The sequence below is a fragment of the Meles meles genome, chromosome 16 (genome assembly GCF_922984935.1).
Source record: "Meles meles chromosome 16, mMelMel3.1 paternal haplotype, whole genome shotgun sequence".
In the NCBI taxonomy this organism is placed as follows: Eukaryota; Metazoa; Chordata; class Mammalia; order Carnivora; family Mustelidae; genus Meles; species Meles meles.
The window spans coordinates 13,122,278-13,194,366 of NC_060081.1; the positions used below are offsets into that span (position 1 = coordinate 13,122,278).

Below are 72,089 nucleotides of genomic sequence, written 5' to 3' on the forward strand. Positions count from 1 at the left end.
CTCAAACCCATCCTGTGGTTATTTTCCTAAACTCTGGACCATAGGCATAATGTACAATTGGCATAATCAGCAGCTGGCAGAATTCATCCTCATGTTCATTCCCTGATCTGTGGAGTGAGGGCTAGTGTGGTAGGAAAGGCTAAGTGGAAGCCACTAGAACTGCCTCCACTTATGAAAATAGTAAACCTAAAGCATTATCACATTGTTGGAGACATTGCAGAAATTAATGCTATCATTAAGGAATAGAAGGATGCAGGGGTAGAGATTCCCACCACATCACCACTGCTGAGCTTGGAGCGTGCCAGTGGATTTCTATAAGTTCAACCAGGTATTAATTTCAATTGCAGCTGCAGTACCAGGTGTGGTCTCCTCGCTTGAGCAAATTAACACATTGCCTGGTACCTAATATATGGCTATTGACCATGCAAATGCTTTTATCTCCATCCTTTAACTTCATAAAAACCTCCAGAACATTTGCTTTCAGCTGGGAAGGCTGTCAATACACCTGCACTGTCCTATTCTGGGGTATAACAGTTCTCTAGCTCTACATCGTAATTTAGTCCTTAGGGACCTTGATCATCTTTCTCTTCCACAAGATATCACATCTATCAATTACACTGATGATATTATGCTGATGGGAACTATTGAGCAAAAATAGCAACCCCTCTAGACCTACTGGTAAAACATTTGCATGTCAGATGGTAGGAAATAAACCAATGAAAATTCAGTGGCTTTTTACAGCCGTGAAATTTCTAAGGGCCCAGTGGTGCAAGGCATGTTGAGAATTCCTTCTAAGGTGAAGAATAAGTTGTTGCCTTTAGCTCTTTCCTCAAGCAAAAAAGAAAATTTTCAGCTTTCTCTCAGAATTTAAGTATTTAAGAGGTATTTAATATATCCAGAAAAAAAAGTAGCATTTTGTCCCTTTAGTTTAAGTGGTGTTCATCTCCTTGGGAATTTTGCCTTCATCGTACTTTAAGGTTCTGGTATTTTCCCCCCAAATCCTTCCTGATGCTCTCTTTTCCCACCCCTCCTGTCCCCTTTCCCTGTCTCTGTGCTCCATCAGCTTTGTGTCTCAGTAGTGACACACACTGGGGCTCTCTCCAGGTCATCTTCTCTGGACATCTTGTCCCAGTCCCTCATTTCAGACTTAACTCTTGACCTTGTTCTCTTGATCACAGTAGAACTTGTATAGTAGGCCATGTTTTCCAGGGACCCCCACTGGGTGGGACCCCTTACCCTCTGCACCATGGAAGGAGATTAGAGTGTGTGTCTCAGGTTCCAGGTGGTTTCCACCTGAGTGGCCACACACCTGGTGTTAAGGAGCAGGGTGTGGTGGGAAAGAATGGGGACTTGCACCTGCAGCTGAAACCCTTCCAGCTTGGGGGGCAAAGGCCAAGGCGGAGCTCATGATGCTGAACTGGCAGACCAATCCCTGTGTGCCTCTACTGCCATTCCTCACACTGAACGCCCCTCCTGGACTGTGTTCACCTGACTACCCAGTTCTCAGCTTCAGAATGAAGCATTCCAGTGATGTAGAGCTCAAGGTTCTTGGTGATACCTTGTGGCGTGCTTTTCATATGGGACTCAGAGGTAGGTTCCTCCTCACTAAAGTTCTCTGGAAATGGAGCAGTGATTCTGGTGCTGTGCCCAGATGCCTTTGGATTGGCCCACTAGCCTCTGCCTCATGTTACAGCTGTATGCTTCCTTCCTACAGGCCTGGGCCTGCTTCCTTCACAGAAGGAAGTCTGCCCTTGGGCACTGGGGCAGCTTTGCCCAGAGGCTCTGGGAGCACAGGAGTCTGGGAGTTGACATATCCCCAGGATGGGATGAGGGCAGGAAGTGAAAGCCCAACTCTCTGCCCTGCCTCTAGGAGGGACTCTCCCAGGAGCCCCTGAGATTGAGGCTGAGGCTGGGACTGTGCAGAATACCTCTCCACCTTCCTTCTTCACTCTCTAATTATTTTCTTCTGGAAACACTTTTGAAATGTTGCTTGCACAGGAATCCTCATCCAGGGCCTGCTTCTGGAAACCAACCATAAATAGAGGGTGCCATGGGATTCTGGAGAGCCCTGAGAATGTCCTGCTTTGCAAGGCAGGCGGTGGTCAATTTCAGCAGGAAATTGCAGCTTCTTACTTCTTCTGGAAGCAGGGTGGTAACCTGACATTCCACCAAATCCCATCTCCTTGGAACCGGAGGGGGCAGGGCGGGGACATGCTTTGTGCCAGCATCCTCGGCTCAGAGCATGGGGTGCTGGGGAGGACACTTGAACTTCTATTTGGGTGTCACAGCCAATCCTGTGCACAGAGCTTCATGTGGGAAGCTTGCCCAGCCCACCTTTCTGCACACCCCCTCTCTTCCTTGCTCCACATTGCTGATCTTGGTGATGGTCAGGGAGGGGCCAGTGACCTTCCGGTTGAGGCCATGATGGACTGTGAAGTTTTAAGCACAGTGTGGACCAAGCCCTAGCCAGTCAGTCCAGCTTTTCCTACCAAACTTTGGACCCGAGCCTGACCCCAACAATGACTGCTCCTGGGGGATGGGTTGCCCATAAGACCCTGGCAATTCAGGGGTTCACTGGGGTGACCTAATACATGGAGAGCTATCCATTAGCACCTTGCAGCCCTTCCTGGTCCTTGACTTCTTGTGGTTAGGGACCCTGGTTCCCCTACTGCCTGAAATCTGTTCCCTGTACTTGCTTTAGAATCCCTCCTAGCCTGGTCCTGGCTATGCCCACTGGCTTACTCCTAGAATCTGCAACACGTGTACTGCTTCTTGGAGGTACATTCAGATGAGGTTGGCAGAACAGACCCCACCTCAGGACCTGGACATCCCTGCTGACCTGGGCCCTCTCTGGGCCTATATGGATGGAAGTGCTGTCTTCACAAGTCTCAAGTGGAGGTAGCTTCCACGCCAAATGCACACACACTTACTGATGGAGGGGCCACTCACTGATCTTTGGGCAGCAAAGGCAGAAGCTCTGGCAATATCTAGATTTCTGGGGCTTCAGTGTGATCCCACTCAGGACCTCTGCTCTCAGGTTCCAAATGTGGAAGCCTGAGTCTTCCCAAATATGGATCTTCAGGATGTCTCCAGACTCATTCACACAGTCCTGGCCCAGCTAAAGAAGGCCCAGAAACTCAGCTTAGAGACTGGATAGTAGATGATATTTCAGGCTGTGTGGGCCTCTTCTTCTTTGTTGATGTTTTTACAATCCTTTTAAAATAGGAAAACCCTCTTAGCTCCTGGGCATACCAAATGAATATCAATTTGGCTCAGGGACTATAGTTTTCCAACCCCTCCATGACCCTATACTGACAACCCAGAAGGAAGAGAGAAGGGGAAGGCACTGATGGGTGCTTGTCCACTTAAGAGTAAACCTCTCATAAGAAAGCTGGTCATTAGATTTTACTAGTTTCAACTTGAATTCCTCCTAGCCAAAGGAAAAAAAAAAAGGGTAGGTACCTAGAAAGATTTGAGTTTTTATTCCTATGATTTGACTTCCTTTCTCCATCATTTGTCATTAACATTTCACATATTTGAATTCAGAATATTCCAGCTTAGACAGACTAAATTTGCCACAGATGTTTTGAAGTTCCATTACCAGCAAATCCCACACTTGTTTATTATGAATGAGATGGGAAAGGACAGAAGATACATAGATGCAGAGTAGGGAATGAAGTCCTCTCTCCTGAGGGCAGGCAATGGGCTTGTGCGCATCGGGTTAGGGAACCTGTAGAATATCTAGGAACAAAAGAAGGGCTCAGGAGCCCAGGACAACAGGTGGCTCTGAAGGGCGGATGGGCCTGGCAAGCTACACTCAAATTTGGAAAGGGTCAGTTTCTGCCCAGGGCTACCTCCTGCTCACAGACTTTTCCATGACAACGACACTCTAATCCAGGGCTCTCCCAGGGAAGAACTGCCTTTCTAAAGCATACTTCCACCAAGGCTTGTTATTTTTCTTTTTCTAAACATGCCAATTAGGAAGATTTTGAGATTTGTTAAAAAATCTGATGGGATTCCTTGAATCCCAGGTTGTGATGACACCAATATGAGTGTCCAGAGGAACAGCATAAGGGCCCAGTGGAGCCCAGGAGGAGTGTGGGCCATGGGCAGGGTTCCATGAGGGGGCTTCCTGGGGTGGGGACCCAAGTCCTCAGCTCTGCTGGTGCTGGCCTGTGGATTCTTAGTCTCATCCCAAGTGAGGTCACTGGATGGTGTGACCTGAATTCTCCAATTTCTCATTCTGAAGTTTCAGGATTCCAAGGTCAGTGCCATTTCCCATTTGTCTCCTTCTGAAAGCTTGGCTTCAAATTCCCTTAACCTTGGACATTTACAATGTGATCCTGGATGCCTGTAGTATATAGAGGTGTGTGTGTGTGTGTGTGTGTGTGTGTGTATGTGTGTGTAAATGTGTAACATGTGATTAGAATAAAAGTTATTTAAAATGTACCCATGGGTTTCACTTCATCACGTCCTTCCTCAGAGCAGCTCAGCAGTCTGCAGAAATCCTGTACGGGATTATTTGTCACTGAGGTTAATGATTTTCATTCTATCATGAACATGATAGAATGCAAACAGGGCTTTTGTTCCTGGGTGGGGTTGTTATTTTCCTATATCTTAAGATTTAGTGGCATAGGAAAGCACCACTCCCATAGGCTGCACCTTCCTGGCATTCTTTTAAAATAACACACTGATCTTCGCACTACTTGTGTAAATAATGCTGCCACTTTCTTGAGACAGGTTTTATTGAAAAAAAAAAAAAAAGCAGAACATGATTACATGTGTAGTTGAATAATTTGGCAATCCTGATAATTTTGCTAAGAGCCTCTTTTTTTTCTTAAAGATTGTTTTATTTATTTATTTGACAGACAGAGATCATAAGTACGCAGAGAGGCAGGCAGAGAGAGAGGAAGGGAAGCGGGCTCCCTGCTGAGCAGACAGCCCAATGCCGGGCTCAATGCGGGGCTCAATGTGGGGCTCGATTCCAGGACCCTGGGATCATGACCTGAGCCGAAGACAGAGCTTTAACCCACCAAGTCACCCAGGTGCCCCCTAAGAGCTTCTTTTTAAGAAGCATGAAATGTGATCTTCATAGTCAAGATTTTCTTGAAGTGAATGTGGTGCTGGTATTTTATTTTATGTGGGGGAGGGAAGACTAATTTAAGGATCTTTTCCCCCTTTCTAGCCCATCTGAAATATAAATATTTTTTGCCTTTCAGCTTTGTGTTGGCCTCAGAAGTGAACTGTTTCTTGTTTATCCTGTGCTGCTCATCCGTCATTCCCATTCTGGCCCTTCTCTTTGGTCTTGAGACCATGTCCGGCTTGAGCCCGCCTGAATCCGGCACAGCTCACTAGCACTATCTGTGTCTCGTAACCTAATACCTCTGAGAGCTGGACCACCTTCTGTGTTTCACTCTTATTGGTTAAGGATAAACCCTGGCTCCCCTTATGCATCCTCCATAGCATTCGCTTCTCCTCTCCTTCTCATTCACTTTCTCTTGTGTTGAAGTTCTAATCTCGCTTATTTCTCTGCTTTAATGAATTCTGCGTCTGGGCAGCCAGGCCATTGTGAGCTAGTGATGAGGTTATGTCATGTGTCTTTTGCATCCCACCATCCCTGCACATGGTCCTACGAAGAGCCCCACAGCACTGGAGGGAAAAAGAGAGAAGGGGGGGGCATCAATATCTACTTGAAACTTACAAAATGAGCATGGATATCTCAAATAAAAGGGACAAAGACAGAAAACAAAGACCCTGGCAAGAATTCTTATTTGCAGAAGACAGGACTTTTTAATATTTAGGGAGAGAATAAAAAGTATTCTGAATTCCTTGGTTTATATTTCTGCTCTTGAATTTACTGCCCATGAAATATTGTGTAGCAGCCAGGAATCATAATCTTTCTTTCCCCTGCATCACTGCATGGTGCCTAGATTAGTGTTATGCAAGAGATAATTGTCTATGTGAATGATCATGTTATTTAATTTTAAACTTCTACTCAAGACTTTATTTCATCAAACTTCTACCCAGGATTTGATTATATTGGGATGAAGTATATCATAGTGGCATAGAATCTATGGGTAGTGCAGGAAAGGTCAGGATTAGAGGATGTGTGTGTGGTAGTTTTAAGTATCCGTGATTATGAGACTTAAATGTCTAAAATATAGGAAGGAGATCCTAACTGACAGATTACCCTGTTGCCCTCAGATCTCTGTGCGGAAGGTCAGGGTGCTCCCTGCCATTTTCTTCTGGTAGTCCTTGTCAAATTCTTCATTCTGGGCCACAGTGAAATAGTTCTTCCAATCCCCAGGCATCCCTGAAATAAGGCAAAATCTCAGAGGTTGCCACAGGAGTACAGGGAGGAGGGAGCATGCATCCTTGGAACCAGCACAAGAATGGGGGAAAAAAGGAAGTTTGCTCTGAAAAATTATGCAGTAGTTCATTGACAGGAATGAATAATGGGGCATGAAACACTACTGGGAAACCTAAGCAGATCATGGATATCACAGTGTCCAATCTGGCATTTGAGAATATAAATCTTACATACCTTTCCTCATAAAAGGGGAGATAGATTGGTCCATGAGGATGGTGGGCAAAGTGGTGTAGTTGGCCATTGGGTTTTGCTTCATTACATCGAAGGAAGTGTGATAGAGGATTTTATTCAGGACTTCATCTGGTATTTCTTTCTCTAGGAACTTCAATATCTTCTGAATTTCCCTCTTTGGGTCCTATATGTAAAGCAGTTATACAAAGCAAATAAATTTGGGTTTTCTATTACGGATGACCTTCTGTTTGGACAAACAATATTTGGGAGGAATAAGTTAAGGGATCAGTTCAAATATATTCAACAACTACCCCTTAGGTGATAACTCCGTGCAAGGCACTGTACCCTCTCAGGTGCTGCCATGACACAAAGATGAGAGCTGTTCCTGCCCTCAGAAGTTCACCCTACAATAGGGGGAGAAATGAAGACATAACTAACTGCAAAACCTCACCCAGAAAACATGCTGCTCGCACACAGAAAGTGTCATGAGATTTGTTGAAGGGAGTAATTGTGTGTCCTGGCAGAGATCAGGAAAGATTGTATAAAGGAGGGAAAATGTTGCAGGTGAAGCACGTATGATATACTCTTGTATTTGAGCTATAAAAGATGGCAAAAAATCTTTGAGTTTAACAGAAGCTCAGTAAGGGGATGGATACAAGAGATCTCAAGTTGACCCAGAAATGCAAATCCTTGTGCCCTGGTTCTTTCTGATCAAAGAGTTGCAGAAAAGGAGCTATACCACTCTTTTTTTAAAAAAAAAAAGAGATTTATTTATTCACTTGATAGAGAGAGGGCAGGGGGAAGGGCAAAGGGGGTGAGTCCTCAAGCAGATGACCCACTGAGCATGGAGTTGGACACAGGGATCATTCCCATGACCCATGAGATCACATCCTGAGCTGAAACCAAGAGTCAGACACTCAACCGACTGAGCCACTTAGATGCCCCAGGGAGCTATAGTCTTTAATTGTATTTCTCAGCACTGGCATGATAAGTAGTTTGTAATTCTAGGATACTAGCTCTCAGAGCAATGAGAGTGAATTTGTCATGCTTCTCATACACAGTGACTTGAAAAGTGGAAATCTGTCCTCTGCCACAATATGTGGGACCAATCTGCCAATGTTTATATGGATTAAACTTCATTTGTGATGTGGGTCTGGTGTGTGGAACAGGGAGAAGAAAACTCTCCCTGAGCATTCACTGAACACAACTAGGCACTTTACAAATGTAATCTCATAAATCCTTATAATAATTTCATGAGATCAAAAACGAGATGATATCCATTTGTAGCTGAAGACGCATGATTCATGAGTGTCAGGATTAATTCAACTATAAAGGCATGTGATATTTCCTGAGGGGGAAGGATCTGCTGGAAACTGTGAACTGAAGCAAAGAAAATTGAAAAGAGCAGAAAAGTAGCTAGAGCTTTTGAGGATAAAACTGAGTTGGGAAGAGTGTCATGGAGAGAAAGGACTTGCACTGAAGGCTCTTCTACGGCAAGCCCACATGCCAGGGTCCCAAATGTGGTTTGCTGCACTGGAGAACATGGTGGGTCTGATGGAGACTGCACTGCCCCTCACCTCCTTCATGTCTTCATAGAAGAGGTAGAGAATACGATGCTTGTCTTTCACATCCCACCATCCCTTCACATGGTCATACCAGGAGCCCCACAGCACTTGAGGGAAAAAGAGAGAAGGAGGGGCATCAATATTTACTTGAAACTTACAAAATGAGCATGGATATCTCAGATAAAAGGGACAAAGACAGAAGACAAAGACCCTGGCCAGAATTCTTATTTGCAGGGGCTTTTTAATATTTAGGGAGGTAAGGACAAGTATTCTGAATTCCTTGGTTTATATTTTGGCTCTTGAATTTACTGCCACGTGAGATACTGTGTAGTGGCTAGAGATCATAATCTTTCTTTCCCCTGCATCATCACTGCATGGTGCCTAGATTAGTGTACACAGTAAATACTGTCTCCTAGTGGGCTGATTTTCATTCTGAAAAATCTATACTTACTAGATATTTGGGCACATTTACTCTCTGTAATGGTGACTTGGAGGAAGATAAGTGCACTGGGTGTCTTTTGTTGGCCCTGCCAAATCCATTCTGCACCCTCCTCCACCCTGCAAGGTTGACCTCTAAGGACTGTGTCAGTGGGCTCATTTGTGCTCAGGCTTCCACCTGGGATTTGCCAACAAATGGCATTGAAAGGCTTTTGGAGGCAGGAGGAGAGTGAGAAGAATGTGTTTATTTCCCTGATGCCCTTCCTTTTGGCTCACTGTGGTGGACTCTTTCCCCTACTGAAGGCCTCAGCTCCTATTAAGGGGCCTTGTCTTCTCTCCAGGGGGCAATGACTCCCTGCTAGTATTCAACCCAAAACCTGTTGGTTTCTTTAAACTCTACCTGTAGCTTTCTAAATAGTCTCTTAGCTAAATTCTCTCCAAATGATCCAGTTTGAATATGTCATTGACATCCTCCCATGACCTTGATGACCATAATCATTCAGTGAAAACCCTTCCTTTCTGATGTCAGTAGTGAACAAGGAAATGTGAAAAATGAATGAGCAAACATGAGGCCATAATTTCCTTTAACTCACCTTTTCCATTTTTGAATGCCTCAATATACTCCTCCCATGTACCAGGGTCAGGCACCATTTTAGTCATTCTTGAGAAATGGTAGTAGGACACCAGACAGTCCTTTGGATTTCTAGCCACATAGATAATCTGAAATCAAGCAGCAAGGTGATTGAGACAGACAGCAAACAAAATAGAGAAAATTATTGCTTAATGCAGAGGACCATGACATTAGAAGAATCTTAGATTATCCTATTTGAGTAACTGAACTTGCATGCATTTTCTGTGATCAGGATGACTACATCTTCCAGTTTGCATAGACAGTGTTCTAATGTGTATCTGTTGTCTTAGATAACGATTAGGAGCATGCTCCCTCCTCTCAAAAGTATCCTGATTTGAAGGATATATACTACAGTTGCCCTAATTATGACATTTCTGAAGGCTAACTAGGCCGCTGTTGTATTTTCCAGTATGTGAAAAGTAGGTCTTCCTTGGCTTGTACTAAGCAAGGACTCTAATTTGGTTATTGCACAGGGGTTAGCTAAAGCAGTAAGCCATCTAGTCTAGTCTCCCCTATACACAATGAACTTCAGCCTTATAGATGAATGATCATTCATACTTTTCATTTGTGATAATATTGTAGGATCTTTGAAGGCAGTGCTAAGTCTGCTTTTGGAACTCCTTGTGATGATTCTCCTCATTGGAAAAGCAGTGTTGTGGTATGGCTGGGGAGAGCTGACCTCTTGGCTTCTTGTCCTGCTGTTCCCTGCCCACCTGTGTTGCTATGTGCAGAGCTGGGATGGAGGTGCACATTAATGGTTTCTCAAGCATTTCCACGTGTCTCACTTACTGAGCAGAATTTCCGTGTCCAACAGAACCACTCACCCACCGACATTTCCCTCTTAGGCAATTGTCCCAAGCTCTTGCTTTCCCTACTGCTTTTCCATAGACTGCTGCCGTATAGGAACATGGACCAGGTCTGTTTCTCTGCCTCTTTTCCTCCTGCTCAATTTTTCTCTGATATTTATGAGGGCATGTAGGGAACCCAAAAGTGTGACACAGCTGTATCATCTTGCCGTAATATAAATGTCTTTCTCTCTCTCTCTTTCTTTTTCTTTTCTTCTTTTATTTATTTGAGAGAGAGAGAGCAGAAGCAGGGGGAGGAAGAGGCAGAGGGAGAAACAGACTCCCTGCTGAGCAGGGAGCTGGATGTGGAGCTTGGTCCCAGGACTCTGAGATCATGACCTGACCTGAAGGCCGACGCTTAACAAACTGAGCCACCCAGGTGCCCCTGTAAATGTATTTCTTAATGCTTGTGTCGGTTATTGCCTTTTTGTAAGCTTGAGTAATTGCAAAGGGGCAGTCTGGGCTAGACAGGGAACATATTCATTGTGCTTGTGGTAGGAGTCGGATGACCGGGTGTGACATAATGTCCAATACACTTTTTGCTGATCCATCTGTGTGAGTCCCCTCTGGCTGCAGTAACAAATTCCCAAAGATATAGTGGCTTAAAACAATAAGAAATTTATTTTCTTATGGTTCTGGAGGCTCAGGTCAAGCTGTTGGCAGGGCTGGTCCCTTTGGTGATGTTAGGCGAGAATCCCTTCCCTTGCTGTTGCTAGCATCTGGAGGCAACCTACATTCCTTGGCTCTTGACCCAATCCCTGGCTTCACTTGTCACATCTCCAACTTCTTCCTCTGATCTTCTTGCCTCCCTCTTATAAGGATCCTTGTGAGGATATTTAGGTTCACCTAGATAACCCAGGATATAACCTTCCTTCTTGAGATCCCAAACTTAAATCACATCTGCAAGCCCATTTTATCATATAAGGTCACATTAAGTTTCTGGTGATTAGGATATGGGTATCTTTAGGGGATGGATATTTAGCTTACTACTGTATCATGAAATGAAAATCTTGGGCTAAGCTCTCTAAGGTAACTTCCTACTCAAATAATTCACAACTCTGAGAAGATAAAGGGAGGTGGTGTCATTGAGATTTTTACATTTTTAGAAGGCCTAATTTTACAAAAAGAAGGTGCTAGTATGATGACTAACAAGATGTTATTGTGTCTTCTGACATTGAGTCTACACTATCATTTGGAAACAATATTGCTTCTTGGTCAGCAACAGTCACATATGACTGAAATTATCCATCTATGGGTATAATGCAGGAAGTTTTCACAGGTCCAGGTGACCTGGGTGTAATCCCAAGGAAGCAGATCAGGAATGGGATAACACTTTGATATATGAAATCCTATTCAATTGTATTGTACCTTCTTTGGAGATGGGCAAGATGAAGAGCTGGTGACGCAGAGAATCCCAGAAAAAAGAGAGTAAAAAACAATCACTTGCACTGTGTATCGTAACACTGTATGGAGGAGAGAGTGTTTCGGCTCACAGACTTGACCCTTATGGTTTCCTTGGAAGGTTTCAGTCTGGGTTTCTAAAGTAGCTTTTTCACAAGGAGAAGACATGCTGGTCTAGTTGATATAAGCATTTGATTCTGCTGGATGGCTACACTTTTCATGGCAAATTTATAAGTCAATATTTGGCTTATATTCCATGTATCATTGACTTTAAGAGTCCCTGATGAAGTAGATTAAAAAGAAACACTAGGGGGCGCCTGGGTGGCTCAGTGGGTTAAAGCCTCCGCCTTCGGCTCAGGTCATGATCCCAGAGTCCTGGGATCGAGTCCCTCGTCAGGCTCTCTGCTCAGCAGGAGGCCTGCTTCCTCCTCTCTCTCTGCCTGCCTCTCTGCCTGCTTGTGATCTCTGTCTGTCAAATAAATAAATAAATCTTAAAAAATAAAATAAAATAAAAAAAAAGAAACACTAGTATATTTGATGTACATTGCCCATCAAACCTGAATTTGAAAGTGTCAGAATAAATGAAAAATTTTGAAAATGGAGGACACAGTGGTCTAACAGTTCCGGAGAGCTTGTTCCATGAGATTTGCTCTAAGGGTGGCCAGAGTGGTACCATCTTCCTTTGTCTTGCTCTACCTTTCTCTCCACAGGTTTTCCCTAAATAAATCCCTTTTATGTCTTCCTTGGCCTTGACTTCTGCTTCATAGATGATTTGAACTAAGATAATATCCTTCTTCAGGAAATATGTGTTTTGTTTCATCTCTTGCTCTAACCAGAATGATTTTGTCTGAAAACTTCCTGGTATGTACCCAGAAATAATATTTTGAAGGAAAGCTGGATCCAACATGGAGTATGTGGGAATGTGGGAGTAATCCCACCATCTGCACTATACCTCCACAGGTTATTATCTTTCAATGACTTTGATTGTTTCTACTTAGATGGAGATATTCTCTGTCCTTACTGACTCAAACTGGATTTAAAAAGTTGGCTTTTCCTACCTTTGAATTTTCTTTCCAGAAGGAAGGTGGCAGCAACTGAGCAGGCAGGTGAGTCTTCAAAATTCTAGGAGAAGGCATTTTGTTGGCCAGATCCAGACCTGGGAAAGAAGGCCACACCATTTAGCTGAACACTTTTTTTTTTTTTCCATTTTATTTTTTTTTTCAGCGTAACAGTATTCATTCTTTTTGCACAACACCCAGTGCTCCATGCAAAACGTGCCCTCCCCATTACCCACCACCTGTTCCCCCAACCTCCCACCCCTGACCCTTCAAAACCCTCAGGTTGTTTTTCAGAGTCCATAGTCTCTTATGGTTCGCCTCCCCTCCCCAATGTCCATAGCCCGCTCCCCCTCTTATCAGCTCCACAAATTCAATATTATTGTTTTGTCAAATATCTGAAATGGGGTTTACAAAATAGCTGGCTCTACCTAAAATTATGGTTTTACATGTCTAAATGCTTACCTCCTAATGACAACGTTACCATCCACAGGTAGAGGAGAGCACTAATGAGATACTGGAAACCGTTGAGGCAACAGTACTCTCCTTATTTGCTGGGTATTGGTTATACTTGTGTGGGAAGATGAAGATGTTTTGAGAGGTATGAGGTTGGTGCAGCTATGATCCCAACAAGCACTTGGATATTTTGTCCTTTGGGGTTTTCTATTACTACAATGGGAAGTAGATTAAGGCAGCTGGATAAGAGCTGGCTTCATTAAGAGAGGTGGGTTATTGGTCAGCTCTACAAGGCCAGCAGTTCCATGTAAGTAGCTTCAGGCTTTCTTTTAGCCTTTACTTTCCAGGCCAAGAACTGCAACAGCTGCCAAACACCAGCACTGTGTTCTGTGCTGGGATGTATTTTCAGATGAAAAATTGAGCCTTACGGTGGTCAAGTAATTTCTCCAAGTTAGTAAATGTGACAGCCAGGACTGGAAATCCATTCATCCGTGGGTGTGGAAAGCCATAGAGGGGGAGGCCTAAGAAACTTTGTGGAAAGCAGCAGAGAGTCAAGAAACAACTAGGTAAATCACAGATAAAATCCCTCTTGGAAGCAGAATGTCCAATGCTGAGTGTTAAAATACCAAATACAGGCACAATGGGTGGCTCAGACAGTTAAATGTCTGCCTTTGGCTCAGCTCATGATCCCAGGGTCCTGGAATCAAGCCCCAAGTCGAGCTCCCTGCTCAGTGGGGTGTCTGCTTCTCCCTCTCCCTCTGCCCTTCTGCCTTCCCTGCTTGTGTGTGCTCTCTCTCTCTCTCTCAAATAAATAAAATTTATTTTATACAAATAATAAATACAGACTGGGATTTGGCTACACGCAGCACCAAACTCAGGGGAAGTGGCTTGCAAGTGAGGCAGACTGGCAGCCTTGGTTGGAGAAGCACAGCTTCTGATGGAGGATCAGATATACAGAGAAGGGGAGACACCCCCTAGAGACCCAGAGGCGATAAGAAAGAAGAAAGTAAGAGGAAAAAAATTAAAAATCCTGCAGAAAGAGAAGACATAGCCACTAATTCCCCACCCCTCCCTGCAACCATCAATAAATAAAATGGCACAGCAAAGGACAGATTGGACAGAAAAAGATGCTTTCAAACTAGGAACTATGGCAATGAAATGAATACAAACAGAAAAAGGCAGGTCTCATGAATACAAAACTGCTATAAAAACCAGAAAAGGGAAACCAAGGCCTTAACCTGATAAAAATTCTACCCCAAACTCAACTGTAAACCTAAACAAAATTGTAACATGACACTCCAAACTTAATTAAACATCCAAAACAAATATGAACAAGTAACTCAGAAAAATTAGGAACCAAAACAGAACCACCCCCCCTCAAAAGAGGAAAGGTGACAAATGAAAAAAGACTTGATGGAACTCAGGAGAGAAATAGAAGAAGACACAATAACATAAGAAGTGAAGATTAAATCACAAGGTTGACAATGAAGGATAGGTTTGAAAGAAAATTTTTATTTTTATTTTTGTTTTTAAGTTTTTTTATTATTTTTTTTTAATTCTCAGCGTAACAGTAGTCATTGTTTTTGCACCACACACAGTGCTCCATGCAGTATGTGCCCTCCCTATTACCCACCACCTGATTCCCCAACCTCCCACCCTCCGCCCCTTCAAAACCCTCTGGTTGTTTTTCAGAGTCTCTCATGGTTCATCTCCCCCTCCAATTTCCCTCGACTCCCTTCTCCTCTCCATCTCCCCATGTCCTCGATGTTCTTTGTTATGCTCCACAAATAAGTGAAACCATATGATACTTGACCGTCTCTGCTTGACTTATTTCGCTCAGCATAATCTCTTCCAGTCTAATCCATGTTGCTACAAAAGTTGGGTATTCATCCTTTCTGATGGAGGAATAATACTCCATTGTGTATATGTACCACATCTTCCTTATCCATTCATCCGTTGAAGGGCATCTTGGTTCTTTCCACAGTTTGGCGACCATGGCCATTGCTGCAATAAACATTGGGGTACAGATGGTTCTTCTTTTCACTACCTCTGTATCTTTGGGATAAATACCCAGCAGTGCAATTGCAAGGTCATAGGGAAGCTCTATTTTTAATTTCTTGAGGAATCTCCACACTGTTCTCCAAAATGGCTGCACCAACTTGCATTCCCACCAACAGTGGAAGAAGGTTCCCCTTTCTCCACATCCTCTCCAACACACGTTGTTTCCTGTCTTGCTAATTTTGGCCATTCTAACTGGTGTCAGGTGGTATCTCAATGTGCCTTTAATTTGAATCTCCCTGATGGCTAGTGATGATGAACATTTTTTCATGTGTCTGATAGCCATTTGTATGTCTTCATTGGAGAAGTGTCTGTTCATATCTTCTGCCCATTTTTTGACATGATTATCTGTTTTGTGTGTGTTGAGTTTGAGGAGTTCTTTATAGATCCTGGATATCAACCTTTTGTCTGTACTGTCATTTGCAAATATCTTCTCCCATTCCGTGGGTTGCCTTTTTGTTTTGTTGACTGTCTCCTTTGCTGTGCAGAAGCTTTTGATCTTGATGAAGTCCCAAAAGTTCATTTTTGCTTTTGTTTCCTTGGCCTTTGGAGACATATCTTGAAAGAAGTTGCTGTGGCTGATATCGAAGAGGTAACTGCCTATGTTCTCCTCTAGGATTCTGATGGATTCCTGTCTCAAGTTGAGGTCTTTTATCCATTATGAGTTTATCTTTGTGTACGTTGTAAGAGAATAGTTGAGTTTCCTTCTTCTACATATAGCTGTCCAGTTTTCCCACACCATTTATTGAAGAGACTGTCTTTTTTCCATTGTATATTTTTTCCTGTTTTGTCGAAGATTATTTGACCATAGAGTTGAGGGCCCATATCTGGCCTCTCCACTCTGTTCCACTGGTCTTTATGTCTGTTTTTATGCCAGTACCATGCTGTCTTGGTGATCGCAGCTTTGTAGTAAAGCTTGAAATCAGGTAACGTGATGCTGCCAGTTTTGTTTTTCAACATTTCCTTAGCAATTCGGGGTCTCTTCTGATTCCATACAAATTGTAGGATTATTTGCTCCAGCTCTTTGAAAAATACCGGTGAAATTTTGATCTGAATGGCGTTAAAATATAGATTGCTCTAGGCAGTATAGACATTTTAACAATGTTTATTCTTCCAATCCAAGAGCATGGAACAGTCTTCCATCTTTTTGTGTCTTCTTCAATTTCTTTCATGAGTGTTCTGTAGTTCCTCGAGTACAGGTCCTTTACCTCTTTGGTTAGGTTTATTTCCAGGTGTCTTATGGTTCTTGGTGCTATAGTAAATGGAATCGATTCTCTAATTTCCCTTTCTGTATTTTCATTGTTAGTGTATAAGAAAGCCACTGATTTCTGTACATTGACTTTGTATCCTGCCACGTTACTGAATTGCTGTATGAGTTCTAGTAGTTTGGGGGTGGAGTCTTTGGGGTTTTCCATATAAAGAATCATGTCATCTGCGAAGAAAGAGAGTTTGACTTCTTCCTTGCCAGTCTGATTGCCGTTGCTAGGACTTCTAATACTATGTTGAACAAGAGTGGTGAGAGTGGGCATCCTTGTCGTGTTCCTGATCTCAACAGGAAGGCTGCAAGCTTTTTCCCACTGAAGATGATATTTGCTGTGGGTCTTTCATAGATAGATTTTATGAAGTTCAGGAATGTTCCCTCTATCCCTATACTTTGAAGCGTTTTAATCAGGAATGGATGCTGGATTTTGTCAAATGCTTTTTCTGCATCAATTGAGAGGATGATGTGGTTCTTCTCTCTTCTCTTTATTGATTTGTTCTATCACATTGATTGATTTGCGAAAGTTGAACCAACCTTGTAACCCAGGGATGAATCCCACCTGGTCATGGTGGATAATCTTTTTAATGTGCTGCTGGATCCTGTTTGCTAGGATCTTGTTGAGAATCTTTGCATCCATATTCATCAGTGATATTGGTCTGAAATTCTCCTTTTTGGTAGGGTCTTTGCCTGGTTTGGGGATCAGGATAATGCTGGCTTCATAAAAAGAGTCTGGAAGTTTTCCTTCTGCTTCAGTTTTTTGGAACAGCTTCAGGAGAATTGGTGTTATTTCTTCTTTGAAAGTTTGGTAGAATTCCCCAGGGAATCCGTCAGGTCCTGGGCTCTTGTTTTTTGGGAGGTTTTTGATCACTGCCTCAATCTCGTTACTAGATATCGGTCTATTCAGGTTGTCAATTTCTTCCTGGTTCAATTTTGGGAGTTTGTAGTTTTCCAGGAATGCATCCATTTCATCTAGGTTGCTTAGCTTATTGGCATATAACTGTTGGTAATAATTTCTGATGATTGTTTCTATTTCCTTGGTGTTCGTTGTGATCTCTCCCTTTTCATTCATAATTTTATTAATTTGGGCTTTCTCTCCTTTCTTTTGGATTAGTGTGGCCAGTGGTTTATCAATCTTATTGATTCTTTCAAAAACCAGCTTCTAGTTTCATTGATACGTTCTACTGTATCTCTGGTTTCTACCTCACTGATCTCTGCTCTAATCTTGATTATTTCCCTTCTTGCATGTGGAGTTGGTTTGATTTGTTGTTCATTCTCCAGTTCTTTAAGGTGTAGAGACAGCTGGTGTATTCTGGATTTTTCAGTGTTTTTGAGGGAGGCTTGGATGGCTATGTATTTCCCCCATAGAACCGCCTTTGCTGTATCCCATAGGTTTTGGACCGAAGTGTCTTCATTCTCATTGGTTTCCATGAATTGTTTAAGTTCATCTTTGATCTCCTGGTTGATCCAAGCATTCTTAAGCAAGGTGGTATTTAGCTTCCAGGTGTTTGAGTTCCTTCCGAACTTTTCCTTGTGATTGAGCTCCAGTTTCAAAGCATTGTGATCTGAGAATATGCAGGGAATAATGTCAGTCTTTTGGTATCGGTTGAGTCCTGCTTTGTGACCCAGTATGTGGTCTATTCTGGAGAAGGTTCCATGTGCACTTGAGAAGAATGAGTATTCTGTTGTTTTAGGGTGGAATGTTCTGTATATATCTATGAGGTCCATCTGGTCCAATGTTTCATTCAATGCTCTTAGTTCTTTATTAATTTTCTGCTTCAATGGTCTGTCTATTACTGAGAGAGGTGTATTAAGATCTCCTACTATTAATGTCTTCATATCAATATGACTCTTTATCTTGATTAATAGTTTTCTTATGTAATTGGTTGCTCCCATATTGGGGCATAGATATTTACAATTGTTAGATCATCTTGGTGGATAGTCCCTTTAAGAATTATGTAGTGTCCTTCTGTATCTCTGACTACAGTCTTTAGTTTAAAATCTAATTTATCTGATATGAGAATCGCTACCTCGGGCTTCTTTTGAGGCCCATTGGCATGAAAGATTCTTCTCCATCCCTTCGCTTTCAGTCTGAGTGTATCCTTAGGTTCAAAGTGGGTCTCTTGTAGACAACATATGGATGGGTCCTGTCGTTTTATCCAATCTGCAACCCTGTGTCATTTTATGGGTACATTTAGGCCATTCACATTGAGAGTGATTATTGATAGATACGTTTTTATTGACGTCGTGTTACCTTTGAAGTCTTTCTTTCTGTGGATTGACTCTATATTTCTGTTCAATGCTATTCTTAGGATTTTTTCTCTTTTATAGGACCCCCCTTAATATTTCCTGCAATGTCGGCTTAGTGGTTGCATAGTCTTTTAAGCCTTGCCAGTCTTGGAAACTCTTATCTCTCCATCCATTTTGAATGTCAGTCTTGCTGGATAGAGTATTCTTGGCTGCATGTTCTTCTCATTTAGTACTCTGAATATATTTTGCCAGCCCTTCCTGGCTTGCCAGGTCTCTGCGGACAGGTCTGACATTATTCTAATTGGCTTTCCTCTGTATGTAAGGAGCTTCTTTGTCCTAGCTGCTTTTAAGAGGGTCTGTCTAGAATCATACTTCCTCATTTTAACTATAAGGTGTCCTGAGGACTTTCGAGAATCTAAAATCTTGAGGGGAAACCTCTCTGCCTCTAGTACATGAACGTTGTTTCCATTCGTGAGATTGGGAAAATTTTCATAGACAACTTCTTCCACTATATCTTCTGGACTTCTTTCTTCTCCCCTTCAGGGATTCCGATAATTCTGATGTTGGAACGTTTCATGGCATCATTTATTTCCCTGATTCTGTTTTTGTGGCTTCTGAGCTTTTTTTCCAGTCTTCCTCCTGATCCTTTCTCTCTATCTGTTTGTCCTCCAGATCACTAATTCTATCTTTTGCCTCAGTTACCCTAGCTTTTAGAGAATTTAGATTAGTTTGGAATTCATTGAGAGCATTTTGAACATCATCCCTGGTGGCTTTCAGTTCTGCCCTAACATTGTGAACATCATTCCTGGTGGCTTTCAGTTCTTCCCTAATCAATTCCGTTTGGTCATCCATGGCTTTCTCCAACCTAGCTATTGCCTGGATAATTGTTAGCCTGAATTCCTTTTCCAACATATTGTCTATGTCAATAGCCATTAGCTCTGTTGCAGAAGGTCCATCCTCTGTATTTTTCTTCTTTGGGCATTCCTCCTCCTAGTCATTTTGGTAAGAGAATGGATGCAGCTGGATTTATTGATTGTGGTGCAGTCAAGTTGCACCCTGGAACACTTCTGTGCAATCAGGGTTTCCCACCCAAATGGGAGAAAAAAGAAAAGAAAACGAAATAGAGAAGAAGAAAAAAAAAAGAAAAGAAAAGAAAAAAGGAAAAAAAAGAGAGAGACAGGGAAAAAAAAGGGATGATAAAAGAGAAGGCTCAGCCCAAATGTGCCCCAAGGTAAGATTTATGAAGTATACAAACAAAAACAGACCAAACAAAAAGACTGATAAAAGTATATGACCAGAGGGGGAAATATATATATCTATATCTATCTATCTATCTATCTATCTATCTATCTATACAGATGTATATATATGTATATATATATACATGTATATATATATATACACATGTATATATATATACATATATATACATCTATATCTGTATATATATATATATCTGTATATATATATACATGTATATATATATACATATATATACATCTGTATATATATATAGATAGATAGATAGATATGTATATATATATATATATATATATATATATATATATACAGATATATATATATATAAGCAAAAAAAGGAAGAACCTCATCAGAAAGAACCCCAAGTATAAGATTTATATACTATCAGGACAAACACAAATACACAGAAACACTGGCACAAGGAGAAGTTGGGAGAGTGGTTATAAATTCTCAATAACTCAGGTTATTTTGATTCTTCCTGTATGTATCTGGATGTTTTTGTTAAGGGACTCAACTTTCCTAAGATATAGGGGGATTAAAAATTGGTTTGCTTATAGGGGTAGCATTGATTGGGGAAATGGGTTTACCTTGAAGTTTAACTCTATATGTATATTAGAAAATAAAATTTAAAAAAGAATAAACCAGACTAAACCAAGTTAAAATTAAAAAAAAATAGAAAAGCAAAAGAAAAACACGGGTGTATGTATCAAAAAGTTCAGGTTAGAAGGTTATTAAGGAATTTGATGTACTGTACATCTCAGTGTGATGGTACATAGGTTAAAAAATTATCTGTATGTATATATATATAAAAGAATCAGAATATTGGTAAAGAGTTAAAAATAAAAGTTGTATTTATGAAGTAGTGGTGGTTATTCTCTTGTAGTCTTCTTTTTTTTTTTTTTTTTCTTCCTTCCTGTTTGGTTTTCTGGGGGAGGGGCCTGCCACGTGGGTTTTCACACAATGTTGTTCCCTGAGTTAGATCCTTCCACCCCCCTCAAGGGGGTGGGCTCTGAGGAAATCGTTTTTTTCAGGCTTTTGTTCTTTGGACGTTTTATGTTCTTTCATCTGTTTTCTCTTGCCTTGACAGCTTTTGATGGTTTTTGGAGGTTTAGAGGAGAGCAAACTGCACCCCGACCTCCCTCCCAGAGAGAAGCCTCAGAATGCTCTGCAGAGCTGCTGGCAGAGTCGGTTCTGAGTCACGGTCCCTGGGGATGCAGGAGCTCCTGGTTGTACCCAATACCAGGGCAGCGGCAGCTGTCTGGGCAGCTCCAGACCGCCAGAGAGGTTCCAAGCAGCGATCGCACACTGAGATTTTCCCACTGGCCCAGGCTGGTAACGTCTGGTTTTCCTGGATGCCAGAGCTCCAGGCTAGCACCTATGAGTACCTCTCCCAGGGGAGGGTGTGGGACGCTCCCGTTTCAGGAATGCTGTCTGGCCAGGCTCCCAGCCCCTCATGGGAGACATACCCCACTCATTCCCAGGCGCACTGGCGGCCCAGGGACCTAGACCTGGTTTCTCCTCTGCACTCTCTCTGGCTCAGCACCAGGGGAGGCTGTCCTGGGTCCAGAGACTTAAGCCCCTGCCCCTAACCACCCTGATTCCCACTATTTCCCCCTATGATCCTTTGCTCTTTTTTTTTTTTTTTTTTGGGTGCTTTCAACCAGACTCCAAGTTAATGCTGGTCCCCAGACACAGGGCACTCTCGTATTGGGGTATTACTTTCCAATCGGTCACCTCTGGTGGCTCCCTCCCCCTTTTGTTTATCTTCCGATATCAGTCTGACTTTCCCACTCTGCTTTACCTGCCACTGGCGTCTTCTGACCCCATAGGGATCCAGACATGTATAATTCTGACCTCAGGCTGATTTCATGGGTGATCGGAGTTCTTTGGTAGGTAATCAGCTCACTTTAGGGTACAGGTTGAAACGGCACCTCCTCCTACTTCCCCACTATCTTGACTCCCCGAAAGAAAATTTAATCAAAAGGAGTTGAAGAAAAGTGAGAGATAACCAAGCAACGGGCAGTGAGGAAATAAAGAAAAAAAAAAGGGTCAGAGAGAATGTGTCTGAGCTGGAAGACAGGCGCAGTGGCTCTAATGTGAACATATACTACAGTTCTTGAGAAGAAAATAAAAACAGTGAAATAGAACTAATATTTAAATCTGCAATCTGAGCAAACTTTCTGGAAAAGAAGTCTTTAATTTGCCTCTATTGAGATTTTAGCTAAACTACTCCATAATGTTGTAATCTGTTCTGTGTGGTCAAGCACCCTGCAGGGGCCTTGAACTGACCCTGCCCCTCCTGCAGTTCATGTACCAGCACCAGCCTACAGAGACACCTCCATGGCGCTGGAATCAATAGTCTCCCCTGCCTCCCAGGGCCTTCCTTTGGAGCACTTCCTTGGATAAGATCTCTTCAGAGCTTGCCAAAAACTGCTCCTTTTGGTTTGAATTGACCAATCTGGACTTAGCCCAGAAACCCCCAAATTTTCCACATGTGGACACTAATAAGGGCATGTTCCCCATGTCCTATCTCTCTGCCTGCACCGTCTGGACCTCCCTCTTTGGCCCCTAGAGGCATGCCCTGTACTTCTTCCAAGATGTGGGAGCAGTAAATCTATTTCAATTCTCTTTGCTCTTTTCTTAAGTTGGGGCTCACCAGCCCACCTGGGACTCTGTTAAACAAATGTTCACATAACAAAGTCACAGTTGGCTTCACAAGTAGGATGGATTGAGTTAGTTTGCCTTTGATAATGAGGAATGCATTTTAGCTGCAAATGGTTTACTGACTAGCTTTCTCAGGTAAGTAGTCCACTGGGGAGGAGTCCATTGCCTACTGGAATTTAGTCGCACTGCTTGTGCTATTGCATGGTGTCTGTTCAAGAGGGCTGCCTCAAGTTCCTAACCCAAGTGCAACTCCAAAAAAACCCCACCAAAACCAAAACCAAAACCAAAAAATACCAAAAAAACAACCAGAGTTCTCTCAAACCTCAAGACCTCAAGAGTATTGCTAATTGGAACTGATTTGAGAGGCTATAGATGTGTTTCCCATCTATTAATAATGCCCAGGGGGTACCTGGCTGGGTGTTAGACTTTGAGTGTGATTTTCAACTCTTAGCACAGATCCAGCGGCTGACTGTTAGGGACAATTGGCTAAGATTTTGACAAGGTTCTATTGCCCTTAGTTAACAGAGGTGAACATGTGAGTTGCAAATCTTGCCCAAATGTGGGATAAGATAAAGGTGCATTGCCCCTAAGAGGAGAGGGAGACTCTCCTGACCTGATTGGCTTTGCTTGTGGGAGGCACTAGGACTCTGAGTTTTAACTTGGATGATAGGGATGCCCTCACTGGGAAAGTCACAGTCCCTCGAAAAGGCAAGAGTGACTGAGGCCTGTGGTCCTTCTGTCACTGGATAACTTGCTGTTGCGGCATCTTGTCCCCTGACCCTGTGGTATCGTGGGTCCCACTCCTGGTGTGTAGTGGCACAAAATCTAATTGCCTAATACAAATGACCTGAACACCTGCTGCCTGCACCAACTAAAATGTCCAAGGAAATTAGCAAGATTTCACTCATGTAAAACACTCATAAATATGGCACTGATCAATGTCGAGGTGTACCAACACGCCAAGACACTCATTCTATATAGTCTTGAGTTCTAGGGGTTGGCCTTAATGATCCTACCACCATTTAGTGGAGGATGATCCCAAACCCAATGAGGTGGATTGGGACACCCTGGAGAGGGAAGCAGCTCGCAATGACCACTGGGGACGGCTGCCACAGTGACAATTCACAGGGTCAAATCTGTGGGGGGTAATAAAGAATTAGAAACTGAAATTTGAAACTTTACATGACTTAATATTAAAAATATTTTAAAAGACTGTAGGCAGGAGGGAGGAAAAGGGGCTGACTGGCTGTTGGCTCTGAGCTGTTATTGAACCCACGGATGTGAGTCAACTAGCAGTATTTGCAAGCATCCCCACATGCTTAACCTTTTAGAAGACCCTCAGTGAGCACTGGATGTTACATGGAACTAATGAATCATTGAACACTACATCAAAAACTAATGATGTACTCTATGCTGGTTAACATAATAATAAAAAAATAAGTTAAAAAAAAACTCAAAAAGGAAAAGTTCAGCAGTTACATAATAAATAAATAAATAAATAACCCCTGAAGCCTGAAGGTCAAATTCTGGAGAGATGCAGGTGACCCAACCTCCAACCCATGAGGTACAGTTGCAGGACTAATTCATCCAGAGTTAAAGCAAAAGCTGCAGCCGTGGGTGATCTCAGTGTCATAATTGGGATTTCTAATCACAAGGGAGAATCCCAACCCAAAGACACAAGCCCTAAAGATATAGAGGGAAAGTCCTGTCTTCTGCTTACTTGGATTTCTTTGGCTTGGCAGAGAGTCTGCCCTTCTATCTCCATAGTTATTAATGCAAAGGCTCAAAGCCAGTGGAAGATGTTAGATGAGGCCCAACCCCTTCCCCACATGACTGATACGGTCCAGTGGGTCTATCACTTCTTTGGATATAGCAACCCATTCTGAAGACCTGGATTTCATTTCCAATCCTGAGGAAGCCCAATTGACTCTGAATCCAGAGACTTCTTTTTCCAGGGAGGATTGCCTCCCCTCACCGAATGACAGGGCCGAACTTCATTTTATGAGAACCTCCCATAATATTCAGGAGTCATGCTGGGAATAGACATGACAGCTCCTCATGATGGAGTTAGTCTCCCAATTTCTGAAATTTTACAGTCCATAAAACATGCCCTCCCCCCAAAATAGACATGCCCACAACCTCAAGGCCAGCCTGCAGGTGCCAACACCTTTCTCATCACCTTCCTGTTGCCCCCATTCCAGTCCCAACAGGCAGCAACACCCAGAATGGTCCTAAATAGCACAGGGATTTATCTTGGAAGCACTGCCAGCTGGGGGTCCCCAATGATCTCATATTTGGACAGTTCTGGCCCCAAGTTTCTCTCAAAAACTAGTGATCATCTTGGAACAGAACCCAGTCTCAATGGCCCAGATCCTTGCAGGGGGTCCCAAATGACATCACTGGCCTGCAGGCCTGACAACCCCCAGAACATTATCCTAGAACTGAACAACTGCTGAGCTTGTCATTGCTTGGGGACAACTGCCTATTCATGACTCTGGTATTCCACAGGAACAAAGGCAGTAAACAGACATCCTTGGCTCTCTTAAACATCAGAGCCCAAGTCATAGTATTTCCAGGCAATCCTTCTAAATTCCCCAAAGAACCTCCTACAGTCTAGAGTCAGAGCAGGTGAAACCACAAAGGGAGTACAAATAAAGTTGGATACGCCCATTGGCACCGTATTTTCAAAACAGTTGCCAGTGGTGGTGTCCTTCCTGGTTCTTTTTTTCTATTATAGATATGGATGCCCTTACCTCATGACATGCCTGGTGGAATAAAGACAAATTCTGGATTTCTTATAGGGCCTGCTAAAGGAGAACCTTCTGATTGCCCCTTGTAGGAGAAACACTAAATACACCACATTATTGACTCAAGCAAGGTACACAGGGCCTTTGGTCTGTCATTAGAGATATGCTTGACACTACGTCTCACTTTGATAGCCTAATCTGGCCAGTGTGAAAACTGGCCACCAATGAATGGAGATTAACAATTGACTAATGAATCTTAAATGTTCAAGTTTCTGCCATTAAGACTCCCATTCCCAATATTATAGGGATGGCAGATGACATCCAAAAGGCTTAGGGTCCTTACTTTGCTCTCCTAGGCTTAGCCAATGTGTTTCACCTGGTCCTGACAATGGAAGACTGAGAACTTCAACTTGCTTCTGGTTTCAAGTGCACCTTGAACCTTTAGTTAGCTGCCCATGGGTTATTTAAGCACCCCTGCTATTGCGTATAACCTATGCAGACAAGATTTAAATTCATTCAAACTAACCCACTGTCATCTTTGGTATTATTTAAGTGGCATTCTCCCTCCAGGGCCCTTTGAGGATGCCATTCAGAAGACTTACACCTAGTAACACATTTATAGCAGAGAGGATGGGCCATTACCCTGTATATAATCCAAGCATCAGCCACTTCCTTCAAGTTTCTTGGCATCAGGTGCCAGCTGAGGAGTGTGAAATCCCTCTCACTATAAAACATCAATTCTCATAATTAAGCCTCTTATTAATTACAGCAGGCATAGCACATATTACGTGTCTTCACCTTTTGGGGGCAACATGTTCTATACTTATCATTTTACTAAAATTTGTGTTGTTAGATGTAAACCAGCTTCTTTCCATTTGGGAGAACCTTACAAAACTGTCTTGTAACTGGTCCAGCAAGCGTACAGCAGGCCCTGTTCTTAGTCTCCCTGGGCTCAGACTTCTGATTTGAATCACTGGAGACATCAGATTAGGCGTCCTGGAGTCTCTGGACTGAGCACAGCTTCATGTGGCTGCCCAAGGGGTCTGGACCAAAAATCTGCCCCCAATGGCAGTACATACCAATTGAGCAACAAATTTTGGCGGCCCATCAGGCCCTTTTAGAGACAGAGGCATTCACAGCCCACACTGTTTTTCAGCAAGTCCCCATCTGGCGCTGGGTCAGGAATTTGACCCCACGGAGGCTTAGCATGGCCCCTGAGGCCTCATTGTTAAAATGAAAATGGCACCTTCAAAAAAGGGGCTCAGACTGATGTTAAGGGCCTTTCCAGATTACAGGAGGATGTGGCTCCCCCAAATTCAGTTTCTTGCCCACTGATAATGGAGGTGCAGCTGGGGGCAGCCCCACGGTTGGGCTCTCTGGCAGTTTGCGAAGCTCCCGGGGACTGTCTGACATGGAGAGGGACTCGGTGTTCTTCGTAAACGGCAGTGCCACCCTGTGCAGAGCGCAGGCCGTTTGCTGCAGCAAGTTATCCTGCCGGCGGCATGTCCCTAGCTGAGGAAGGCTCTCCTGGCGTGGCCCGAATGGCATATTTGGTGGCAGTGTGCCTGGCTCTACGACAGGCTACAAAAGGGAGACTCCTAAGGGTATATGTTTTCCTGACTCCGGGGCTGTTAGTCAGTGGGTTCGAAGTCTGGTCAGGATAATGGCAAAAGGATAATTTCATGACTCAGGAAAAGCCTCTCTGTGTGCCTCCATTTGGAGAGTGATAGGCCGATTACGGTCACTCATGTCTGTACACACATGCCAACAAATGCCAGAAGCACACTATAATAACATTGCAGACTCCTTATCCACATTGCATTCTGGTTCCAAAGCCTTGCGTGAACCACCTCCCAGAATATCAGACCCAGCCCCCATCCAGCTATTTCTCCAGAGATGCCATGCCACTAGCAGAGTGAGCCCATCTTACATCAGGTCACAGGGAAGTGACAGTGCTCATCTTACGCAAGCTAGCAACCTGATTGAGGGTAGATTGTGCAATATGACCCTCTTCTAATAGCCCAATGGGACAAACTTTACCAAATTGCTTAGAAATCATGGCTCAGATAATGGTCTAGTACCAGCCACAAAAGCTAAGGTCACTGGCTTTGCTTACTATTCTGGTTATAAAGTCTATTTCATTAAACCAAATTTGTAAAAAGTTTCGAAGGAGATTGGAATTACAGCTTCAGGGTTAACTAGTGGAACTGTGGATCTCAGAGAGAGGAAAAGAGGTGTTCTGCCTGGTGGATGCCAGTCACATTAGGAAATAAAGTCCACAAAGGAATCCCAGAATCCAATGGTCACTCTCAGTGGACGCAGGCCAGGTCCCTACCCCACCACCGATGAAGAGGTATATGGGCTCTTGCTGCAAACCAACTGCACACTTCCTTTGGTCGGTATCCAGATTGCTTGTCTTGAAGGACACTCCACAGGCTAGTCAAATGCAAATGTTCTCCTTTATTGTGGCTAGCCTGGATAATAGGGTTGTTGGTAGATCGCTCTAGCCTAGCCATATCTCAGGAAATGTGCGGGGAAAAAATCAGCCAGGCACACAATTGCACCAAAGGATGGCTGAGCACCAAGGGCTGCAGGTCCTAATAGAAGGGCTTCTTTTAGCACGCCACCAGGTATGGATTCTGACCCAGAGCTCATCTGGAAGTGATGCTTAAAAGAGTCATTCCATCCTTACACCATACCTCAAATTATATCCCAGGCTGAATGGCCCTACTGGTATAACCTAACCAGACCCATCTGGCTGGCAGGTTTGTGCTCTAACCATCCTACCATAGTTTTAATGGAACTATCTCTGGATTGTATAGCTGCCATCCACAAAATGTCTTTACAATGTGCCTGTCAATGTGTCCAGAACCTATATGTATTGTGGATGGGGTCCTCACAAACTTTGTCACAGATTGTGTGCTCCTTTGCGATTTGCAGCCCCTGGTCATCTGATGGAGCTCACCGAGGTCTGCCCGCCATGCAGGAGAGCACACACATGTAATCTTATCCAGGGCCAGGCCTCTAATATACATCCTTGGAATTTAACACCAGCAGCCACTCCTACCTTTCATGAACCTCTACTGGGGAAAGCACCCTTTCCTGGCCCCTACCAACCCCAAGCATACCAACGCTTCAGACAACACTGCCCCAGCCCCAGAGCTCTTGCCACCATTGGAAGTGACTGCCCTCCAAACAGCAATGCCACCCCAAGGAAAAGATGAGGGAGACAATGTCCCTCAACTTCACTTGACCTTGGGATTCCTACCTCTAGATCGCCTTCACAACAGGAAGGAAATGACTGGGATGACTGTCACTATAGAGGCTGAGTTGCAAAAATGCCTCCAGTTGATAGAACCTCAGGACCTCATAGAGTTCCACTTTATGGAACTCCAGGTTCAGAATACCTGGAGAAATTTGCCTCCATCAAAAACAATTGTAAAACCATGACTGAGTCCCCTGCTGACTGCCTGGTAGCACTACACATCATTTCACCTTTATGGGAAGCCAAACAATGTATTCTAAACCATTCTAGCCATATTATGGCACTTTCTCACAACACCTTCTTTTTAAAATTTAATTTAATTTTTTAAGAAGATTTTATTTATTTGGAACACCTAGGTGGCTCAGTTAGTTAAGTGTCCTCCTTTTGTTAGGTCATGATCCTGGGTTCCTGGGATCAAGGTCCAACTCAGGCTCCCTGCTCAGCTGGGAGTCTGCTTCTGCTCTCTCCTTCTGCCCCCCTACTCATGTGTGTGTGCATGCATGCGTGCTCTTGCTCTCTCTTTCTCTCTCAGATAAATAGAGAGAGTGAGAGGCACAAGCAGGTGTGACTCACAACACCTTCTTTCCCATATGCTTATCAGAAAAAGTTGATTCCTGTTGATCAACTTTGAAACACACCAAAGTATATATTATTGTATTTTAAGATAAAGAAAAAAATCTTTAGTGCCTCCAGGTAAAAGCAGAAATGATTCATATAGTCAAGAGAATTAAACTGGCATCAGGCTTCTCTAAAAATAGCATACAAAGCAAGGAAAGAGCAGAGCAAAATTTTTAAGAAACTTAAAGAAAGAAAATGGGAATGAAAGATAATATACCCAGGCAAGCTGTGCTTCAAGTATCAAGACTATAGAAAAAAGCTTAAAACGTGCAAGAACTCACAGAATACAATATATATGTATGTTCCTGAGCTGTTTACCAGGGTGAGTTTGATTCTACCAAGAGATTACTAGGAAATCATTATTACAAAGATTGATGATGAGCATTTCACAATATTTAATACTGGAAGTAAAATTTAAAAGGGTGAGGATGAGTGGAAGAACATGTAAACCTTAAAGTTTCCAACAAAGCAGAAAGAATGCAATTTAAAATTTAGGGTAAGATTAATGATAGTTGTATATTAACAGGGAGAATAAAAAAATTTCCTTTGAAACTGGCAGATCAAGTAGTAAAAGTTTAAGAGAAAAAGAGGGTTAAATACTTACAAAAGGTGATAATAATACACAGGCAAACAATCACTAAGAAAAAAATTAAAAATTTCTTAAAAACAAAAACAAAAACACAAAATAAAAACAAAAAAGTCCACACAAAGGCATTCAAATTGATAAGGAAGAAGTAAAACTTTCACAATTTGGAGATGACATGATACTGTGCACAGAAAACCCTAAAGATTCCACCAAGAAACTACTTGAACTGATAAATGAATTTGGTAGTGTCACAGGACACAAAATTAACATACAGAAATCTATTACATTTCTATACACTAATAATGAAACAATAGAAAGAGAACTTAAGAAAACAATCTGATTTGCAATTGCACCAAAAATAGTAAAATATCTAGGAATAAACTTAACCAAGGAGTGAAAGATCTGTACTTTTAAAACTGTAAAACATTGATGAAAGAAATTTGAGACAACACACACACAAAAGATATTCCATGCTCATGGATTAGAAGAACAAATATTGTTAAAGTGTCCATACTACCCCCCAAAATCTACAGATTTAATACAAGCCCTATCAAAATACCAATGGCATTTTTCTCAGAAACAAAACAAATAATCCCAAAATTTGTATGGAACCACAAAAGACCCAGAATAGCCAAAGCAATTTTGAAAAAGAAGTACAAACCTGGAGGTATCACAATTCTCGATTTCATGTTATGCTACAAAGCTTGAGTGATCAAAACAGTATGGTACTGGCACAAAAATAGACACATAAATCAATGGAACAACATGGAAAGCACAGAAACAAACCCACAATTATATGATCAATTAATCTTCAACGAAGCAGGAAAGAATATCTAATGGGAAAAGGACTGTCTTTTCAAGAAACGGTGATGGGAAAACTGGATAGCTATATGCAAAAGAATGAAACTGGACCACTTCTTATACCGCACACAAAAATAAATTCAAAATGGATTAGGAACCCATATGTGAGATCTAAAACCATAAAAATCCTAGAAGAGAGCGCAGGCAGTAATTTCTCTGACATCAGCCATATCAACATTTTTCTAGATATGTCTCCTGAGGCAAGGGGGGAAAAAAGCAAATATAAACTATTGGGACTATATAAAAATAAAAAGCTTCTGCACAGCCTAGGAAACAACAGCAAAACTAAAAGACATCATCCTACAGTATGGGAGAAGATATTTACAAATGATGTTTCCAACAAAAGGTTAGCATGCAAAATAAATAAAGAAGATATGAAACTGAACACTTCAAAAAAAATCTGATTAAGGGGCGCCTGGGTGGCTCAGTGGATTAAGCCGCTGCCTTCGGCTCTGGTCATGATCCCAGGGTCCTGGGATCGAGCCCCACATCGGGCTCTCTGCTCAGCAGGGAGCCTGCTTCCCTTCCTCTCTCTGCCTGCCTCTCCACCTACTTGTGATCTCTGTCTGTCAAATAAATAAATAAAATCTTTAAAAAAAAATCTGATTAAAATTGACAGAAGACATGAACAGACATTTCTCCAAGGAAGACATACAGATGGCCAACAGACACATGAAGAGATGGTCAATATCACTGATCATCAGGGAAATGCAAATCAAAACTATAATGAGATATCACCTCGTACCTGTAAGAATGGCTAAAATCGGCAGCATAGGAAACAACAGGAATTGGCAGGGTTGTGGGGAGAAAGGAACCCTCTTGCACTGCTGGTGGGAATGCCAACTGTTACAGCCATTGTGGGAAACAGTATGGAGGTTCCTCAAAATATTAAGAAAAGAACGGCCCTGCAATCCTGTAATCATACTACTATTTACCCAAAGAATACAAAAACACTAATTTGAAAGGATAGATGCACTCCTATATTTTTTGAAGCATTATATACAAAGCCAAAGTATGGAAGGAGCCCAAGTGTCTATCAACAGATGAATGGATAAAGAATCTGTGGTATATATATATATATTGGAACATTACTCAGCCACAGAAAAGAAAGAAATCTTGCCATTTGTAATGACATGGATGGAGCTAAAAAGTATTATGCTAACTGAAGTAAGTTAGTCAGAGAAAGATGAGCACCATACCCTCTCACTAATATGTGGAACTTAAGAAAAAAAAGCAAATGAACAAAGGAAAAATAAAAAGAGAGAGAGAGACAAATTGAGAAAGAGACAACTATACAGAGCAAACTGGTGGTTACGAGAGGGGAGGTGGATGACGGGCTGGGTTAAATAGGTAAAGGGAATTAAGTTAACACCACAATGAGTACAGAGTAACATGCAGAATTGTTGAATCACATATTATATACCTGAAACTAATATAACACTGTATGTGAACTGGAATTTAAAAACTTAAGAAACACAGTAAATATTACTTATTGCACATGATAATATTTTCACCAGCTAGACTCAAGGACCTGACCATGCCCACTTGTACCCACCAAACTATCCCACAGTTTTCTTTAAACTCTTCTTTTCAGCTTATCTCTTGACTCATACAAAAGACCTAGTAGGCATAGCATCCTGTGATGGAAAACAAAACTACCCCTCAAGCAGTAATGATTATCCTGTTGGTGAGTTCCAGCTGCCCCAAACCACCCTGACCAGTGTGAGCTAAACCCCAACTCACATCTGTGCAGGTGGATCATGCAGTGACTCAAGGGGTGACCAACAGTTACTTTTATTTTATCATAATATTAAAACCTCAATCCAAGGAGAAGCACAGGCCGCATTAACATAATATGGAATGTATGTATAAGCATGCTTCCTTAAGGCACATGTGTGACCCAACACCTCCCCCCCTTTTTTCCTTCACCATAACACATACCCTCCCAATGTCCATCATGCTTTTACCCCATCCCTCCCACCCCACCTCCCCTCCAGCATCCCTCAGTTTCCTGAGATTAAGAGTCTCCTATGGGTTGTCTCCCTCCGTGGTCCCATTTTGTTTCCTTTTCCCCCTCCCTTCCCCCCACAACCCCCCACCCATCCTCTCAAATTCCTCATATCTTAGAGATCATATGATAATTGTCTTTCTCCGATTGACTTATTTTGCTTAGTGTAATATCCTCTAGTTCCAACCACGTCATTGCAAATGGCAAGATTTCAGTGTTTTTGATGGCTGCATAGTATTCCATTATATATATATATATATCCCCCACTTCTTTTTTTATCCATTCATCTGTTAATGGACATCTAGGTTCTTTCCATAGTTTGGCTATTGTAGACATTGCTGCTATAAACATTTGGGTGCACGTGTCCCTTCAGATCACTACATTTGTATCTTTAGGGTAAATATCCAGTAGTGCAATTGCTGGGTTGTAGGGTAGCTCTATTCTTAACTTTTTTGGGACCCCCCCATACTGTTTTCCAGAGCGGCTGTACCAGCTTGCATTCCCACCAACAGTGTAGGAGGGGTCCCCTTTCCCCCTTATGCCTCCCGCTTTACATAAATGACAAAACTCTTTCTAAATATTCATCCTAACCCTAACAAAAATAAACCCATTTACACTTGTTGCAAGAGTCATGGCTTTGGAAATTATTCCCCACGATCTCCTTATTTGCTGCAAATAAAGTTTTCTTTGTGTAACAACTCCACCTGGTGTAATTTCTATCTGTGAATCACTAAGGAGTAAACTCATGTTAGTTTGGTTTCAATATGATATAATTGTAACCAAACATAACAATCATATCAATAAATGTGAGTGGGATTAAGTCACCTATTAAAATTGTTCAAGGGCACCTGGGTGACTCAGTAGGAAGAGCCTGTGACTCTTGATCTCAGGTGTGTGAGTCTGAGCTCCACACTGGGTATAGAGATGACTTAAATGAATTTAAAAAAATTGTGCAAACTGACTCATAAGGGAAATCCCAACCATATGCAGCGTAGAAGACACACCTAAAACACAGAAAGAGTAAAAGTAAGGTGGTAGATAGTGATATAAAATGCAATTGGAAACTATAAAAAAGTATAGATTGTGATGCTATCAGACAAAATAAGATTCAGACCCCAACGCATTATATAAGATAAAGAAGAAACTTTATATTGCTAAAGACTCCATTATTTCAATAAAAATATAAAAATCGTGAATATGTATGTACCAAATAACAGAATAACTACTTTTATAGAACAGAAACCACAGTAGATATAAGGAGAAATAGAAACACACTAAAAATTAATTCTCAGGATAATACAAGTGGACAATAAGAAAAAAAGTTAAAAGATTTAAACAAAATAAAGAATGTATTAGATCTTTTAGATAATAGAGAATATATTCTTTAGATAATAGAGAATATATTCAAGTGCACATGAAAAATTCATAAAAGTTGATAAAATGGCATAAATAAGAGTAGTTTTCAAAAACATGGAACATACAAACAATACTCTTTAATCATAAGTAAAATAAAACTAGAAGTTAAACACAAAGTAAAAAAAAAAAAAGGGATGTCTGGGTGGCTCAGTCAGTTAAACGTCTGCTTTCAGCTCAGGTGTTGCTCCCAGGGTCCTGAGATTGAGCCCCACAGTAGGCTCCTTGCTCAGCAAGGAGCCTGCTTCTCCCTCTGCCTGCTGCTTCCCCTGGTTGTGCTCTCTCCCTCTGACAAATAAAATAAAATAAAATAAAATAAAATAAAATAAAATAAAAACATTCCATCTGGAAATTAAAAACATTCACTAAATATCTCTGGTGTAAAATTATAGAAATTCTGAAAAATGTGGTAAAATAAAATGTTAAGAAAACACTACGTATCAAAACCAAGAACGTTTAAAATAGCGGTTAGAGAAAAATATATAGCCATAAACAGAAAATGACTGAAAATGAATGGATTAAATCCCCAGCTCAAATAACATTGACAAAATTCAACATTGATTTATGATTAAAAACTTTGAGAAAATAAGGAATAGAAAGGAATGAACATCTACCAAAAGCAAAGCAAAGCAAAACAAAGCAAAACAAAAACAAAAAAACAAAAACAAAACTGCAGCCAGCACCATATTTGATGGTAAGACCTGAATACTTTTCCCTTAGGACCAGGAAAAAGACAAGGATGTCTGCTCTCATGATTTCTGTTCAGCGTTGTGTTGGAGGTCCCAGGAAGTACAATAAAGCAAGAAAAAGAAATAACAAATATCCAGACTAGAAAGGAAGAAGTAAAATTTTCTTTATTCACAGAACACATGATGGTTCATGTAGAAAACCCAATAGAATGTACAAAAATGTTACTAGAATCAATAAGCTAGGCTACAGGGCACAAGGTCGTATATAAGTATCAATCATATTTCAGTATACCAGAGACAAATAATTAAAAATTAAAATACAAAAATATGATTTATAATAGTATAAAATAAAAATATTTATAATTAATTTTTATTGACAATGTGCCAGATGTAAGTAATGGAAGATATAAATCACTGGTGAGGGAAACTAAACAAGGCCTAAGTAATTGAAGAGATAAACCACATTCAGAGATCAGAAAACCTGATTTTGTTAGGGTAATCGTCCTCCCCAAATAGATCATAGATTCAGTGCAATCCCAGCCAAATAGCAGAAGATTTTTTTTTCCCTGTGGAAACTTACAGCCTGATTCTAGAGTTTACAAGATTCTAAAATAGATAAAACAAATTTGAAAAAGAAAAAAAAATTGAAGCATTTATACTACCTAATTTCAAAACTTACAAACCTACAGTAATCCAAAGGTGTGGTGTTGGCGTAAAGATAGACACACAATGGAAAGGAAAAGAATAGAAAGTCCAGAATATACCCATACATATGCAATTCATTGATTTTAGAAAAGGAGCCAAAGTTATTCAATGGGAAAAGGATAATTTTTTTCAACTAAAGGTGCTAGAAATAGATGACCCAATCAATAATGGGTTTTCAACAGGTGTTACTTTACAAATGAGTAAAACTTGAGGTTTTGAGAGTTAATAATGTATTCAATGCCACCCAGATAAAATATTTGAAGATGAGTTGTTTCAGTCCAAAGTCTGGGACTTTCACCACGAGGTTGTCTCCTATTACAAAAGCTACTGTTTGCCACTATTTACTTTATAAAAACATGTCCTCTATTCTTAATTGACTTCAAGTTCTTTAAGGGTGCTGCATTTTATGTTTCTTAGTATCTTTGGTGTGAATGATAATTATTGATGTTAATGATATTATATATAATTTAGTTTGATTCTGTGGTAGATAGGTTATAGATAAAATATATTTGAAGGCAATCCTCTATTGGAAGGGAGCACAATGACAGAGGAATGTGGTTCTTCTTTTTTAAATTATTTATTAACATATAATGTATTATTTGCTTCAGGGGTACAGGTCTGTGAATCATCAGGCATACACATTTCACAGCACTCACCATAGCACATGCCCTCCCCCATGTCCATAACCCAGCCACCCTCTCTCTATCCCTCCCACCCGCCCAGCAACCCTCAGTTTTTTAGTGAGATTAAGAGTCTCTTATGGTTTGTCTCCCCCCGATCCCATCCTGTTTCATTTTTTCCCTCCCCACCCCCATAATCCCCCTGCCCTGCCTCTCAAATTCCTCATATCGGGGAGATCATATGATAGTTGTCTCTGATTGACTTATTTCACTCAACATAATACCCTCTAGTTCTATCCACGTCATTGCAAATGGCAAGATTTCATTTTTTTTTTTTAAGATTTTATTATTTGACAGAGATAGATCACAGGTAGGCAGAGAAGCAGCCAGAGAGAGAGGAAGGGAAGCAGGCTCCCTGCTGAGCAGAGAGCCCAATGCGGGACTCGATCCCAGGACCCCAGGATCATGACCTGAGCTGAAGGCAGCGGCTTAACCCACTGAGCCACCCAGGTGCCCCTAGATTTCATTTCTTTTGATGGCTGCATAGAATTCCATTGTGTATGTGTGTGTGTGTGTGTATATATGTGTATATACATATATACACATACATATACATATATACACATACATACACATATGTATATATACAGACACATACACATATATACATATATACACATATATATACACACACGTACATACACACACACACCCCACATCTTTTTTTTTTAAAAGATTTTATTTATTTATTTGACAGACAGAGATTACAAGTAGGCAGAGAGACAGGCAGAGAGAGAGGAGGAAGCAAGCTCCCTGCTGAGCAGAGAGCCCGATGTGGGGCTCGATCCCAGGACCCTGAGATCATGACCTGAGCTGAAGGCAGAGACTTTAACCCACTGAGCCACCCAGGCGCCCCCACACCACATCTTCTTTATTCATTCATCTTTTGATGGACATTTGAGGAATATGGTTCATAATCACTGGATCTAGGAGTGCTCACCCTGCCTTCTCTTTGTTACACATTCATTATCACTCTTGAATTCCCCATCATCAGTAGGGAATCTGCTGCCTCATGCTACCCAATCATTCATTTTAGAAGAGAGATTTAAAAGTCTTATTTCCAAGTTGAAGAGAGTACATAGACCTTTACTGCTTTTCCAGTGTCCTTTGGAAATATATTTCAGAAGGCTGATTGTAGAAACAATTCTCTTTTCAGTTGCAAATTGACCTAGCACCGTGGTTGTGGGTCTTCATTACAGCCTCATGGGTTTTATTTGGGCAAACTTACCTGAGCTGAGGGGCGGAGGTAGAGCCCACTCAATGAAGGGATGACGGTCAAAGGTGTTGGCCCTCTGGCACTTCTGTACGTCTCCATCATTTTGGATCATGTCCACGATTTCTTGGGTCCAGGTTGTGCCTAGAGCGTCAGTTATTGTCAATTCCATCCACTCACTGAACAATTTAATTCACTTCCTTGATTATTTATGTATTCAGTGAAATTCACATATGCTGACTGTTAAGTGAAATCAGGTCACTTGTCACCTCCTCTTTAATCCCTCATGCCTCGCGTCGGGCTTTGCACCTAGTAAATGTGGTCTGAATGAGTGAGTCTCGGATCAAGTGAATGTAGGGAGATACAAAGATGAATTAACTACTGTCTCTGTCCTAACAAGTTTATGATCTTTTTGGAAGAAATAAATCAGGACAGAGACTACCTCTTGCCTAGCTTATACCCATTCTTCCCTTCTTTCTCAAATTAATAGATCCTTAATTTTTAGCTGGGCGTACAGCTACTTGCCTCAAAGGTAATATTTTTCAGTCTTTCTTGCATGATGTGGCCATGCCATTTTGGGAAGTTCCCCCCCGCCCCAAGGGAAGGAACATGACCTTATTCCTCCCTTCCTACCTTCTTGCTGCTTTTTGGAATGTGTGCGGAAAGTTAGAAAGACCCAGGTTCTTGGATGATCGATACAGCCACCATTTCAGCCCTGACTACTGATCTCCAGACTGCTTTTCCAGTCTGACACTTGTAGCCAAATTGAATCCTAATGGACACAGAAGAGGAGTGCAACTAGGCATACAGGCCAGCAAAGAGCTAGACTGTGCTCACTGCCCACCAGATATCTCTTGTCCTTTTTCCACCAAAACTATTTTGTGTCTCTCTGACTCTTAGCCAAACCTGCTGCTCACTTATGAAAAATACACAGATAACTAGAAGATGAACAGTATACAGTAAGAGCCAAAAAAGGATGTGCAAAGGAAAGGGTTGCAGGAGTTTGGAGGCGGAGGCCAACTTGCTACGAAAAGGGTCAGTGAGGCTCAGTTCAGAGGGCAGCTCTGGAGTGAAGAGTCCAAGCATGACTGGAATGTTCATCTGCATTAAGAAGCCAGGACATTCCAGGCTCCTGGGGTGGGGGGTGGGGCTCGGGAACCAGGATAAAGACAGTCACATTTCCAAAATGGGAAGTGTAAGTGGGCTCACAGAGGGTAAGAGGTAGTGGGGGAGGTGAGGGAATGACTGGAGATGTGGGGACTGTCCGGAGGGGCCTTGGGATGACTGCATAATGTCAAGGGTGAGCTGAAAAACACCTCTGGCTCTGAGGTATAACGCAAATTCAAGGTCAGTTCTGGCAGAAGTGTCAGTACCAACCAGACAGAAACAGAGATTCTGGAGGAACTGAGCCCTGCTGACAGGAAGCCCCTGCCCTAGTTTTAAGTAATGTGCGTCGTGAGAACAGAGTGAGGGTAAGGAGGGACTTCCCAGAGAACAGAAACAGTCCGAGGAGGTTTTGAAGAACTATGGTGAATGGACTCTTTTCTGAAATCTTTCTGTTTATGTATACTGAGAGTTCTCTTGTGGAGTTAAATGGCCACTGAGAGATCTTCCAAACTGGTTATAGCTTCAAGCTCATCACTTGGTTGCATGGCTTGATGTTACAAATGCAGGCAATGCAGGGGACTGTCATTCTATTGGCCTCCCCAGTTAAGATGTTCTCTGTTCCTCCAGAGAAGGAACAGATGCTCCTTATGTTCCTGCATAAGCCTCGCAACCTTTTGCCTTTGCAGTCCCTCCCTTTGGTCATAGCCTCCTCTTCCTTTTATAAGATTCTGGTTACGTGTCCCCTCCCCATTCCCAGATCCTTCCCACTATACTTGCATGGGTGTTGGACCCAAAGCTATTAGAACCATTTCATATTGGGGTGAAAGCATTCATTCTCACATTGGTGTCACCCCACTAAGAGATGCTTCTTACGGGCAAGGAACGTGGTCACTTCCCGATTGCTTAGCGGACGGGAACAAGGAGTGGCTGGGTTGGCAAGATGACTGTGAGAACTTCTGTATAATTTCTCAGACTCTGTTTTAAAATAATCATGTGATTAATTCGGTTCTTCAGGATCTGAGATTCTACCCAAGTAAACAGGAGGACCATGGATCCTGGGGGATTGGTGCTCAGAAGCAAGTCTGATTTCATTTCTCCTGGGGGCCAGCCCTGGGGAAAACCTGCATTTTTAAAATAGGGGGGCCCCTCTAGGCATCACCAGTCCGCTACAGCTGGCTTCCCCACCGCCAGTTTCCCAAACCTACCTGACTTTGCAAAGGATGCAATGAGGATATCATCAGGTTTTGCTTGGAAATTCCAGATTTTGTCCCAATTATCACTCATTATCTTGGTCATAAGGACTCCATTCACTTCCCTGGTTTCTGGTTGTATGTATTTTCCCACCAGCTGGAGATCTTTCATTTCATCCAGGGACATCTTAACAGATGCTTAAAAAAAAAGAATGCTTGTGTTAAAGCTCAAAACAGTCATTCCTATCAAGAAAAATATTCTCTGAAAAAGGAGAGATGTCATGGGCATTCATTACTATGCTTATTAATATTAATTTAGGTGCGAGAACTCAAAAGACGGGGAGCCAGGAGCCTTTTCAATAGTTTCGTTTCAGGGTAACAGGATGGTAAAGACACGAGCATACTTCAGAGGAAAGCACATTGGGAAATGTGCTAGACCAGATGGGTTTTGATGGGCTTGTTGGAGATGGCCTGAGGCCTGAGTGACAGGAAGAGACCAGGTCAGAAGACCACTAAGCTCATAGGCCCTTGTCAAGTTTGAGCAGTAAGAGAAGGTCAAAATGGAATCAGCACTTAGGCTGGCCGTCCACAGATCAACATTGAAGCAGGCTGTGGGTGGGTTGGTGAAGTCCACATCTGACCTAGATAGCTCTAGAGCTGGCACAAGTCACAGAGCAGGTGGGGCAGAAATAAACTCATACTAGGGTTCCCTTTCCACACGATGGCCATCAAAAGATTTCCTCAGGGCGGATCTGGAGTACATGAAAGTCAGTAGCTCCAGGTGTCACTCTCTGCCCCAGATCTCTGGCTGAAGAGCAACATATGCTAGCTGAGGAGGTGACCCCAATTGGCTGGCATGGCATGCCATAGTGGTTCCCTTCGCAGATAGCTTTGTTTCCATTTCTTTATTATAGAAATGTAGCACACTAAAGCCAACTACAACATTACTAGTTTTAAGAGTAATCTTGGCACATTTAAGAAGTACTTTTCATGTAGGAGCAATGTTAACATATTGGAATATCCAACAGATGAGCTTGTAATTAGAAGTCAATGTATTATTGAATATTTTAATACGTAGACTCAGGATCTTGGGTTGAAAGTTTAGATAATTTTACTTAGCTTACAAATGTTTAAGAGAATTTAAGAATCAATTCATAAACTTAATTTTACAAGATTTGTGAGGTTTAGTGAAGTAATTAGAATTTCTTTCTCTTTTTGTTATTATCAGACAACTGAGGTCCTTAAAGAGAGTAAGTGCAATTGAAAATATTTAGGGAATTTTATTAACTAGGTTGAAAAAGCCTTTGTAAGTGGAAAACAATTTACCCATTGCCCCTGATACTCTGTGATCTGCTGTAGGGTGCAAAACTCTGGTTTTAAGCTGAATTCTGAGTTTTGCTTTCCTCACTGTAGAATGGTGGGGGGCAGGTCAGTCTGTAAATCTAAGTTGCCTCTGACGTAACTGTATATCTAGTTGTACATATTCCTTAGCTGAAAGTCAAACAAAATAGTGACTACTCCCTTTACAGGAGATTTTTGCTTTTTGTGCCTGCTTCATTTTGAATAATTTCTATTGTTACCTCTCCAAGTTTACTAATTTTTTCTTCAACAGTGTCCAGTCTGTTGTTTATCCTGTTCAGAGTGTTGTTCATATTTGACATTGTTTCTTTTTTTTAATTTCTAGGAGTTTAATCGGGTCTTTTCTTAAAAAGATTTTATTTATTTATTTGATAGAGAGAGAGATCACAAGTAGGCAGAGAGGCAGGCAGAGAGAGAGAGGGAAGCAGGCTCCCTGCTTCATGATGCAGCGCTTGATGCAAGGACCCTGAGACCATGACCTGAGCCGAAGGCAGAGGCTTAACCCTCTGAGCCACCCAGGCGCCCCTGGGTTTTTTTTTCTATCTTATATACCTCTTCTGTCATGCTTACACCTTAACTTTTTGAAGATATTTTGGGGGGATTTTTAAAAATTTTATTTTGTGTAACCAGAATAGTTCATCCATTTCTCTAACACCTTCTTCTCACCTTTGACAACCACCAGTCTGTTCTCTGTATCTATGAGCCTAGTTTTAAAAATACATATTTTTTCTATATTCCACGTATAAGAGAAAATATATAGTATTTTTCTTTCTCTGTCAAATTTATTTCAGTTAGCATAATGCCCTTGAAGTCCATCCATGTTGTTACAAATGGCAAGATTTCATTCATTTTTTTTTTTTTTTTGGTAATCTCTACACCCAGTGTGGGGCTAGAACTCACAACCCTGAGATAAAGAGTCACATGCTTTATAGACTGAGCCAGCCAGATGCCCCTCATTCTTATTTTATGGCTGAATAACATTCCATTTGTGTGTGTGCACATACACACTATATGCATATACTCACGGATATATATGAGATAAATCCCTTATCTGTTTATTCATTGAGGTTCATTTAATTTGTTTCCATATCTTGGGTATTATAAATAATGGTGCAGTGGACATGGGGATGCATATATTTTTTCGAATTAGTGTTTTCATTTTCTTCATTAAATACAGAAAACGGAATTGCTGGATCGTATGCTAGATCAATTTTAGTATTTTGAGAAATTTCCACATTGTTTTCCACAATGGCTGCACCAAATCGCCTTCCCGTCAGCAGTGTGCAGGCTCTCTTTCCTTCATATCCTCGCTATTGCTTGTTTTTTGTTACTGTTATAAGCAGGTGAGCCTCCTTCCCTTTAGGTCTGGGCCTGATCTGCTGTCTCTGTGCTGGGACCCAGGGTCAGAGTCTGAGAGCATGAGCCACTTAAGAGCTGTTTCTCAGTTTGCTATATAGTCTTGTGGGCCTTGGGACACGAGCTTCCTTGGTTTACAAAGTTAAATGTTTTAGAGACCCATCACCCAGGTGTATGCCTTAAAAGTTGGGTGGCCCAATGTAGGGTGTGAACAATTTTCTCCTCAGGGAGAAGCTCTGGGTTTTGAGTTCCCTTCCAATTGTGGGTTGTGGTGCTGAAGATAGGTTTTATGGTGAGATTGTGTCCCAGCCTGTCTCCCACTTCGATGTGGTCTTCTCATTTGCCTGATGTGTTGCGGTCACTCAGCCAGGCTTTAGGTTTTTATAGAGGAAATTGTTCCATTTGTAGCAGTGGACTCATTGAGTTCATGAGAGGTGAGTTCATGATCTTTCTACATTGCTACCTTGAGCCAGAACTCAATCTTGGGTGGGGAAGCATATAACAATAATTCCTCTCCACCCCGAATGTTCAAGTAAACTTGATCCTTCAGAGGTATGTAGTCTGTTTCGGGCACACCCTGGCCCACTGCATATATTTTCTGCAGCATTTGTGGTGTTATTGAAAAACAAAATTAATAGGTTGTGAGTATGGCAGGATGGCTTTAATAGGGTTTTACTCTTCTTTGTCTGATTCAACATTTATGGAATAGAACAGCCACTAAGAGTATAAAATTTGCCAATTTCTTCTTGTATTTTTCTCAATTTTTACTCTTTATACTTTGAATTTGCTAATGAGTGCATACTAGTTCAAAAGTTTAACCTTCTGAATCAGTTTTTCCTTTTATTATTATGAAATGCCACCTTTATCTCTGATATTGTTTTTTTCTTAACGTTTTCTGTGTCTGATACCAATGGCCACAATAGTAGCTACTCTTTAGGTAGTATTTTTCAGGTATATATATTTTCCTAGCCTTTTAATTTCAATCTTACTCATTTTATTGTTTCCTAGTTTCTTTCTGCTACCAGGAAATCCACTGTCTTAAATATGTATATTTTTTTCTAACATGTCTTTCTTCTCTATTTGTAAAATAGTGTTTTACCTGGTCTTCTCAGATAAAGATATTGTTTGGTAGAACAATATCTATGCTTATATTTATTCTTATTTATCTTTCCTGGAGCTTGTACTTTCTGATATCAAGGATTTATAAATTTCATAGATTTTGGAACATTTTCTGCTCTTCATATATTGTCTTTCTCCCACTCTCTTTGCTCTTACCTCGTGGAACTAACTGGCTTTGCGTCTGACCTGCTGATTCTGTCTTCATCTCTCTTGGTCTCTCCTTCACAGTTTCCTTTGCTTTGTTTCTCTGGCTCCAGTCTATTGTGGAAATAGGTGAGCCAGGTGAGCCCAGCTGATGAAATTGTGAAATCACAGGGCTGTGAAATCACAGGGCTGTGATTTCTCTAGCCCTGCCTTTCATTTGATGAATTCCTTTTTCAGCTGGAGAGCAGCAGTGTGCCATCCTGCCCACAGCACAACAGTTGTCAAAGATGGCTTGCTGGGCTTGTAGTGGTACAAAAGGTTATGCAGAGTGGTTTGCCCATGACAGGCCTCTTCTCTAGGGTTTTTCTGACTCATGAGCTGCTGTTAATGGTCTCCAGTTTGGTTAGGCTAATGGCAGCTGAACGATTTTCACATTCAAGGCCATCCTATTTGGGGTCTCTTAATTTGGAGGGAGATTGCCCAGAAACCAGTCACAATGAAGGTTGTGCAATGAAGCACATGCAAATGACCACACCAGAGGCTGTACTTAACCACAAGGTACAGACCTTTCCCTTAGTCCAGGTCACTGGCTACTGGGGCCTCTCAACTTCTGACTCGCCCAACAACTCTGCAGGCTCCACCCTTTACCACAAAACTACAGCTTACGACCCCCACCCCGGCCCATCAGTCCGGGGCTCCTCAGCTCCACCATTCTGGCCTGTCATAGTCACCATTCCCACACTCCTTGTTGCTCCCATGTCTCTGCAGGTCATGTGGGGGCTGTTGCCACACTGGGCTCACTGTGGGGCACTATACTTATGATAGTGCTTGCAAAATGCATTGTTTTGAATTGCAAATTATACTCCTAAACCAAACACTAGAAACTGTCTGGTCATGCTTCTGTTCAGGGAGTTCAGCCACCGGTAATTTGATTTCACTGGACCACTGCTTCTGTAAGTGGTACCACCGGCTTCCCTCTTATGTGTATGGATGCTTTTACCAGCCTACTGCTTCCTACACCCACAAGGAACATCTCTGCAGAGCAGATAATCTTGCTTTTCTAAATATGTCCTGCCCCCATTCATCCTTCCTGACACCATTCACTCAGATCAAGGATCTCATCTTATTGCCCATATAACACAGCCCTGGACTCTCCTGTGGGACATCCAATGGAACTTTTACCCTCCCATTCTACCACAGACCTCTGGCATTACTGAATGCCTTGGTGGTCTTTTAAAATCCTTGCTCCTTCAGTTGCAGGGCAGTACATGGACTCTTAAATGGACTTCCTTGCTGCAGTCACACTTTAAAATCTTGGTCATATGGCCACCATTCTCCTTACACCAATTGGACTCACCTGGCTAGGCTGCCTGATTATTATCAGAAGGGAATCTGTTGCGTTCATCTTATGGGAGGACATTATTTACAAGTTTCCCAATACTTTTGAGTCCCCTTACCTATTTAAAATGTCAATCATGGGACGCCTGGGTAGTTTAGTTGGTTAAGCGTTTGACTCTTGATTTAGATCCAGGTCATGATCTCAGGGTCCTGAGCCTGAGCCCTGCATCAAGCTCCAAGCTCAGAATGGAGTCTACTTGAGATTCTCCCTTTCCTCCTCTCCCTGCTTGTGCATGCTCTCTCTCTCTCTCTCTCAAAATAAATAATTAAAAGTAGTAATAAAATAAAGTAAAATGTCCATCATCTCTCCTTCTAATACTCATTGGTGACCTAATGGAGGATGCATGGTTAGCGATGACTTCCCAGTTGTAGACAGTCCTGGCCCATTAGACCACACCTGGACCACACCTACCCACTTGATATGCAAATTCCAGCTGAAAGCCCAAAACTCAGTGGCCTTAGTGGGTGGCTCATATCTCCGAACCACAACTCCCTACACGAAGTGGAGGCAATTGCATTTGGACCCCCCAAGGGAATGGCGTGGGTCCCTAAAAGGGGGAGAGAGGCCCTCAGGTTGGCTGACACCAGCACCATTAGGAGATGATGGCATGGTGCAACAGTCACAACAGTTGGTCCTACCCCACTTTGGAGGAGACCATCAGTGGGCTGCTGACACACAATGGCCCCGTAGTAACTGCCTACATGGGGCAGGGACTGCACAGGCAAGAAACTATGAAATGCAGATATTCACTGCTGCGGGCCTTATTCTGTGCCTCGTGTGCTGAGTCATCTGGGTTGTGGGGATTCTCCTGGACCCCAGAGGGCAACACTAGAAAGTTGCTGAAACTGCACAATCACTCACCTGCAGTTGCACCCAGGGTGAGGGTGCAGCTAGAGTTGGAAGTCAGCCCCAGGGACTAAGCCTGAGATGATACCAGATGTGGATATTAGCTGATGATTTGAACTTTGTCTCTTAAATGGGAACAATGGCAAAAATGCTTAAAGGTCACCAGCCCTACCCAAACAGTCACCAGTATCCTGACTTCCAGGAACAGGCCATTATACTATCCTAATCTGAATCCTAACTGGCTGACAGGTTTATGCAGTTCAGACCCATCTCTAGTACTACCAAGCCACACAAACTACTGGGAGCATATCAGTAAATTTTCTTTAAACCAAGTCTATGCATGTGCCTCCAACAGTTCTGTTCAATGATGGGAACTCATGCGTTGGAGGAAACCACTGCCCAATCATATGAGGTGCATCTCCAGGGACCCCCAAAATTTACTCAGAAAAAATGCTCCTGGTAGTGCAAGCAAACCTAACCAGGGTATTTTTAAATCCGTGAGACCTTGTTAGACCTCTTGGCCCCTAAGTCCTCCCCCACCCCCGAATGGCTCCCTACACTAGGATGGCTCCCTTACCTGTGGCAATGCTGGATATGACAACCCTCAGACCCACTATGGCATGACAATCCGAGACACGATCGTATTGATGGTGTGGGACATGAGGATTCAAGACACGGCAGTTCCCTCGCCCATGACACCCTCAGACATAGCCTCATCCTGAATGTCGCCTCTGCGACCTTCCTCCGTAGCAGAGACAACACCCAAGAATGATTCAGCTGATGGTGGTAAACACTCCCCAGATTTGGTTGTGAACTGAATGCTTGTTTATTAGAATTCCCTGCCGATAACTCCCTTGGGTGGCATTTTGCAGAGTTAGGTATGTTTACCCTAGCCCCCCTTGCTTGTTTCTTGACTGTGAGGCAGGCTGCTTTCTGCTGTGACTTGAAGCTTTGGAAAGCCAAATTATGCGTCCAGTATTACAACCTTGTGGGACCCCTTTAAACACTTCACTCAGTTGCTTGCTCTCACCACATCTGTTAGATTGGTCCCCATTATGTGTCTTACTAGGAGTTAGTGAATGTATTTACTGCTGAGAAGACCCCTCCCTTGCTGCAGGTGACACCACCACCACGGCAGCTCTATTTCAGGAACAAAGTTGCAGCGTTACCTTCTTAACCCACACTCACCACCCTGGGCTCCATAATCTCCTGTTAATCCCTCTAATAGACTTGCTTGTCAGTGCATTCCTTCGTGATTTCTTAGTGCAGATGGTTTTAGATAACCATTTAGCTTTAAATTACTGAACGGGTCCAGCAAGGACAAGTGTGTGCTGTAAAGGCCACCACCTGCTGCATACATGTGAGTGACTCTGGACAAACTCAGACACCCCGACAGGTGCAAGTATTCTGCAACCTCATCCTGGTTATCAAACATCTACCTTGATGCTGTCCAAGGGCTTTGATGTATTTTCTTGGCTGGACTCAATAAATGAAGGGACTGGTTTGTCAGGATTTCAAACTGTGGTTTGTTTAATGAAACCCAAATGGTTAGGGCCAGGGGCACTCTTCCAGACTATAAGATACAAAAGAGATATATCAAAATGCAATGCAAGGAACTTAACTGAATTCCGAATAGGGGAAAAAAAAAAACCCCAAAACACAAAAACCCAGCATTAAAGGACATTATTGGGATAGTTGGGGAAATTTGTCCAGACTGTATGTTTAGTAGTGTTATGATAAGAGAGGAGAATGTCCTTACTTTTAGGAAATATCAGCTGAAGTATGCAGGGGGTGCAGTGTCAGAGTGACTTCAACTTACATCCTGATGTTTCCTTAAAATAGTGTACATTTATTTGTATATATCGGTACGTGTACCTATGCATATAGGTAGAGGGCAGATGGAGGGGAACAGGTGCAGGAAAATCTTATTAGTTGCTGAATCTAGGTGAATGATTGTAGGTATTCTTTGAACTATTTCAAAAATTTCTATGTAGTTTTAAAATTTATAAAGAAAAATACAAGAGAAAAACAAGTCTCATTTTTTTTCTGACACCTAGATAGCAGGAGCATGGGCTTCTAACACAGGTGACAGCCAGCTGGTGGTTTTTTATGAGCAGGGAGATTTCTCCTCCTTCTTCCCCATCCCCAAGCCAAGACCAGGGAGTCCTCTTGCTCCGCCTCTTCTCAGGGTGGGCTCTTCTGGGAGTTCTGCCTCTTCTCAGACTCTCCACCTTGTGTGACGCTGGGCTTTCTTTCCCAGCTCCCCACTCCCGTTGGTGTCAGCATCAGAGCTCAACTTTGGATACCTTCCCCCCAACCCACTTCTATCTTCCTGGGGAGCGTTCATGGTTATGGATTTTCCCTCAAGTTTTGCTGGTTCAACAATATATTTTAAAATACATATTTGAAAAATATTTTGTCTAGCATTTTAAAAAGATGTTCTGCCACTCTAGGCTTGTTCTGGGTATTCACTTCTCTAAACATACAATTCTCCCTTTGGCTATGCCTTATCTATACTTTAAAGTATTGATGGCTTTCTATTTCTATATTTCTATATTCAAGTTCTAAGAAGTGTTCATATGCTGCTGGTCCTGTCTAATGAGTTTTTAATTTTGGGCTGTGAGTTCATTCTCTGTGGGGACATGTGTCAGAGTCTTCTGCGGTCTGGTCCAGGTTTTGAATGTGCTCCTGCTAGGTGGCCCAGGGGTATTACTAATCTGTGATTTATTTTTATATTAAGTTATTGGGCCAAGTGTGTTGCGTAATTTGATCTGTAGCACAGACCCATGCTTACAAATTCCAAGGGGACACTTCTTTTTCATCCACAACCCAAATGACAGTAGTTAAGTTTCCTCACTATCTCCTAGTACAGACGCCAGTTTTCTCCAGAGCACTTTGAAGAATCCAAGTTCACAAAAGAGCTGTATTTCAGGTTCCCTGAGGTCTCCATTCCTGACCTTCCTAAGCTTTCAGACGGAAATGGGCATTTTACCTACCACACCCAGAGCCGGGGCCCTGCTATACCAAACCTTTTCCCAGGTACTTTCAAGTGTCCTGTTCTTCATCTGCACTTGGTTCCACATTTAATAGAATGTCTGTTGAAGATGGCGGGGAAGTAGGAGGAGGCACCAGTTCAACCTGTACCCTAAAGTGAGCTGATTACCTACCAAAGAACTCCAACCACCCATGAAATCAGCCTGAGATCAGAATTATACATGTCTGGATCTCTACAGGAGCAGAAGATGCCAGTGGCAGGTAAAGCAGACTGGGAGCATTGGACTGATATCGGAAGATAAACAAAAGGGGGAGGGAACCACCAGAGGTCACCGATTGGAAAGTAATACCCCAACACGAGAGTGCTCTGTGTCTGGGGACCAGCATTAACTTGGAGTCTGGTTGAAAGCACTCAAAAAACAAAGAGCAAAGGATCACGGTGGGTAATAGTGGGAACCTGGGCGGTTAGGGTCAGGGACCTAAGTCCCCCGACCCAGGACAGCCTCCCCTGGCGCTGAGCCAGAGAGAGTGCGGCGGAGAAATCAGGTCTCCGTCCCTGAGCCGCCAGTGCGCCTGAACGCCAGCACGCCCGAGAACGAGTGGGGTCTGGCTCCCATGAGGGGCTGGGAGCCTGGCCAGATGGCAATCCTGAAACATGCGCGTCCCACACCCTCCCTTGGGATACGTGCTCATAGGCGCTAGCCTGGAGCTCTGGTATCCAGAAAAACCAGACATTTCCAGCCCGGGACTGCGGGAAAATCTCAGTGTGCGATCTCTGCTCAGAACCTCTCCGGTGGTCTGGAGCTGCCTAGACAGTCACTGCTGCCCTGGTTTTGGGTTCAACGAGGAGCTCCTGCATCCCCAGGGACAGTGACTCAGAACCGACTCAGCCAGCAGCTTTTCCAAAACATTCTGGGGCTTCTCTCTGAGAGGGAGGTTGGGGTGCAGTTTGCTCTCCTCTAAACCTCCAAAAACCATCAAAAGCTGTCAAGGCCAGAGAAAGCAGATGAAAGAACATAAAAACCCCCAGAGAACAAAAGGCTAAAAAAACCAGTTTCCTCAGAGCTCACCCCCTTGAGGGGAGCGGGAGGACCTAACTCAGGGAACATCATTGTCTGAAAACCCACGTGGCAGGCCCCTCCCCCAGAAAACCAACCAGGAAGGAAGAAAAAAAAAAAAAGACTACAAGAGAACGACCACCACTACTTCATAAATAGAACTTTTATTTTTAACTCTGGTTCTTTTTTTTTATACATACAGATAATTTTTTAACCTATTTACCACCACACTGAGATGTCCAGTACATCAAATTCTTTAATAACCTTCTAACCTGAACTTTTTGATACATACACCTGTGTTTTTCTTTTGCTTTTCTATTTTTTAAAATTTTTTCTATTTTTTTAATTCTTTTTAAATTTTAACTTAGTTTAGTTAACTTAGTTTATTCTTTTTTAATTTTTATTTTCTACTATTCATATAGAGTTAAACTTCAAGGTAATCCCCTTTCCCCAATCAATGCTACCCCTATAGGCAAACCAGTTTCTAATCCCCCTGTAACTTAGGAAAGTTGAGTCCCTTAACAAAAACATCAAGATACCTTCAGGAAGAATCAAAATAACCTTCTTCACCCACACTGAGAATTTATAACCACTCTCCCAATTTTTCCTTCTGCCAGTGTTTCTGTGAATTTGTGTTTGTCCTGATAATATATAAATCTTATACTTGGGGTTCTTTCTGATGAGGTTCTTCCCTTTTTTTTTGCTTATATATATATATATTTTTTTTTTCTCTTGTCATATACTTTTATCAGTCTTTTTGTTTGTCTGTTTTTGTTTGTATACTTCATAAATCTTACCTTGTGGCCCATTTGGGCTGAGCCTTCTCTTTTATCTTTTTTTTCCTATCTCTCTCTCTCTCTCTCTTTTTTTTCCTTTTTTTCTTTCCCCCTTTTTTTCTTTCTTCTTCTCTATTTCTTTTTCTTTTCTTTTTTCTCTCATTTGGGTGGGGAATCCTGATTGCACAGAAGCATTCCAGGGTGCACATTGACTGCACCACAATCGATAAGTCCAGCTTCATCTGTTCAGTCATCTCTTTCCAAAATGACTAGGAGGAGGAATACCCAACAGAAGAAAAATACAGAGGATGGGCCTTCTGCAACAGAGCTAATGGCTATCGACATAGACAATATGTCAGAAAAGGAATTCAGACTAACAATTATCCAGGCAATAGCTAGGTTGGAGAAAGCCATGGATGACCAAACAGAATTGATTAGGGCACAACTGAAAGCCACCAGGGATGATGTTCACAATGTTAGGGCAGAACTGAAAGCCACCAGGGATGATGTTCAAAATGCTCTCAATGAGTTCCAATATAATCTAAATTCTCTAAAAGCTAGGGTAACTGAGACAGAAGATAGAATTAGTGATCTGGAGCACAAACAGAGAGAAAGGATCAGGAGGAAGCCTGGAACAAACAGCTCAGAAGCCACGAAAACAGAATCAGGGAAATAAACGATGCCATGAAACATTCCAACGTCAGAATTATTGGAATCCTTGAAGGGGAGGAAAAAGAAAGAAGTCTAGAAGATATAGTGGAAGAAGTTGTCTATGAAAATTTTCCCAATCTCACGAATGGAAACACATTCATGTACTAGAGGCAGAGAGATTTCCTCCCAAGATTTTAAATTCTCGAAAGTCCTCACAACACCTTATAGTTAGAATGAGGAATTATGTTTCAAGAGAGACCCTCTTAAAAGCAGCTAGGACAAAAAAGCTCCTTACGTACAGAGGAAAGCCCATTAGAATAACATCAAACCTTTCCACAGAGACCTGGCAAGCCAGGAAGGGCTGGCAAAATATATTCAGAGTACTAAATGAGAAGAACATGCAACCAAGAATACTCTATCCAGCAAGACTGACATTTAAAATGGTTGGAGAGATAAAGAGTTTCCAAGACCGGCAAGGCTTAAAAGACTATGCAACCACCAAGCCGACACTGCATTAAATATTAAGGGGGGGGTCCTATAAAAGAGAAAAAAATCCTAAGAATATCATTGAACAGAAATATAGAAACAATTTACAGACAGAAAGACTTCAAAGGCAACACGTTGTCAATAAAAACCTATCTCTCAATAATCACTCTCAATATGAATGGCCTAAATGCGCCCATGAAACGACACAGGGTTGCAGATTGGATAAAATGACAGGACCCATCCCTATGTTGTCTACAAGAGACCCATTTTGAACCTAAGGATACACCCAGACTGAAAGTGAAGGGATGGAGAAGCATCTTTCATGCCAATGGGCCTCAAAAGAAGGCCGGAGTAGCAATTCTCATATCAGATAAATTAGATTTTAAACTAAAGACTGTAGTCAGAGATACAGAAGGACACTACATAATTCTTAAAGGGACTATCCGCCAAGATGATCTAACAATTGTGAATATCTATGCCCCCAATATGGGAGCACCCAATTACATAAGAAAACTATTAATCAAGATAAAGAGTCAATTGATATGAATACAATAATAGTAGGAGATCTTAATACGCCTCTCTCAGAAATAGACAGATCATCAAAGCAGAAAATTAATAAAGAAATAAGAGCATTGAATGAAACATTGGACCAGATGGACCTCATCGACGTATACAGAACATTCCACCCAAAAACAACAGAATACTCATTCTTCTCAAGTGCACATGGAACCTTCTCCAGAATAGACCACATACTGGGTCACAAAGCAGGACTCAACCGATACCAAAAGACTGACATTATTCCCTGCCTATTCTCAGATCACAATGCTTTGAAACTGGAACTCAATCACAAGGAAAAGTTCAGAAGGAACTCAAACACATGGAAGCTAAAGACCACCTTGCTTAAGATTGCTTGGATCAACCAGGAGATCAAAGATGAACTTAAACAATTCATGGAAACCAATGAGAATGAAGACACTTCGGTCCAAAACCTATGGGATACAGCAAAGGCGGTTCTAAGGGGGAAATACATAGCCATCCAAGCCTCCATCAAAAAAACTGAAAAATCCAGAACACACCAGCTGTCTCTACACCTTAAAGAACTGGAGAATCAACAACAAATCAAACCAACTCCACATGCAAGAAGGGAAATAATCAAGATTAGAGCAGAGATCAATGAGGTAGAAACGAGAGATACAGTAGAACGTATCAATGAAACTAGAAGCTGGTTTTTTGAAAGAATCAATAAGATCGATAAACCATTGGCGACACTAATCCAAAAGAAAAGAGAGAAAGCCCAAATTAATAAAATTATGAATGAAAAGGGGCAGATCACACCTAACACCAAGGAAGTAGAAACAATCATCAGAAGTTATTATCAACAGTTATATGCCAATAAGCTAAGCAACCTAGATGAAATGGATACATTCCTGGAAAACTACAAACTCCCAAGATTGAACCAAGAAGAAATTGACAACCTGAATAGACCAATATCTAGTAATGAGATTGAAGCAGTGATCAAAAACCTCCCAAAAAACAAGAGCCCAGGACCTGACGGATTCCCTGGGGAATTCTACCAAACTTTCAAAGAAGAAATAACACCAATTCTCCTGAAGCTGTTCCAAAAAATTGAAGCAGAAGGAAAACTTCCAGACTCTTTTTATGAAGCCAGCATTACCCTGATCCTCAAACCAGGCAAAGACCCTACCAAAAAGTAGAATTTCAGACCAATATCACTGATGAATATGGATGCAAAGATTCTCAACAAGATCCTAGCAAACAGGATCCAGCAGCACATTAAAAAGATTATCCACCATGACCAGGTGGGATTCATGCCTGGGTTGCAAGGTTGGTTCAACATTCGCAAATCAATCAATGTGATAGAACAAATCAATAAGAGAAGAGAGAAGAACCACATCGTCCTCTCAATTGATGCAGAAAAAGCATTTGACAAAATCCAGCATCCGTTCCTGATGAAAACCCTTCAAAGTATAGGGATAGAGGGAACATTCCTGAACTTCATAAAATCTATCTATGAAAGACCCACAGCAAATATCATCCTCAATGGGAAAAAGCTTGCAGCCTTCCCGTTGAGATCAGGAACACGACAAGGATGCCCACTCTCACCACTCTTGTTCAACATGGTATTAGAAATCCTAGCAATGGCAATCAGACTGGCAAGGAAGAAGTCAAACTCTCTCTCTTCGCAGATGACATGATTCTTTATATGGAAAACCCCAAAGACTCCACCCCCAAACTACTAGAACTCATACAGCAATTCAGTAATGTGGCAGGATACAAAGTCAATGAACTGAAATCAGTGGCTTTCTTATACACTAACAATAAAAATACAGAAAGGGAAATTAGAGAATCGATTCCATTTACTATAGCACCAAGAACCATAAGATACCTGGGAATAAACCTAACCAAAGAGGTAAAGGACCTGTACTCGAGGAACTACAGAACACTCATGAAAGAAATTGAAGAAGACACAAAAAGATGGAAGACTGTTCCATGCTCTTGGATTGGAAGAATAAACATTGTTAAAATGTCTATACTGCCTAGAGCAATCTATACTTTTAATGCCATTCCAATCAAAATTCCACCGATATTTTTCAAAGAGCTGGAGCAAATAATCCTAAAATTTGTATGGAGCCAGAAGAGACCCCGAATTGCTAAGGAAATGTTGAAAAACAAAAACAAAACTGGCGGCATCACGTTACCCGATTTCAAGCTTTACTACAAAGCTGTGATCACCAAGACAGCGTGGTACTGGCATAAAAACAGACACATAGACCAGTGGAACAGAGTGGAGAGCCCAGATATGGACCCTCAACTCTATGGTCAAATAATCTTCGACAAAACAGGAAAAAATATTCAATGGAAAAAAGACAGTCTCTTCAATAAATGGTGCTGGGAAAACTGGACAGCGATATGTAGAAGAATAAAACTTGACCATTCTCTTACACCGTACACAAAGATAAACTCAAAATGGATAAAAGACCTCAACGTGAGACAGGAATCTATCAGAATCCTAGAGGAGAACATAGGCAGTAACCTCTTCGATATCAGCCACAGCAACTTCTTTCAAGATATGTCTCCAAAGGCAAAGGAAACAAAAGCAAAAATGAACTTTTGGGACTTCATCAAGATCAAAAGTTTCTACACAGCAAAGGAAACAGTCAACAAAACGAAAAGGCAACCCACGGAATGGGAGAAGATATTTGCAAATGACAGTACAGACAAAAGATTGATATCCAGGATCTATAAAGAACTTCTCAAACTCAACACACACAAAACAGATAATCATATCGAAAAATGGGCAGAAGATATGAACAGACACTTCTCCAATGAAGACATACACATGGCTATCAGACACATGAAAAAATGTTCATCATCACTAGCCATCAGGGAGATTCAAATTAAAACAACATTGAGATACCACCTGACACCAGGTAGAATGGCCAAAATTAGCAAGACAGGAAACAACATGTGTTGGAGAGGATGTGGAGCAAGGGGAACCCTCTTACACTGTTGGTGAGATTGCAAGTTAGTGCAGCCACTTTGGAGAACAGTGTGGAGACTCCTGAAGAAATTAAGAATAGAGCTTCCCTATGACCCTGCAATTACACTGCTGGGTATTTACCCCAAAGATACAGATGTAGTGAAAAGAAGGGCCATCTGTACCCCAATGTTTATTGCAGCAATGGCTACGGTCGCCAAACTGTGGAAAGAACCAAGATGCCCTTCAACGGATGAATGGATAAGGAAGATGTGGTACATATACACAATGGAGTATTATGTCTCCATTAGAAAGGATGAATACCCAACTTTTGTAGCAACATGGATGGGACTGGAAGAAATTATGCTGAGCGAAATAAGTCAAGCAGAGAGAGTCAAGTATATGGTCTCACTTATTTGTGGAGCATAACAAATAACATGGAGGACATGGGGAGATGGAGAGGAGAGGGAGTTGAGGGAAACTGGAAGGGGAGATGAACCATGAGAGACTATGGACTCTGAAAAATAACCAGAGGGTTTTGAAGGGGCGGGGGGTGGGGTGGGAGGTTGAGGAACCAGGTAGTGGGTAATAGGGAGGGCACGTACTGCATGGAGCACTGGGTGTGATGCCAAAACAATGAACACTGTTATGCTGTAAATAAACAAATAAAGGAATTAAAAAAAAAAGCACTATAGAGCATAAAAAAAAAAAAGAATGTCTGTTGTATGTAACAGAATTTGTTGGTGTTTGCACTGGGAGGATTTTCAAGTAATCTTGTCTGTTTTTGGAACAGGAAGTTCCTTAATCTGTTATTTTTGGCTTAGGTAAAAAAAAACATTATTCTGTAAACTGGCAGAAAGATGTCCCTGAGTACATGTTTAAAATTTTTAAGCTTCTTACATTGAGTCAAAAAATAAATAACATTCATTTAAAAACAAAATGATTTCTTAAATTAAAAGATCATCTAAACATGTTAAGTTTGGTGAACATTTCCACGACATAGGAAAACAGTTGATACTTAAGCAAAATTTGCCCTGAAACTCTGTTAACAAACTCATTTCAGCTTCTTGGTCACAGGAAAAATGTTCTATTTGTCTTGGTGCGTCTAGTGCTGGTCTGATGACTGCCAGGGTGGGAGCCTGATTTTTGTTTTGTCATTAAATGGTTTTGAACTTGTTTATTCACCCACCAAATTGGAAGACATATATTTTTCTTCTTGAATCACAGCTTGCCTCTGCACAATCCTGACCCCAGATGTATGTCATCCCTGCTATGACTTATAGACAAAGTCCTAGCCTGTGGATTTCCTTGGGGGAAAATAGAATTGGCATGCGACCAGCTCTCCTGTACCCTGTGGAGGTGGAAGTTTCATCCTGGTCCCCGGAGAGTTTCAGGTCCTCTGGGTACAACCTCAATCACAGCTAAGCAAGTGGAGGCATGTGTGAGACAGGACTTGCCCGGAACACTTAGCCCATGGGTGCCCACCATAGACCCCTCGTTCTGGTCCCCCATCCTGGTAGAATATGAATGTGTACCTTTGGGTCAGTGAAATATCTTGCTTCCACATCTATCTATTTACTGCATTTCCATACAACTTTGTTGAGCTCCAAGACAAGGTGAAGTGCCCAGGGACCCACACTATCCTATGGAATAGCCCGTTACTGGAGGTTACTAGGGGGCAGGTCCCTCCAGGATACTACCAGTGCACACTTGAGGGGAGGGATTCAGCTTTGGAAGGTGACAGGGCAGTTTTCTGACTTGATCATCCTGGCCACACAGGGATTGCTCCACCACGCAAGTCTGGCATCTTGGGGTGGGTGTGGGAGGCTTTAGTAACAGGTCAACTGAGTTAAAGGATGAGCTGTTAGAGAAACTTTGAGCCTGGTTATGCAAGATGTAGGTTATACACTACATCTGAGGACTCGAGTTTCCCCTGTGGCTTTGGAATGTCACAACTACCTGAGCTGAGCCTCCGAGACGCCTGGGACCCTCCTTCTGCTCATTGCTCTCCCACTCCTGTGATAAGGAACTTTGCCAGAAATTCAGTGATTCTAGAAGGTCAGAGCAAAGTGTCTATGGTTGCCTAGCTGGAATCTTTTCTGAAGATGGTAAATTGCGGGAGGGAATTTTTTCTGCAGCCACAGAAAAGCAAAGAAGGCCTGTGGTCAGCCCTGCAGGCTTTACCTGGCCTTCTGAATCTGCTGTCAATTTGCCCTTTGATTTTTTGGAAACAACTTTCAGTGAATAGGCTCAAGTGACACTCTTGGCAGAGAACCCGGAATCCAACTGCCCTTGGTTGGTCTGACCCCTGTTTTAGGGTGGCTGAAATTGTCTGACAGACACAGGTTGGGAACCTTCCTCCAGGGAGGTGGACCCGCAGTGTTTCCCACCTGCAGGGAGGGGAAGGACCCGGCAACAGTGTGCTCAGCCGGGATTTAACTTAACCCTGAGGAAAGAGTTACACTTTAATTGAATAAAGCCACCGTAGGACCAATGGACAGAGGCCTTGGGAAATTTGGGACTGGGGCAGAACAGTATTTTTTTCCCCTTTAGATCTTTGAAAACCATGTTTTCCCTTTATGAGCTGGAGAAAATGATCTACTTTTCTCCCATCTTTCTGACCTTTCTCTCTTTTCTCTTAGAAGGAGAACAAATCTAGTAATTCCATGGAAGGACTTCCAGGCAGTACTTACAAGATTCCAGGTGAGTGGGTTGGGGAGACCTTGATCTTTTCTTTCTGTTTGTTGACACTTGATGACTCTGTTTCCTTTAGGCGCTTTGTCCCTGAGCCTTAGATGTGTGCCACAGATGAGGAGGGCCGGTGGAGAAGGACTTACATTGATCCTGTCCCTTCCTTCCCTTGATAAAGGACGTGCTTAAGGCAGGTCAAGATCAGGCTACATATAAGTACTTGACAATGGAAAGAGGAGGTGAAGGAAGTAACCAATGAAAGCCTGGGTGATTATCTCCAGCAGATCTCACTGACGACACAGGCAGACCTTTGATTTCAAACTGTTTTGGCTTTATGGCTGCCTATTTTCTGGTGCTGGCAAACTATTTTGGAATTGCAGAGTTGGAATTACAAGGGGTAATTATTTATGTGGTATATACAGTGTCACTTTCCCTCCAGTACCTTAGTGTACTTTGATAATTGATTGGGGTCCAATGAACCCAGATGTGTCCTCAGAATCCTCCTTAAAAGTTTTTCCAGAGAGTCACTTCCAGTTGGTAATAGTTGGCTAAAAGATGAAAACTGCTTGCCCTCCCTGGCTTATAGTGTATATAATGCTCTGATAGAATATAAGTTAAAGGTTAAAAATGCAATCAACTTTCTTTGTTTAGAATTCTATTTATTGATAATTGCAAACTAAGAATTTTTATTTTGTTTTACTTGTTTAATTGAACTACCTAGGAGCCTCACATAATTCCATCATCATAAAATGTCCTTGTGGACACACTGAGTGGTTATCTTGCACATTTAAAAAAATCTGCTTGTTTTTATTTATTTCACAAAGGGATAGCTACATTGCTTAGGATTTTATTCCACTCACAGTGGAATAAAATAGTTTTTTCCTGATTTTTTCTGATATTTTCAAACTTACAAGTTAATATTTACCCACTTATGGAAATTACTTTGAGCTCCCAAATTAATTAAATCAAACAATAAACAGCTAACACTAGTTAAACGTTAATATATATTGATAGGGCGCCTGGATGGCTCAGTGGTTTAAGCCTCTGCCTTCAGCTCGGGTTGTGGTCTCAGGGTCCTGGGATCGAGCCCTGCATCCCCTCTGCTCAGCGGGGAGCCTGCTTCCCTGTCTCTCTCTGCCTGCTTGTGCTCTCTCACTCTCTGACAAATAAATAAATAAAATCTTTTTAAAAAAAGGTTAATATATATTGGGCTCAATTTCTAAGTGCTTTGCTTATATTACTGTAATTTTCAAGTTCTGACCATAGTCATGCCAGAGAGATAACTATCATTTTTCCTATTTTACAGATAAGGAATCTAAGTCCAAGAGAGCATAAATACCTCTCCAGAGTCCCACTTTTGGTTAGGGATTTGACACCAGTCAGCTGAGGTTTGATGCCTCGTAGCCACTGTACTGTTTTTCCCACAGTAGAAAGAAAGGTTGCAAGTGGAAACGTGATTGGTACAGTTCAGTGCTAACATGCTCACTTTGAACAGAAAGAATCAGATCTATTCGATCTATTGGATTCTCCATATTTTGAAGCAATGACTTCAGATTATGAAATTAGATTAGACTATGAAGTTAGAGTAGCAGCCAACTAGATTAGATGATGAAATTAGAGTAGTAAACATTTAATTCTAAATAAACTTAAAACTAAATAATAAACTCTAAATAAATACTTCACCATTCTATATGTGAAACTGATCATCTTACCCACCAGGTTATATACACATATATAAAAATGCATATTACTACCTTCAAAAAACATTAAGCCAAGAGTTTACTAAAGACCCTGCTCTGAACTACAAAACTAAATTCTAAAATACTAAGTGTTTGATTTCAGTTTATGAGACCTGTTTGTTTCTTTTTGTTCCAGGAGAAAAGCGTGAGATGGGAGAAACAGTACACTTCTCTTTACAAGAATTGCCAATTTCTGAAAATTTTATGTTCTGGACTTTCAATGACATTGCCAATATTCGTCCACTCTTTAGGCCCACAACCAGAACTTAAGTCACTGTTATTTGAATGATGTGTTTAATTGTGAATCACAAATAAAATTTTTAATAATTGCTTCTATTACCCATGTAGAAATGCCTCAGGACTTCTAACTGAACTAACCAATGGGGAGGACGGCAGAATCCTAAGGGGGATGTGACCAAAGAAGCCTGGACGGCTGTTCACATCTGGACCATGATAACTTAAATGGTAAGTGGGTTTGTGGGTACCATGGAGAGAAATAAGAGAGTATAGGCACTTAGAGAGTTCAGAACTAGATAACTATGGAATTTTTTGTCTGAAATCTTTTTTTTTTTAAAGATTTTATTTATTTATTTGACAGAGAGAGAGATCACAAGTAGGAAGAGAGGCAGGCAGAGAGAGAGGAGGAAGCAGTCTCCCTGCAGAGCAGAGAGCCCGATGCGGGGCTCGATCCCAGGACCCTGAGATCATGACCTGAGCCAAAGGCAGTGGCTTAATCCACTGAGCCACCCAGGCGCCCCTTTTGTCTGAAATCTATAAGCAGATAGATGGTCCTTATTTGTCCATCCATTGTCCAACAGATAGTTTCTGAGTACCTTTCATGTCCAGGCATCTCCTGAGTGTTGGTGTGGTGGGATGAAGCTTCAGACCTGGTGCAGGGAGACAGATAACAAAGTGATAAGATTGTAGCAGATGTTGTGCTATGAAGAAATAAGGAAAGCTAGAGAGGGAGAGCAATGGGGTCATGACTAAGAAGCTGAGATTCATGGAAGTGCTCTCAGAGATGGTGGAATTCAGGCTTGAAGGAGGCCAGGCTGGCAAATAGCCTTGACCAGAGAATACCAGGTCGACAGAACTGCAAGTCCCAAGACTCAGGGCTTAACTGCTCCTGAGCCAATAGAAGGTTGGAGTCTCCAGTGTACTGGCCAGGGGCTAGCTCAGAAATGTAGATGGGGATTAGGTAAAGTAGACTTTGGGAAGTGAGTGTGAGTTGAATTCTAAATTAAGATGGCTCCTTTGAAGGGTTTGAGTACCTTGCTTAAAATCAGGCTGAGATTTACCCCAGACAGTGAACACACTGGCTGCTGTTGGAAAATGGTTGTTAGGGGACAGGAGCAAGAGCAGCAAGAGCAAGAGCATCTCAGAAACTCTTCTGCAGTCAAATAATCATTGGAATTTGTTCAGCCTTGAAGTAATGCTGCAGAGGCATTCACTTCATAGACTCATTCTGGAGTACAAGTTTTGGCAACATTTATGAGACCAGGTACTCTGGCTAATGCTATTACAGACTTGTGGTGTCCATGGGGAAAGAACCAGTAACAGATCACAGCTGCCTTATCTGTTGGCTTCTTTTCAATTAATACACCTGTTGGGGTGTATTGACTTACCATTTGGAAACCTGCAATGGTCATTAATTTCTCTCCACAATAGAAGCGTAGAGTCAGACTCCCTACTCAGTTACTTGTGGGACTTTACATGATTTCATCATTGGTGGATGTAAGCTCAATCGTATACAACAACAAAAGGATTAGCAATTTTTTTTTTACCTGATCATGAGGAAAGAGAGAGTATGTGGGAACCTCTGAACACATATATGGACTGTGGGGAGTGGCTGCTGGAACTGCCCACTGACTTTGTCCTTCTTTACAGGTGAAGAGGAAAAATGCAGTTGAGTGAAACTCATTTCTCAGAAAGAGACAGGACTGTAATTTTAGATAAGTTTGTATCTGAAACCAAAATGAAACAAAACAAAAAACTTTTTAGGGGAGGAAAGTAAACTTTTCTTAGAGATGAAGTCTGACTCCCAGGAAACTTGCTACCCCAATGTATTTCCTTAATAGATTCTTCTGTAATTACTGGACTTCCTGAGATAAGAGCCCTCCTATCTGCATGTCTCTAGTGCCTATTATTCGTCCTAGTTTTGAGAGGAAGTTATAGGACAGTGTATAAGAGAGGGAGTCTGTGGGGATGGACCCTGGAGTTGTTCTAGGGATCTTGGGATTTTAGTGGGGTTCATGTCCCTTTGAGGGAGACTCATGATTGTCAAGTTGGATGGCTGGGTTGGGAAAAAGCACCTGATCTGGCTCTAGAGTTGAACTAGAACCAAATCAGCCTTGGGTGGTTGGACACCCATGATGATGACATGGAGACTTTTCCCAACAATGCTATAGGTGGGACTCTCTCTCTTAACCAAGCAGGAAAATGAACACAAAGAGTCTCTCCTGGATGGCTTGGAAGTGTCTGGCCCTCAGCTTGTAACCACCCTTGGCATGTGTAGCTGGGAACTAGTCAGTTCGAAAGAGATTTCTAGAAATAAATTCAGAGACACTTGCTAAAGGTCAAGAGAAAATGGTATTTTCATTGCAATCTTTAGCAAGATACTATTGCCTCTGCCTGGACCACCATCAACTTAGTTTCTGGCCCGGATCTTATTATAGGTTCAACTGTGTCTCCCCAAATTCACATGTTGAAGTCCTAACCCTCAGTACTTCAGAATGTGTATTTGGCGATAAGGCCTTTAATTAATTAAAATGAAGTAATTAGGGAGGACTCTAATCGAGTCTGACTTGTGTTCTTAAAAGGGAGTTGAGTAGGGCAGAGAGCACATAGAAGGAAGAACATGTGAGGACACAGCAAGATGGCAGCTATCTGCAAGCCAAGGAGAGAGGCCTCAGGAGAAAACAAACCTGATAACACCTTGATCTTGGATTTCTAACCTCTAGAATTGTAAGAAAATATATTATGTTGTTTGAATCACTCAGTGTACAATATTTTGTGTATCAGCCCTAGCAAACTACTATAGACATTCTTAAGACTCAGTTGAAGCTTCCTTTTCGTTGGTAGTCTTCCTTGACCGTATCCCCTGACTTAAGCTGTTTTGTGCCCCTCTCCTCATATAATTTATCACTTACTGGAGTGAAAGGGGATACTTTCAGCAATTCTCACAGGATAGTGGATTTAAAATTGTTATTTCCTGGGCAAAGAGGGGATGTAGGGTCATTCCTATCCTCTCTGTGTCTCCATGACATTTTATGATATCATCTGTGATGTCACTTAACATGTTGTCAGTAAATCTCTTACTGAACATCTCTCCCTCCCAATAAGACCATAAGCATCTCAAGGGCTGGGTTGTGCTTTGGTGACTTTCTGTCCCAAGTCACTGGAGCAGTGGCTGGCACATTGTAGACACCCAGCACATGTTTATTGAATGAATGAATGAATACATTTATGTACAAACTTGATGGCTTGATAGACTTAAAACATTAATAATATTTATTCAGTTAAAAAAATCTCCAAAGTGTAGAAAAAAAATGAAAGTTGACATAATTCCATGGTCTATAAACTTGTAAACATTTATTAAAAAGTGAAAGTAGGAAAAAATTTAAAAATGCAAAGGCAATATAGGATGTAAAGTAATCTTTCTCCCTTCTATTTCTACTCTCAGCTCTTCTCAGTGAGGGTAAACAATTGTGGATGGTTTCTAGTGTATCTTTCCATTAAAAAGTTACATATAAGGAATTTGAGAGGCAGGGTAGGTCGTGGGGGGCAAGGAGAGAAAAAATGAAACAAGATAGGACCATGGAGGGAGACAAACCATAAAAGACTCTTCATCTCAGGAAACGGACTGAGGGTTGCTGTAGGGGGGAAGGATAGGGTGGCTGGGTTATGAACATTGGGGACGGTATGTGCTATGGTGAGTGCTGTGAACTCTGTAAGACTGATGATTCACAGACCTGTATTCCTGGGGCAAATAATACATTATATTAATAAAAAAAGTTACATATATATGTCTGTAGGTCTACTATCTATTATCTATCACTTATCCATCACCTTTGTCTCTTTCTCTCCTCTATTTTATTTTGTTTATCCAAAAGAGATCATCCTAAATACACTGCTCTGTACCTTGCTTTTAAAAAATTTTTATTTATTTATTTGTGGGGGAGGGGCAGAGGGAGAAGGAGAAAAAATCTCCAGCAGACGTCCCTTTGAGCACAGAACCCAACTTGGGGCTCAATCTCACAACCCTAAAATGATGGCCTGAGCCCAAATCAAGAATCAGATGCTTTACTGACTGAGCCTTCTAGGCACCCCTGTATCTTGCTTTATAAAAACACAATATAGTCCATGTATCTCTTGATATGAGTGCTTACAGATGTTCCTTCTCATTCACTCTTTTACAGGAATCATCTTTATCCCATTAGATAGATGCACCCATAGTTTATTTAAGCAGTTGCCTATGCTGTAGAGGATTTTTTGGATATATGTTTTGTAAAGTTTCATGATCAGGTCTGCAATACAGATTGTAGGGCAGGGGAATGTACCTTTAAAATTTTGAGGATGCCTGGCTGGCTCAGTTGGTTAAGCGACTGCCTTTGGCTCATGTCATGATCCCGGAGTCCTGAGATTGAGTCCCACATCAAACTTCCAGCTCTGCAGGGAGTCTGTTTTTCCTCCTGACCTTTCCCCTTTTGTGCTCTCTCTCTCTCAAATAAATAAATAAACTCTTTAAAAAAGTAAATAAAATTTTGATATATACAGCCAAATTTCCTCCAAACAAAGGAGTACATTCCCACTACAGGATGCATGTGACAGCTTCATCATACCTCTTTTGGTACTTGATGTTCTCCAACTTTGTGATGTTATCAGTCTCTGAGGAGAAACATACCTTGTTTGTAAAAGCCATTTATGTCGAAGAAAGCAAATATCTTGCACATATATTTCAGTGTTTTTTCCCCCAGTTTGTTATTTGTCTTTTAACTTTGTGGCATATCTATCCTGAAGTTAATATATATATAAATATTTACATGCTTAAAGTGTCAATATTTTCCTTTATGGCTTCTAGGTTTTGTGTTCTGCTTTGGAAGAGCTTTTTATTTTGAGATTTTAAATAAATGAACTCTCCAGTTCTTTGATTTCTTTTTACCCTCAGATCATTGGCTCCTTAGGAATCATTAAGAATCGATTCATTTTGGGGGGGAGGAGTCAAGATGGCGGAGAAGTAGCAGCCTGAGACTACATCAGGTAGCAGGAGATCAGCTCGATAGCTTATCTAAACATTGCAAACACCTACAAATCCAATGGGAGAGCGAAAAGAAGAACAAAAGCAACTCTAGAAACAGAAAATCAACCACTTTCTGAAAGGTAGGACTGGCGGAGAAGTGAATCTAAAACGACGGGAAGATAGACTGCGGGGGGAGGGGCCGGCTCCCGGCAAGCGGCGGAGAAACGGAGCACAAAATCAGGACTTTTAAAAGTCTGTTCCACTGAGGGACATTGCTCCAGAGGCTAAACCAGGGTGAAGCCCACGCGGGGCCAGCGTGGCCCCAGGCCCCGCAGGGTCACAGAAGGATCGGGGGTGTCGGAGTGTTGGAGAGCTCACAGGTATTAGAACGGAGAAGCCGGCTGCAGAGACAGAGCCGAGGACTAAACTCTCAGCTCGGGGTTACCTTGAACTGGTTGCGGGCTGGGTGAGCTCGGAGCGCGGCTAGAGGCTGGGGATACGGGAGTGATTGGGTGCTGTCCTCTGGGGGTGCACTGAGGAGTGGGGCCCCAGGCTCTCAGCTCCTCCGGGCCGGAGACTGGGAGGCCACCATTTTCATTCCCGTCCTCCGGAACTCTAAGGAAAGTGTTCAGGGAACAGAAGCTCCCAAAAGCGAACCCGAGCCGATTACTTAGTCCGGCCGCCGGTAAGGGCGGTGCAATCCCGCCTCGGGCAAAGACACTTGAGAGTCACTAAAACAGGCCCCTCCCCCAGAAGATCAACAAAATATCCAGCCAGGACGAAGTTCATCTATCAAGGAGAAAGCAGGTTCAATTCCTAAGACAGCAGAGCATTTCCAGAGGAGGAGAAAGCAAAGCACGGAACTCATGGCTTTCTCCCCGTGATTCTTTAGTCTTGCGTCTACTTCAATTTTTTTTTCTTTTTTCAATTTTTTTTTCTTTTTTCTTTTTTCTTCTTCTGCTAAATTTTTTTTAAACTTTTACCCTTTTCTTTTTTAACATTTTTTGACTAGTTCATCTAAATATATATATTTTTTCTTTCTTTTTTATATTTTTTATTTGTTTTATTTTTTAAATTTTTTTCTTTCTTTTTTTTTTTTTCTTTTTTTTTCAGAACCTGTTTTTATCCCCTTTCTCCCCCCCCCACAATTTGGGGTCACTTCTGATTTGGTTACAGCGCATTTTTCCGGGGTCTTTGCCACCCTTTTAGTAGTTTATTTGCTCCTTCATATCCTCTTATCTGGACAAAATGACAAGGCGGAAAAAATCACCACAAACAAAAGAACAAGAGACAGTACCGAAGGCTAGGGACCTAATCAACACAGACATGGGTAATATGTCAGATCAAGAGTTCAGAATGACGATTCTGAACATTCTAGCCGGGCTCGAAAAAGGCATGGAAGATACTAGAGAAACCCTCTCTGGAGATATTAAAGCCCTTTCTGGAGAAATTAAAGAACTAAAATCTAACCAAGTTGAAATCAAAAAAGCTATTAATGAGGTGCAATCAAAAATGGAGGCTCTCACTGCTAGGATCAATGAGGCAGAAGAAAGAATTAGTGATATAGAAGACCAAATGACAGAGAATAAGGAAGCCGAGCAAAAGAGGGACAAACAGCTACTGGACCATGAGGGGAGAATTCGAGAGATAAGTGACACCATAAGACGAAACAACATTAGAATAATTGGGATTCCAGAAGAAGAAGAAACAGAGAGGGGAGCAGAAGGTCTATTGGAGAGAATCATTGGAGAGAATTTCCCTAATATGGCAAAGGGAACAAGCATCAAAATCCAGGAGATGCAGAGAACCCCCCTCAAAGTCAACAAGAATAGGTCCACACCCCGTCACCTAATAGTAAAATTGACAAGTCTTAGTGACAAAGAGAAAATCCTGAAAGCAGCCCGAGAAAAGAAGTCTGTAACATACAATGGTAAAAATATTAGATTGGCAGCAGACTTATCCACAGAGACCTGGCAGGCCAGGAAGAGCTGGCATGATATATTCAGAGCACTCAACGAGAAAAACATGCAGCCAAGAATACTCTATCCAGCTAGGCTATCATTGAAAATAGAAGGAGAGATCAAAATCTTCCAGGACAAACAAAAACTGAAAGAATTTGCAAACACCAAACCAGGTCTCCAGGAAATATTGAAAGGGGTCCTCTAAGCAAAGAGAGAGCCTAAAAGTAGTAGATCAGAAAGGTACAGAGACAATATACAGTAACAGTCACCTTACAGGCTAATAATGGCACTAAATTCATATCTCTCAATAGTTACCCTGAATGTTAATGGGCTAAATGCCCCAATCAAAAGACACAGGGTATCAGAATGGATAAAAAAAACAAAACCCATCAGTATGTTGCCTACAAGAAACTCATTTTAGACGTGAAGACACCTCCAGATTTAAAGTTAGGGGGTGGAAAACAATTTACCATGCTAATGCGCATCAGAAGAAAGCTGGGGTGGCAATCCTTATATCAGATCAATTAGATTTCAAGCCAAAGACTATAATAAGAGATGAGGAAGGACACTATATCCTACTCAAAGGGTCTGTCCAACAAGAAGATCTAACAATTTTATTTTTTTTATTTTTATTTTTATTTTTTTTTATTTTTTTTCCCATTTTATTTATTTTTTCAGCGTAACAGTATTCATTCTTTTTGCACAACACCCAGTGCTCCATGCAAAACGTGCCCTCCCCATTACCCACCACCTGTTCCCCCAACCTCCCACCCCTGATCCTCCTAAACCCTCAGGTTGTTTCTCAGAGTCCACAGTCTCTTATGGTTCGCCTCCCCTCCCCAATGTCCATAGCCTGCTCCCCCTCTCCCAATTCCACCTCCACCCAGCAACCCCCAGTTTGTTTTGTGAGATTAAGAGTCATTTATGGTTTGTCTCCCTCCCAATCCCATCTTGTTTCATTTATTCTTCTCCTATCCCCCTACCCCCCCATGTTGCTTCTCCATGTCCTCATATCAGGGAGATCATATGATAGTTGTCTTTCTCCGATTGACTTATTTCACTAAGCATGATACGCTCTAGTTCCATCCACGTCGTCGCAAATGGCAAGATTTCATTTCTTTTGATGGCTGCATAGTATTCCATTGTGTATATATACCACATCTTCTTTATCCATTCATCTGTTGATGGACATCTAGGTTCTTTCCATAGTCTGGCTATTGTAGACATTGCTGCTATAAACATTCGGGTACACGTGCCCCTTCGGATCACTATGTTTGTATCTTTAGGGTAAATACCCAGTAGTGCAATTGCTGGGTCATAGGGTAGTTCTATTTTCAACATTTTGAGGAACCTCCATGCTGTTTTCCAGAGTGGTTGGACCAGCTTGCATTCCACCAACAGTGGAGGAGGGTTCCCCTTTCTCCGCATCCTCTCCAGCATCTGTCATTTCCTGACTTGTTAATTTTAGCCATTCTGACTGGTGTGAGGTGATATCTCATTGTGGTTTTGATTTGTATTTCCCTGATGCCGAGTGACGTGGAGCACTTTTTCATGTGTCTGTTGGCCATCTGGATGTCTTCTTTGCAGAAATGTCTGTTCATGTCCTCTGCCCATTTCTTGATTGGATTGTTTGTTCTTTGGGTGTTGAGTTTGCTAAGTTCCTTATAGATTTTGGATACTAGCCCTTTATCTGATATGTCGTTTGCAAATATCTTCTCCCATTCTGTCAGCTGTCTTTTGGTTTTGTTAACTGTTTCCTTTGCTGTGCAAAAGCTTTTGATCTTGATGAAATCCCAATAGTTCATTTTTGCCTTTGCTTCCCTTGCCTTTGCCGTTGTTCCTAGGAAGATGTTGCTGCGGCTGAGGTCGAAGAGGTTGCTGCCTGCATTCTCCTCAAGGATTTTGATGGATTCCTTTCTCACATTGAGGTCCTTCATCCATTTGGAGTCTATTTTCGTGTGTGGTGTAAGGAAGTGGTCCAATTTCATTTTTCTGCATGTGGCTGTCCAATTTTCCCAGCACCATTTATTGAAGAGGCTGTCTTTTTTCCATTGGACATTCTTTCCTGCTTTGTCGAAGATTAGTTGACCATAGAGTTGAGGGTCGATTTCTGGGCTCTCTCTTCTGTTCCACTGATCTATGTGTCTGTTTTTGTGCCAGTACCATGCTGTCTTGATGATGACAGCTTTGTAATAGAGCTTGAAGTCCGGAATTGTGATGCCACCAACTTTGGCTTTGTTCTTCAATATTCCTTTGGCTATTCGAGGTCTTTTCTGGTTCCATATAAATTTTAGGATGATTTGTTCCATTTCTTTGAAAAAAATGGATGGTATTTTGATAGGGATTGCATTAAATGTGTAGATTGCTTTAGGTAGCATAGACATTTTCACAATATTTATTCTTCCAATCCAGGAGCATGGAACATTTTTCCATTTTTTTGTGTCTTCCTCAATTTCTTTCATGAGTACTTTATAATTTTCTGTGTATAGATTCTTAGTCTCTTTGGTTAGGTTTATTCCTAGGTATCTTATAGTTTTGGGTACAATTGTGAATGGGATTGACTCCTTAATTTCTCTTTCTTCAGTCCTGTTGTTGGTGTACAGAAATGCAACTGATTTCTGTGCATTGATTTTATATCCTGACAATTTACTGAATTCCTGTACAAGTTCTAGCAGTTTTGGAGTGGAGTCTTTTGGGTTTTCCACATATAGTATCATATCATCTGCGAAGAGTGATAGTTTGACTTCTTCTTTACCAATTTGGATGCCTTTAATTTCTTTTTGTTGTCTGATTGCTGAGGCTAGGACTTCTAGTACTACGTTGAATAGCAGTGGTGATAATGGACATCCCTGCCGTGTTCCTGACCTTAGCGTAAAAGCTTTCAGTTTTTCTCCATTGAGAATGATATTTGCGGTGGGTTTTTCATAGATGGCTTTGATAATATTGAGGTATGTGCCCTCTATCCCTACACTTTGAAGAGTTTTGATCAGGAAGGGATGCTGTACTTTGTCAAATGCTTTTTCAGCATCTATTGAGAGTATCATATGGTTCTTGTTCTTTCTTTTATTAATGTGTTCTATCACATTGATTGATTTGCGGATGTTGAAGCAACCCTGCAGCCCTGGAATAAATCCCACTTGATCGTGGTGAATAATCCTTTTAATGTACTGTTGAATCCTATTGGCTAGTATTTTGGCGAGAATTTTTGCGTCTGTGTTCATCAAGGATATTGGTCTGTAGTTCTCTTTTTTGGTGGGATCCTTGTCTGGTTTTGGGATCAAGGTGATGCTGGCCTCATAGAATGAGTTTGGAAGTTTTCCTTCCATTTCTATTTTTTGGAAGAGTTTCAGGAGAATAGGAATTAGTTCTTCTTTAAATGTTTGGTAGAATTCCCCTGGGAAGCCGTCTGGCCCTGGGCTTTTGTTTGTTTGGAGATTTTTGATGACTGTTTCAATCTCCTTACTGGTTATGGGCCTGTTCAGGTTTTCTATTTCTTCCTGGTTCAGTTGTGGTAGTTTATATGTCTCTAGGAATGCATCCATTTCTTCCAGATTGTCCAATTTGTTGGCGTAGAGTTGCTCATAGTATGTTCTTATAATTGTCTGTATTTCTTTGGTGTTAGTTGTGATCTCTCCTCTTTCATTCATGATTTTATTGATTTGGGTCCTTTCTCTTTTCTTTTTGATGAGTCTGGCCAGGGGTTTATCAATCTTATTGATTCTTTCAAAGAACCAGCTCCTAGTTTCATTGATTTTTTCTATTGTTTTTTTGGTTTCTATTTCATTGATTTCTGCTCTGATCTTTATGATTTCTCTTCTCCTGCTGGGTTTAGGGTTTCTTTCTTGTTCTTTCTCCAGCTCCTTTACGTGTAGGGTTAGGTTGTGTACTTGAGACCTTTCTTGTTTCTTGAGAAAGGCTTGTACCGCTATATATTTTCCTCTCAGGACTGCCTTTGCTGTGTCCCATAGATTTTGAACTGTTGTGTTTTCATTATCATTTGTTTCCATGAATTTTTTCAATTCTTCTTTAATTTCCTGGTTAGCCCATTCATTCTTTAGAAGGATGCTGTTTAGTCTCCATGTATTTGGGTTCTTTCCAGCTTTCCTCTTGTGATTGAGTTCTAGCATCAGAGCATTGTGGTCTGAAAATATGCAGGGAATAATCCTAATCTTTTGATACCGGTTGAGACCTGATTTGTGACCCAGGATGTGATCTATTCTGGAGAAGGTTCCATGTGCACTAGAGAAGAATGTGTATTCTGTTGCTTTGGGATGAAATGTTCTGAATATATCTGTGATGTCCATCTGGTCCAGTGTGTGATTTAAGGCCTTTATTTCCTTGTTGATCTTTTGCTTGGATGATCTGTCCATTTCAGTGAGGGGAGTGTTCAAGTCCCCTACTATTATTGTATTATTATTGATGTGTTTCTTTGATTTTGTTATTAATTGGTTGATATAGTTGGCTGCTCCCACGTTAGGGGCATAGATATTTAAAATTGTTAGATCTTCTTGTTGGACAGACCCTTTGAGTAGGATATAGTGTCCTTCCTCATCTCTTATTATAGTCTTTGGCTTAAAATCTAATTGATCTGATATAAGGATTGCCACCCCAGCTTTCTTCTGATGCCCATTAGCTTGGTAAATTGTTTTCCACCCCCTCACTTTCAATCTGGAGGTGTCTTCGCGTCTAAAATGAGTTTTTGTAGGCAACATACTGATGGGTTTTGTTTTTTTATCCATTCTGATACCCTGTGTCTTTTGATTGGGGCATTTAGCCCATTAACATTCAGGGTAACTATTGAGAGATATGAATTTAGTGCCATTATTAGCCTGTAAGGTGACTGTTACTGTATATTGTCTCTGTACCTTTCTGATCTACTACTTTTAGGCTCTCTCTTTGCTTAGAGGACCCCTTTCAATATTTCCTGGAGACCTGGTTTGGTGTTTGCAAATTCTTTCAGTTTTTGTTTGTCCTGGAAGATTTTGATCTCTCCTTCTATTTTCAATGATAGCCTAGCTGGATAGAGTATTCTTGGCTGCATGTGTTTCTCGTTGAGTGCTCTGAATATATCATGCCAGCTCTTCCTGGCCTGCCAGGTCTCTGTGGATAAGTCTGCTGCCAATCTAATATTTTTACCATTGTATGTTACAGACTTCTTTTCTCGGGCTGCTTTCAGGATTTTCTCTTTGTCACTAAGACTTGTCAATTTTACTATTAGGTGACGGGGTGTGGACCTATTCTTGTTGACTTTGAGGGGGGTTCTCTGCA

General features: G+C 41.7%; 1 protein-coding gene across 1 annotated transcript; it reads right to left on the reverse strand.

The window, feature by feature from the left end:
• Positions 1-5,038: 5,038 nt before the first annotated feature.
• LOC123926830 (sulfotransferase 1C1) lies at positions 5,039-58,048 on the reverse strand. Its single transcript, XM_045981069.1, has 8 exons — positions 57,885-58,048; positions 39,520-39,702; positions 37,223-37,351; positions 12,480-12,577; positions 9,138-9,264; positions 8,119-8,213; positions 6,545-6,725; positions 5,039-6,313 (listed from the first exon to the last, which is right to left on the reverse strand). Exons 2-8 carry the CDS (start codon positions 39,689-39,691, stop codon positions 6,201-6,203), a joined length of 915 nt encoding a protein of 304 aa, XP_045837025.1. The 5' UTR covers positions 39,692-39,702; positions 57,885-58,048; the 3' UTR covers positions 5,039-6,200.
• Positions 58,049-72,089: the final 14,041 nt, after the last annotated feature.

Bases quoted from the DNA above. Each gene is read 5' to 3' on its own strand.
- LOC123926830 (XM_045981069.1), bottom strand. From the start codon at position 39,691: ATGTCCCTGGATGAAATGAAAGATCTCCAGCTGGTGGGAAAATACATA. The intron at 9,265-12,479 runs GTAGGAAAAGCC...GCTTGATTTCAG, and splicing joins TCTGGAAAGAAAATTCAAAG to ATTATCTATGTGGCTAGAAA. The intron at 6,726-8,118 runs GTGAGGGGCAGT...CTTTACATATAG, and splicing joins TCTATGAAGACATGAAGGAG to GACCCAAAGAGGGAAATTCA.